At 41.7% G+C, this 72,089-nt stretch overlaps 2 protein-coding genes across 2 annotated transcripts in view; one reads left to right on the top strand and one right to left on the bottom strand.

Moving 5' to 3' along the window:
- Positions 1 to 34,155: 34,155 nt before the first annotated feature.
- Positions 34,156 to 36,076, top strand: LOC124018776 (homeobox protein XHOX-7.1-like). Its single transcript, XM_046334136.1, has 2 exons — positions 34,156 to 34,703; positions 35,051 to 36,076. Exons 1-2 carry the CDS (start codon positions 34,274 to 34,276, stop codon positions 35,467 to 35,469), a joined length of 849 nt encoding a protein of 282 aa, XP_046190092.1. The 5' UTR covers positions 34,156 to 34,273; the 3' UTR covers positions 35,470 to 36,076.
- A 33,783-nt stretch (positions 36,077 to 69,859) lies between these two features.
- Positions 69,860 to 72,089, bottom strand: part of LOC124018768 (cytokine-like protein 1) — a 2,382-nt gene continuing 152 nt past the window's right edge. The window contains exons 1-4 of the mRNA XM_046334129.1: positions 71,537 to 72,089; positions 71,403 to 71,447; positions 70,884 to 71,030; positions 69,860 to 70,569 (exon numbers count right to left, since the gene is read on the bottom strand). The exon at positions 71,537 to 72,089 is cut by the window's right edge and continues 152 nt beyond it. Of these exons, the coding sequence (XP_046190085.1) occupies positions 70,465 to 70,569; positions 70,884 to 71,030; positions 71,403 to 71,447; positions 71,537 to 71,677 (438 nt within the window). The 5' untranslated portion in view covers positions 71,678 to 72,089 and the 3' untranslated portion in view covers positions 69,860 to 70,464. The remainder of the gene's footprint in view (positions 70,570 to 70,883; positions 71,031 to 71,402; positions 71,448 to 71,536) is intronic.

Here is a 72,089-nt window from a genome sequence, read left to right as displayed (position 1 = left end):
GAGAACTCGTTGTACAGAGTAATAATACTGAGAACAAGTTGTACACAGTTATAATACTGAGAACTCATTGTACACAGTAATAATACTGAGAACTCGTTGTACACAGTTATAATACTGAGAACACGTTGTACACAGTTATAATACTGAGAACTCGTTGTACACAGTAATAATACTGAGAACTCGTTGTACACAGTAATAATACTGAGGACACGTTGTACACAGTAATAATACTGAGAACTCGTTGTACACAGTTATAATACTGAGAACACGTTATACACAGTTATAATACTGAGAACACATTATACACAGTTATAATACTGAGCACTCGTTATACACAGTTATAATACTGAGAACTTGTTGTACACAGTTATAATACTGAGAACTCGTTATACACAGTTATAATACTGAGAACTCGTTGTACACAGTTATAATACTAAGAATTTGTTCTACACAGTAATAATACTGAGAACTCGTTGTACACAGTAATAATACTGAGAACTCGTTGTACACAGTTATAATACTGAGAACACATTCTACACAGTTATAATACTGAGAACACGTTGTACACAGTTATAATACTGAGAACACGTTATACACAGTTATAATACTGAGAACACGTTATACACAGTTATAATACTGAGAACACGTTGTACACAGTTATAATACTGAGAACACGTTGTACACAGTTATAATACTGAGAACACATTCTACACAGTTATAATACTGAGAACTCGTTGTACACAGTAATAATACTGAGAACTCGTTGTACACAGTAATAATACTGAGAACACGTTGTACACAGTAATAATACTGAGAACTCGTTGTACACAGTTATAATACTGAGAACACGTTATACACAGTTATAATACTGAGAACACATTATACACAGTTATAATACTGAGCACTCGTTATACACAGTTATAATACTGAGAACTTGTTGTACACAGTTATAATACTGAGAACTTGTTCTACACAGTAATAATACTGAGAACTTGTTCTACACAGTAATAATACTGAGAACACGTTGTACACAGTTATAATACTGAGAACTCGTTGTACACAGTAATAATACTGAGAACTTGTTGTACACAGTAATAATACTGAGAACTTGTTGTACACAGTAATAATACTGAGAACTCGTTGTACACAGTTATAATACTGAGAACTCGTTGTACACAGTTATAATACTGAGAACACGTTGTACATAGTAATAATACTGAGAACTTGTTCTACACAGTAATAATACTGAGAACTCGTTGTACAAAGTTATAATACTGAGAACACGTTGTACACAGTTATAATACTGAGAACTCGCTGTACACAGTAATAATACTGAGAACTCGTTGTACACAGTTATAATACTGAGAACTCGTTGTACAGAGTAATAATACTGAGAACAAGTTGTACACAGTTATAATACTGAGAACTCATTGTACACAGTAATAATACTGAGAACTCGTTGTACACAGTTATAATACTGAGAACACGTTGTACACAGTTAATATACTGAGAACTCGTTGTACACAGTAATAATACTGAGAACTCGTTGTACAGAGTAATAATACTGAGAACATGTTGTACATAGTAATAATACTGAGAACTTGTTCTACACAGTAATAATACTGAGAACTCGTTGTACAATGTTATAATACTGAGAACACGTTGTACACAGTTAATATACTGAGAACTCGTTGTACACAGTAATAATACTGAGAACTCGTTGTACACAGTTATAATACTGAGAACTCGTTGTACAGAGTAATAATACTGAGAACAAGTTGTACACAGTTATAATACTGAGAACTCATTGTACACAGTAATAATACTGAGAACTCGTTGTACACAGTTATAATTCTGAGAACTCGTTGTACACAGTTATAATACTGAGCACTCGTTATACACAGTTATAATACTGAGAACTTGTTGTACACAGTTATAATACTGAGAACTTGTTGTACACAGTTATAATACTGAGAACTTGTTCTACACAGTAATAATACTGAGAACTTGTTCTACACAGTAATAATACTGAGAACACGTTGTACACAGTTATAATACTGAGAACTCGTTGTACACAGTAATAATACTGAGAACTTGTTGTACACAGTAATAATACTGAGAACTTGTTGTACACAGTAATAATACTGAGAACTTGTTGTACACAGTTATAATACTGAGAACTCGTTGTACACAGTTATAATACTGAGAACACGTTGTACATAGTAATAATACTGAGAACTTGTTCTACACAGTAATAATACTGAGAACTCGTTGTACAAAGTTATAATACTGAGAACACGTTGTACACAGTTATAATACTGAGAACTCGTTGTACACAGTAATAATACTGAGAACTCGTTGTACACAGTTATAATACTGAGAACTCGTTGTACAGAGTAATAATACTGAGAACAAGTTGTACACAGTTATAATACTGAGAACTCATTGTACACAGTAATAATACTGAGAACTCGTTGTACACAGTTATAATACTGAGAACACGTTGTACACAGTTATAATACTGAGAACTCGTTGTACACAGTAATAATACTGAGAACTCGTTGTACACAGTAATAATACTGAGGACACGTTGTACACAGTAATAATACTGAGAACTCGTTGTACACAGTTATAATACTGAGAACACGTTATACACAGTTATAATACTGAGAACACATTATACACAGTTATAATACTGAGCACTCGTTATACACAGTTATAATACTGAGAACTTGTTGTACACAGTTATAATACTGAGAACTCGTTATACACAGTTATAATACTGAGAACTCGTTGTACACAGTTATAATACTAAGAATTTGTTCTACACAGTAATAATACTGAGAACTCGTTGTACACAGTAATAATACTGAGAACTCGTTGTACACAGTTATAATACTGAGAACACATTCTACACAGTTATAATACTGAGAACACGTTGTACACAGTTATAATACTGAGAACACGTTATACACAGTTATAATACTGAGAACACGTTATACACAGTTATAATACTGAGAACACGTTGTACACAGTTATAATACTGAGAACACGTTGTACACAGTTATAATACTGAGAACACATTCTACACAGTTATAATACTGAGAACTCGTTGTACACAGTTATAATACTGAGAACTCGTTGTACACAGTTATAATAGTGAGAACTCGTTGTACACAGTTATAATACTGAGAACAAGTTGTACCCCATAATAATACTGAGAACACGTTGTACACAGTTATAATACTGAGAACACGTTATACACAGTTATAATACTGAGAACACATTATACACAGTTATAATACTGAGAACACGTTATACACAGTTATAATACTGAGCACTCGTTATACACAGTTATAATACTGAGAACTTGTTGTACACAGTTATAATACTGAGAACTCGTTATACACAGTTATGATACTGAGAACTCTTTGTACACAGTTATAATACTGAGAACACGTTATACACAGTTATAATACTGAGAACTCGTTGTACACAGTTATAATACTGAGAACTTGTTGTACACAGTTATACTACTGAGAACTCGTTATACACAGTTATAATACGGAGAACTCGTTGTACACAGTTATAATACTGAGAACTCGTTGTACACAGTTATAATACTGAGAACTCGTTATACACAGTTATAATACTGAGAACTCGTTGTACACAGTTATAATACTGAGAACACGTTGTACACAGTAATAATACTGAGAACTCGTTGTACACAGTTATAATACTGAGAACACGTTGTACACAGTTATAATACTGAGAACTCGTTGTACACAGTAATAATACTGAGAACTCGTTGTACACGGTAATAATTCTGAGAACACGTTGTACACGGTAATAATACTGAGAACACGTTGTACACAGTAGTAATACCGAGAACTTGTTCTACACAGTAATAATACTGAGAACTTGTTCTACACAGTAATAATACTGAGAACACGTTGTACACAGTTATAATACTGAGAACTCGTTGTACACAGTAATAATACTGAGAACTTGTTGTACACAGTAATAATACCGAGAACTTGTTGTACACAGTAATAATACTGAGAACTCGTTGTACACAGTTATAATACTGAGAACTCGTTGTACACAGTTATAATACTGAGAACACGTTGTACATAGTAATAATACTGAGAACTTGTTCTACACAGTAATAATACTGAGAACTCGTTGTACAAAGTTATAATACTGAGAACACGTTGTACACAGTTATAATACTGAGAACTCGTTGTACACAGTAATAATACTGAGAACTCGTTGTACACAGTTATAATACTGAGAGCTCGTTGTACAGAGTAATAATACTGAGAACAAGTTGTACACAGTTATAATACTGAGAACTCATTGTACACAGTAATAATACTGAGAACTCGTTGTACACAGTTATAATACTGAGAACACGTTGTACACAGTTATAATACTGAGAACTCGTTGTACACAGTAATAGTACTGAGAACTCGTTGTACACAGTAATAATACTGAGAACACGTTGTACACAGTAATAATACTGAGAACTCGTTGTACACAGTTATAATTCTGAGAACTCGTTGTACACAGTAATAATACTGAGAACACGTTGTACACAGTAATAATACTGAGAACACGTTGTACACAGTTATAATACTGAGAACTCGTTGTACACAGTTATAATACTGAGAACTCGTTGTACACAGTTATAATACTGAGAACTCGTTGTACACAGTAATAATACTGAGAACTCGTTGCACACAGTAATAATACTGAGAACACGTTGTACACAGTTATAATACTGAGAACTCGTTGTACACAGTAATAATACTGAGAAGACGTTCTACACAGTAATAATACTGAGAACATGGTCTACACAGTAATAATACTGAGAACTTGTTCTACACAGTTATAATACTGAGAACTAGTTGTACACAGTTATAATACTGAGAACTCGTTGTACACAGTTATAATACTGAGAACTCGTTGTACACAGTTATAATAGTGAGAACACGTTGTACACAGTTATAATAGTGAGAACACGTTATACACAGTAATAATACTGAGTACTCGTTCTACACAGTTATAATACTGAGAACTCATTATACACAGTTATAATACTGAGAACTCATTGTACACAGTTATAATACTGAGAACTTGTTGTACACGGTTATAATACTGAGAACTCGTTGTACACAGTTATAATACTGAGAACTCATTGTACACAGTTATAATACTGAGAACTCGTTATACACAGTTATAATACTGAGAACTTTTTGTACACAGTTATAATACTGAGAACTTGTTATACACAGTTATAATACTGAGAACTCGTTGTACACAGTTATAATCCTGAGAACTCGTTGTACACAGTTATAATACTGAGAACTCGTTATACACAGTTATAATACTGAGAACTCGTTGTACACAGTTATAATCCTGAGAACTCGTTGTACACAGTTATAATACTGAGAACTCGTGCCACTTGAATGAAGTGGGACCACATCCAAAGATGATTTGACAGAGAATGATTGATTGTTTCATCGTAGACAATACCGTAAGCTTCACATTTCTTTTAACACATTCACACCCATAGATTAATATAGATCGCTATTCTCCAAGCTTCTCCTTGCTGCGATGAATAGAAAGCTATCCTTCGATTCTCTATTCTTCTCCTGTCCTCTGCTCCACATTCATTCTGTTACACAGGTGATATGTACACGTAACACCATTACAGTAGTTGACTAATGAGAGACCATCACTCTCTGTCTGTAGAACAACGTACCTTTGCCAGTTTGTTGTACAAGACCATCAGCAGAGCTCTCCATCACATTCTCACTCAGGCAGAAGTGGAGGCAGTAGGATCTGTACAGAGCAAATCAGAGGAGAGGCATGTGATCCCTGTACTAGCAGTAGGGAGACTGAGGACCTTGTTTCTTCCTTTGTTGTGTCTCAATGGTCCACTAGGCTATAAATAGGAGTTAAGGGCAATGGTCACGTCACTCCGAGGAAGATGTCAGTTTGATGGCAAAACGTCAGTCACCTGTTCTCATCTTGTACATTGGATTAAAGTGAGCTAACATAAATCAATTTCTGACTGTATTTGTTGAGTGTGCCAACTCTTTTCTGCCTCGAATTAGTCCTTTTGGAAGTTGTTCTTGCCCTTCTCATGACCTCATTAAAGACTTTGATGGAACATTTCAGACAAACTAATGTCAGCTAAGGTGACATAGCTATAATGGTTAAATGTAGCTATTTTTCACTTATTCTAATGCTTCCATTTTAAAAAGAAGTGAGGCTAGAAAGATGCATTTTCAAAGAAAGAAGGGTGAAGTATTCAAACAGGACAATGGTAACTAACGCAGATCATGGTTTCCCAATGCATTCCAGGCAGTTCTGCATTCTAAGATGTCTGGAAGCACAGGGCTGTCTAACTTCCAGCTCTCAGGACACTCAAGTGGACCAAGCTTTACGCAAAGGGATGCCTATAAGAATTAAGTAGCAAAACAGAGTATGTTCTTTAAATACATTCAAACCCAGGCTTGGTCCCATCTACAAATTGTCCAGCCATTAAAAGTCGCTAGCGAGCTACTCCCACAATAACAAGTCCGAATGAGCAGCGGCATTGAAGCCGATGTCGGGCCTCTCTCACGCGATTCAATCACAGCAAACATAAACAGCTGACATCTGTGAGCCCTCATTAAGCAGCTCCACCACCCACCACCCTCCCACCACCACCACTTCAATCTGAAACACCTACTCGATGACTAAGCAAATAAATCCATACACTTTTCCTGTTTGGCTTGGGGGGGATTAGTAAGCATATCTTCCCCATGTTATTCTTTGTCTGGGGTTGAAGGGCTCAGGGTTGCGGGAGGGAAGGGGGGGGGGGTAGATTGTTGCTGAGAACATAATTGGCATGGCCTCCCTGACACTGTCCATCAGACTGGGTTTTAGCCTCTGTGTGCGTCCCATCCTGCAGGGCCCCTGTGAGGCTCCTGCTGATGTTTCATTAAACAAGAGCGGGGTCTCTGAGGAGATGTTTGTGCAGCCTCTGTGGCTCCACCACACAGCGAGAAGCTCGCCTTCCATTGCAAACTGGCGCGGCTATAATTAGCCACGCACCCCATTTCATGATGGGGCCCCTGTGTAAGCCTGTGTGTGTGTGTGTGTGTGTGTGTGTGTGTGTGTGTGTGTGTGTGTGTGTGTGTGTGTGTGTGTGTGTGTGTGTGTGTGTGTGTGTGTGTGTGTGTGTGTGTGTGTGTGTGTGTGTGTGTGTGTGTGTGTGTAGAGGTGGTGTAAGAAAGATTGAGACTGGCATTTGAGGGATAATACTTGTGTTGTATGACTCAAGCAGAGGGAGGGAGGCCCATGGAGATGTTCTGGGGCATTACTACTGTTGCTGCAGATACTTTTAACTCAAGTTACAACTATTTCAACCTGAGTCATGTGTAGTAATATCTAAATAGGTCAAAGGTTATATATTTCTAATAACAATGTCATGGCAACACTGAAATTTAAATGATCTTGATATTATTACTGCACAAATAAACAAATAAACCCTCTGATATAATAGCTCACATTGACACACAACTACCAGTACCAGTGTATTCAAATAGTATGTCTTTGAACAGCCCCTTGGAACTAGGGCTGATAGGCCTGGGCCCATTCACCAAGTGTCTCAGTGTTGATCTAGGATCCGGTACCCCCTTTAATTCTTTATGATTTAAAAGGAAACACTGATCCTAAATCAGCACTTCTACTCTGAGATGTTTTGTAAAACGGGCCTAGGCCTTTGGACCATCAGTCTTTTGTAATGCATTATTGAACTGAATGACAGAGATGTGGAAAGTGTTGGAATAACTTCTCTAATCTCCTTGAATGAACTCGGCCAAAATCATAAACCCTACTACAAAACAGTTGCCCTTTCCTTGTAGAAGCCTAAACATTTGATCTAGCGTGCATAAGTTTTTTGAGCAGCGGATCCTCACCTTCAACAAATGATAATAATCAGATATATTGAATGAGGGGATGATGCAGAGATACACAAAATATGCAAGTAAGCCCTTCTATTACAGAGCTCCAGAGGAATCATGCAGCCTTATAAGGTTGCTGTGATGGTGCAAGGAGGACAAGTGGGATAGCGTGGGCTCAGGGTGGTTGAACAGTACTACTAGGCTCTTTAAAGAGCCTGTGATGGACTACAGAGCCTGGCTCTCAATCAGAGCTGGTCACAGGGCTATACTGGGATAAGTCAAATATAATTTTATCCTTCAGATCAAACTGATTGCATTGCATATAAATTCAATTGTGTCTTGATGAAGGCGGAATGTTATTTCTCCCTTATCACTAAACTCTATAACCAGATTTGATTCCGTGCGGTCTGTTGTTGGTCATCTTAGTAGGATTACTTTTGTGGAAGAATTGTTTGATGTCCCTATAAAGAACAGCCTACACTCACATTTAATATGTTATAATGTAGCTGGTGGTTCATTTAGTATGTTCTATTATAGCTGGTAGTTCATTTAGTATGTTCTACTGTAGCAGGTGGTTCATTTAGTATGTTCTATTATAGCTGGTGGTTAATTTAGTATGTTCTATTATAGCTGGTGGTTCATTTAGTATGTTCTACTGTAGCTGGTGGTTCATTTAGTATGTTCTACTGTAGCAGGTGGTTCATTTAGTATGTTCTACTGTAGCTGGTGGTTCATTTAGTATATTATATTATAGCTGGTGGTTCATTTAGTATGTTCTACTGTAGCAGGTGTTTCATTTAGTATGTTCTACTGTAGCTGGTGGTTCATTTAGTATATTATATTATAGCTGGTGGTTCATTTAGTATGTTCTACTGTAGCAGGTGTTTCATTTAGTATGTTCTACTGTAGCAGGTGTTTCATTTAGTATGTTCTACTGTAGCTGGTGGTTCGTTTAGTATATTATATTATAGCTGGTGGTTCATTTAGTATGTTCTACTGTAGCAGGTGGTTCATTTAGTATGTTCTACTGTAGCAGGTGGTTCATTTAGTATGTTCTACTGTAGCTGGTGGTTCATTTAGTATATTATATTATAGGGTGGTTCATTTAGTATGTTCTACTGAATAGAACTCAGTAGCACTTCATTTCCAGTACAACGGTTTGATTTGTTTGATCGTAAGCTACATAGCTAGCTAATGTGGTTAATTTAGTATGTTCTATTATAGCTGGTGGTTCATTTAGTATATTCTATTATAGCTGGTGGTTCATTTAGTATGTTCTACTGTAGCAGGTGGTTCATTTAGTATGTTCTACTGTAGCAGGTGGTTCATTTAGTATGTTCTACTGTAGCTGGTGGTTCATTTAGTATATTATATTATAGCTGGTGGTTCATTTAGTATGTTCTACTGTAGCAGGTGTTTCATTTAGTATGTTCTACTGTAGCTGGTGGTTCGTTTAGTATATTATATTATAGCTGGTGGTTCATTTAGTATGTTCTACTGTAGCAGGTGGTTCATTTAGTATGTTCTACTGTAGCAGGTGGTTCATTTAGTATGTTCTACTGTAGCTGGTGGTTCATTTAGTATATTATATTATAGCTGGTGGTTCATTTAGTATGTTCTACTGTAGCAGGTGGTTCATTTAGTATGTTCTACTGTATCAGGTGGTTCATTTAGTATGTTCTACTGTAGCAGGTGGTTCATTTAGTATGTTCTACTGTAGCAGGTGGTTCATTTAGTATGTTCTATTATAGCTGGTGTGGTTAATTTAGTATGTTCTATTATAGCTGGTGGTTCATTTAGTATATTCTATTATAGCTGGTGGTTCATTTAGTATGTTCTACTGTAGCAGGTGGTTCATTTAGTATGTTCTACTGTAGCAGGTGGTTCATTTAGTATGTTCTATTATAGATGGTGTGGTTAATTTAGTATGTTCTATTATAGCTGGTGGTTCATTTAGTATATTCTATTATAGCTGGTGGTTCATTTAGTATGTTCTACTGTAGCAGGTGTTTCATTTAGTATGTTCTACTGTAGCAGGTGTTTCATTTAGTATGTTCTACTGTAGCAGGTGGTTCATTTAGTATGTTCTACTATATCTAATGGTTCATTTAGAATATTCTACTGTAGCAGGTGGTTCATTTAGTATATTCTACTGTAGAAGGTCGTTCATTTAGTATGTTCTACTGTAGCAGGTGATTCATTTAGTATGTTCTATTATAGTTGGTGGTTCATTTAGTATGTTCTACTATAGCAGCTGGTGGTTCATTTAGAATATTCTACTATAGCTAATGGTTACATTTAGTATGTTCTACTGTAGCAGGTGGTTCATTTAGTATGTTCTACTGTAGCAGGTGGTTCATTTAGTATGTTCTATTATAGCTGGTGGTTCATTTAGTATGTTCTACTGTATCAGGTGGTTCATTTAGTATGTTCTATTATAGCTGGTGGTTCATTTAGTATGTTCTACTGTATCAGGTGGTTCATTTAGTATGTTCTATTATAGCTGGTGGTTCATTTAGTATGTTCTACTGTAGCAGGTGGTTCATTTAGTATGTTCTATTATAGCTGGTGGTTCATTTAGTATGTTCTATTATAGCTACTTTATATGTTCTATTGCTAATGGTTTCATTTAGTATGTTCTACTATAGCTGGTGGTTAATTTAGTATGTTCTAGTTGCTGGTGGTTCATTTAGTATTCTTCTAATGGTTCATTTAGTATATTCTAATGGTTCATTTAGTATGTTTTACTATAGCAGGTGGTTCATTTAGTATGTTCTATTATAGCTGGTGGTTCATTTAGTATGTTCTACTGTAGCAGGTGGTTCATTTAATATGTTCTATTATAGCTGGGGGTTCATTTAGTATATTCTACTATAGCTAATGGTTCATTTAGTATGTTTTACTATAGCAGGTGGTTCATTTAGTATGTTCTACTATAGCTAATGGTTCATTTAGTATGTTTTACTATAGCAGGTGGTTCATTTAGTATGTTCTACTATAGCTAATGGTTCACTTAGTATGTTTTACTATAGCTGGTGGTTCATTTAGTATGTTCTACTATAGCTAATGGTTCATTTAGTATGTTTTACTATAGCTGGTGGTTCATTTAGTATATTCTACTATAGCTAATGGTTCATTTAGTATGTTTTACTATAGCTGGTGGTTCATTTAGCATATTCTAATATAGGTAATGGTTCATTTAGTATATTCTACTATAGCTAATGGTTCATTTAGTATGTTTTACTATAGCTGGTGGTTCATTTAGCATATTCTACTATAGCTAATGGTTCATTTAGTATATTCTACTATAGCTAATGGTTCATTTAGTATGTTTTACTATAGCTGGTGGTTCATTTAGTATATTCTACTATAGCTAATGGTTCATTTAGTATATTCTACTATAGCTAATGGTTCATTTAGTATATTCTACTATAGCTAATGGTTCATTTAGTATATTCTACTATAGCTAATGGTTCATTTAGTATGTTTTACTATAGCTAATGGTTCATTTAGTATATTCTACTATAGCTAATGGTTCATTTAGTATATTCTACTATAGCTAATGGTTCATTTAGTATATTCTACTATAGCTAATGGTTCATTTAGTATGTTCTACTATAGCTAATGGTTCATTTAGTATATTCTACTATAGCTAATGGTTCATTTAGTATATTCTACTATAGCTAATGGTTCATTTAGTATATTCTACTATAGCTAATGGTTCATTTAGTATATTCTACTATAGCTAATGGTTCATTTAGTATGTTCTACTATAGCTAATAGTTTGGTTTTTCCATCTCCTTTCTAGAGTTGCATGATTCACAGTGTTTGGTGGTGTAGCTGTACGTCTGACTATGTCCATCTGAAACTCATGAGAAATTAATGACTCATATTTGCGTAACTCAACCTCCCAGTTACACTGCACTTTATCACAACAAAGTCTATGGCCCCTCCTCGGCTCCAGATCTACTTGTGTCTGTAAGCAATTAGCTCATAGGTTTATGCTTGACTCCATTGTTTGGGTTACTGGCTGCTGACAAAGATAATGAACCATAATCGTTGAATGATGTGGTAATTGCTAAGGTGTATCGGGGCACGGCACCAGGGGTAATTATCTTACTTTTGACATCAATGCTCTCATTAAATGATGATGTCATCGAAACATGATAAAACATGATCAACATGAGAGTTGATTTTGTTTTTATACACTTTCCATTTAGTTACATTTGTCAACAACAATACTGTAGAAAATTGTTGACCAATCAATTATTTCCATGAACTCTTTGCTCATTGGCTGTTAATATATTCATTGTTTCCATAAATGACAATGGGTGACTATAATTTCATTCTGAATGACTAACATTTATATTTTACACAAGCACCAAGGCATGACTAAACAATTATTGTTTCAAGCTCCTACACTTTTGAAACCAAGTATTCTGTTCTTTGTAAATCAGCTCAGCGAAACTTGACCCCTCTAAGCGGTGGTTGGAAGTATTCCTATCTGTTTTCACTTAAGCTTTGCTTAGAAAGAGTAGTTAACAAGGTGCCTGGGCAAAGTGAAGAAAAGTGTCCAGTTATTAAGTGTTAAAAGCCACTAGTGTTTCACTCACCAATGAAATAAGTGCTGAAAACACGATCAACATTTCTGAATTGAACTGGAAGGCTATAGCAGTTTACCTGAGGTCCTACCAGAGTCAATTATACTTCAATTCCAGTCAATGAATCAGAATTCTAATACATTAAATTAAGTCTGCCATGATTTGGCATTAGGGTCATTAAATTAATTGAATTGAATGCACTTGATTGTGAACTTGACCACACCTGTGGAAAACCAGATCAGTACGTCTTGTCATTGTCAACTCCTTTTCAATCCAAACACAAAGCACACTTTGGAAACATTTCAAACTTCATGCAATGTCTTGTGTAATGTACACTACAGTATCTATCTCACTTGTATTTCTGTTCATTTCTGCTCTATCCCAAGCAATGCGGTATGTGCGCTTACTTGGGGATCGTGTAGGGGAAAATATATAATCTGCCAAAGGAAAGTGATGAAACATTGTCAATGTCATCGGCTCATCTTGGCTACCCTCTCGACTGGGTGGCTTTTTGTGCATACTATATAATAAAGAGGAAAAACTCCTTCAACTGAGTTTTCCCATATATTTACATCACACCGATTTCCCCAACATGTAATTTTGTTAGAATAAGATACACATGCAAACACTTACAAAATATAGTCTAAGGCTGCGTTTACACAGGCGAACCTAATTCAGATGATTTTTTTTCAATCAGATCAGCTCCAAAAAAAAAGAGCTGATATGAAAAGATCTGATGTGATTGGTCAAAAGACCAATTAGTGGAAAAATCAGAATCAGAATTGGTCTGTCTATGTAAATGGAACCTAATAATCTAATACACAAACACACACAAACCTCCGAATAATAATCTCAATGAATAACCTGAGTTCATATTATTGCCATTTTAAAGCCTGCCTCCTGATTATAGCTACAGTGAGCTAGTCTCATTGCCGACCACCCGGCACAGTGGGCACACACATGACACAACACAACAACACACACACACAACACAACACAACACAACACAACACAACACAACACAACACAACACAACACACACACACACACACACACACACACACACACACACACACACACACACACACAACACAACACAACACAACACAACACAACACAACACAACACAACACAACACAACACAACACAACACAACACAACACAACACAACACAACACAACACAACACAACACAACACAACACAACACAACACAACACAACACAACACAACACAACACAACACAACACAACACAACACAAGCAAAAGGCCACAGCCATAAATAAACACATTCATTTGTAAGGCTGACTTTTGCAATTAGGACTGCAAGAGGAAATATATCACTGAGAAACCCTTTAATGAGAACACCTTTAACAAGCTTCTTTGATGGCACCTTGATCTTCACAAAGAATTTACCCCTCCAGTTCATTCTTCAGAAAGTCAGGGGAAAATACTTAGTGAGTTATATGTCTGGGATGGGCAAATGAAGGCTATAGGGTGTCATAAAACCCCATGGCAATTAAAAGTGGGTATTTTTCACTCCCCTCTAAATTCTGTAGCAATTAATCTGCCCAATTTGATAACGAACGGCACAAATTAAACAATAAAGAGCTGTCTAATGAGAAATTAATTATGGGGAGCAGGAGGGGGGCTGGGGCAATACGTCAGTATCGGGGGCAGACAGTGTCTGCCCATAAGGGAGACAAAAGCCCTCCCATCCATGTGGTCCCACACTGATAGGGCCTGCATCACAGATCAGTAGATCCAAGGCCCATAAACGCCGGAGCCATAATTGAAAGTGTCAAAATCAATAGTATTAAATATACCGTATCTCCTGCCGGGATGGGATCCGACTGTGTGGTGCCACTGTCTCAGGCGACGTCCTCGCTGAGAGCTCTGTGCGTGTGCGTGTGTGTGTGCGCGTGTGTGTGTGTGCGCGTGTGTGTGTGTGTGTGTGTGTGTGTGTGTGTGTGTGTGTGTGTGTGTGTGTGTGTGTGTGTGTGTGTGTGTGTGTGTGTGTGTGTGTGTGTGTGTGTGTGTGTGTGTGTGTGTGTGTGTGTGTGTGTGTGTGTGTAAGCATGTGGACAGCCTTGTGTCCTCTATGTGAATGTGTTGAACAGGAAATGTAATCATAATTCTTGGCAAAACAGGCAAATACACACACGTCAGTTAAACCATGATGTTTATATATTTTTTTTTATTATTACACGATAGTAAGATTTTTAACCTCTGAAGAATCAGAGGAATTAACCGCTAGTGTTATTTCCCAAGTCAGCATTTAACTGTCAATTTGCATAACATGAGTCAACTCCCTCCACAGTACACCTCTGAATGCCACTTCTTCAATAGAATTACCGGCCTCAGAGAATAAGACAGTGAGTTGTCAGATGGACAAAGTAGGGGTGCACAACTCTAGTGGCAGCCCTTGGAGGTTTTGAGTGTCTATTGCTATTATTGTCTCACTGCTATGAATATGCCTGATTGGTCAGGGAGTCCATTCACCTCGAGGACCCCTCATTCACTGCTTAAGGGACTTCAACTTTTCTAAAACCTACACTTCCAACACTCACCATTTAGGCTTTTGATGCAAGAAAAAGAAGAAGAAGAAGAAGACCCTTTTACGGCTTGCTTGGTTTGTGGGAATTCCTGCTCCATCCACAGGCCCCTTTGTGTGGGCTTTGATTCTTGCACCATTTAGCCTCCATTAGACATGGAGAGGATCTCCTGCGACTTTACCCAAGCTCTCCCTTGCCACGGGGAAACACAGAGAGGCAGAGGACATCACCTGTGACAAAGCCCGGCTCCTCATCATTTCGGGCTTAGCCCCAAATTTAAAGGATTAGGAAGCTGGAGTCAGCACAGGGTCACTGTGAGGGAGAGTTCTGTTTTCAGGAAAAAGGGGGGGTTGAGACAGGGGTTGACGATGAGGCTGGAGTTGGGTAGCTCAACCCCCTGTGGATAAACGTGGGCTGCAGACTGTTGAGTCTTGTGAGATTATGTTGGAGCCAAGTCTGTTACTTTGTGATCTGGGGGACAGGAGAGTGTTTCCTTCCATAGCCGACAACCCCTCATTTACAGACGCTTTGGAGTTTTGATTTTCTCCAGTCTATCTCCTTTTCCTCAGATCTAAGGAAGGATGGAACAAACCAAAATGGGGGTTTGGGTTTGTCAAAGGGGAGTCTGATGAAGATCTACAGTGTGGCACTAGAATGTCAAGACAGGATTAGAACGCTGATATCACAATGTGGCACAAAAAGACCCCAGAGTTTTTCTTTATATCTAATTCATTGGAAACAATGTGACTCCATAATTACTGCTTAGATCAAAGTTGTTGTTGTTTTTTGACTTGAACACTGATGATTCAGCAATTCATACAAACTTGTCTAGATTATCATCCTCGTTTGGATATGTATTTGCACCTTTCATTTGGGGAATTGCTTTAGTTTCTGGGTTGAAAGGGAGATAGCAGGGAGCTAGTGGCATGGCAGCTAGCCTAAAGGTTAAGAGCTTTGGGCCAGCAACCAAAAGTTTGCTGGTTCAAATCCTTGAGCTAACTAGGTGAAAAATATGTCAGTGTGCCCATTAGCAAGGCACTTAACCTGAATTGCTCCTGTAAATCACTCTGAATACCAGCATTTGCTAAATGGCTAAAATGTAATAGCAGAGGCAACATTTTCAGAAAGACATTAGGCCTATTAATAGCATAATGTTATACTTTTGTTTGTGAAACACCTGTAATTCTAGACTTCATAGAGATTGAAACACAATGTGGCATTTTTCAATTATTATGTGGTATTACCATACATGATAGGTCTAGTATGTACAGTAGGATGGCAACATTTACATACAGATGATTTGTAGATCATACATTGTATTGTGTAGATATTGTTTTTAGTAAATAGTGAAGTTGAATAGTTTAAACTGTTTTCAGTGCATTTCAGTGCATTGTGTCAGTTGAGGATCTATTAAACAGGTCTGAGTGTCAAAAACAGCACTTCTAGATTAATTTCCTCAGTTAAATTGTTCCTTTCTATCCCGTTACAAACAATGCCAGGAAATATATGAATATAGGATTCATATAAAAGGTCTCATTGATTTTGTAACATGAAACCTTGAAAAACGGGATTTAGTCAGTCTTGTCTCCTGACAAGAAAGTGCATGTCATGAAATTCTCCATATGAATGTCAATCGCAAAGTTTTGTCAAAATGGAAAAAGTAGGTGAAATTTTAGTTCATGACAACAAATTAATAACACTGCAAATTCCATTAACGTTTTGGAAAATATCTGTCTAATTGTTGTAATCGATTACAGAACACGAATGATAGTAGTAGAGAACATAGTCATGACATAGCACAAGCCTTTATACATGTATATAATGCATACTGCCATTTCTCTCTCTCTCTCTCTCTCTCTCTCTCTCTCTCTCTCTCTCTCTCTCTCTCTCTCTCTCTCTCTCTCTCTCTCTCTCTCTCTCTCTCTCTCTCTCTCTCTCTCTCTCTCTCTCTCTCTCTCTCTCTCTCTCTCTCTCTCTCTCTCTCTCTCTCTCTCTCTCTCTCTCTCTCAATTCAATTCAATTCAATTCAAGGGGCTTTATTGGCATGGGAAACTTGTTAACATTGCCAAAGCAAGTGAGGTAGATAATATACAAAAGTGAAATAAACAATAAAAATTAAGAGTAAACATTACACATACAGAAGTTTCAAAACAATAAAGACATTACATTGCTCTCTCTATCATAATGCTATACTGCAGTATTATTATTATTACTACTACTATACCTGGACTACCTTGATCCCGTCATTGAAATATTAGGAGGTGAAGTGTTTATCAATTAAGCAATTTGTTTTTGGATTATAAGGAATTATAGGTGACAGCATTCTGATGACCTCATTTACATAATCATTAGCATCTTCGACTCGTTTTTTATCCAGTGTCTCTAAAGGATTTTTGCTGCAAATATTGCTTGGTATGCGCTTCTTAACATTGAATTAAGAATATATTTAGCTAGTTCACAATCAACAAGCGCACTGCAGCAAGCGTGTTAAGAAGGATGGGGAACGATCAAAACCACATTTCATGATTCTCGTTGGTTAAATCATTAAGTTGCATGTCCTATATCATATTAACCGGGCCAATGATTTGCAAATGATTTTATTAGTAGGCTTTTTGTTTAATGGCGTGAGAGAAATAACGGGCAATAATTCAATTTCACACCAATACATCGGGTAATTGAGATGTCGTTGATTGAAGGATGGAATGTTGTAAATCCAACGAGCTAAGCGGTTTTATCTAACACTTACAGGGGACAGGGAGCAAGACATTAAGGGCGGGGGCGACAGATTCGGCAATTCTCATCCTAAAATTATTTGTCTTTTCATGTCATCTAGAGGTCATGTGCTGCTGGTAGGATCGATCATGTACGACCAACTGTAAGGTGTGTGTGTGTGTGTGTGTGTGTGTGTGTGTGTGTGTGTGTGTGTGTGTGTGTGTGTGTGTGTGTGTGTGTGTGTGTGTGTGTGTGTGTGTGTGTGTGTGTGTGTGTGTGTGTGTGTGTGTGTGTGTGTGTGTGTGTGTGTGTGAGAGAGCGAGGGAGTGTATGTGAAGATATATTATAATAGCATAATATGGTAGGTTGAATTAATGTAGACTCAGACAAGCTGAATATGACGACTCGACAGAATGCGATATCATGTGATTATCCTTGTTGATTACCCCTATCATTAATATTATTAACAAGTACTTTGGGATAACTATCTTCCTGATGTCCTAATAGTTTCTATTATTACCAACCTAATGTAAAGATTATAAAGAAAGATAATAATAATACGAATAATAATAATAATAATTTATAGTAGGCCAATTCATTAGGATAGTTATTTTATGTAAATAACATAATGCTTCGATTCCCAATAAACGAAAAGTATGCTCTTCGCCTTCAAAATAAACTGGAAATAAAATGTGTTGTAAATCTCCTTTAAAAAGTAGTAGATCATTTTACTATGCTACATATTCTGACATTTCACTATTCTTAGATGGACAAATGTTGCATAAATGACTATTACCATTTGTCTCCGCATGGCATGTCCATTGCACTGAAACAGTCCTGCGATACCTCTCCTGGATTTGCTTGAGGGTGACTGTAGCAAATTATGAGCGTTTCTGAGCATTCGAGGAGACGATGTCACGCAAATACTACTTGGATGACGCTGGCCTGTGAACAATATTGTCCCCCGCTGCGTCGGCGACAAGCGAACTGAAAACCCCTTTCTTTACCGCGAGAATATTTTTCTGTCACCGTGGGGACACTCTCATCCCTGAAAGGTGAGGAGATGAATGGTGAATCCAATCACACTCTCGCTTAGTACTTGGCGAATTTAAACAACTTCGAGACTTCAATATGCGGAGTATAGCCTAAGTGTCTATGCATGGGTTGATCAAACTCCTTTCACCTGTCATTTTCTTAACCCGTATTCATCATTACGCGCGTGGTTCCTTTAGGGAATCTTATCATTACATTTTGAAGAATTGTTAGCAGATGTTTTTAAAGCAAGTAACAGCGTAAGATATTATATTTAGGATGCCTGGGTGAAATCAGATGGAACATTTTAAATGTTAATAGCGAAGATTAAATCGGTTCATTCCATTGTCACAAAAATATGAAGATCTTATATATTTTTTTAAATGTTTTGTTTATTTTATTTATTCTAATGAATAGTCTACACGCAATAGCCATACACAGGCTACATATACACTATACTAAATAGCCTACATCCATGCAGCATATTCACATACACATTACTTTTTGGATGAAATATTATTTAGGCTTATTTTAAAGTGCATGGGTTTGAGAAAGGTAATAGGAATAAAACTTACTGTTTATCATATCATTATATATAATCTATAGTGATGCAAACACACACGTGCATAAAGCCTTAGCCTGTCCTAAGAAAATATCCTGACTTAGGACACGATGCTGCGCTATTGGTTTGATAGGCTCTAGATAGAAACAATATTTTCGAGTTGCCACTGTGGGGGAACATTTTTTAAATGTTGAGTTCTTCAAGGAACCTTTTTTGGAGGTATAGGTTCATTTTTGTACCTTTTAATAATAATTCTAGCAATTATAATAATAAAAAGAATGATGATGATAATAATAATAATCCATATAATGACCCAAAACTCCATGGTTATCTTTAAGATGATTTATTTGGAAAACATATACCTATGTTATATACATTTTAGGCCGATATATTTGTAAGATTAACAATATTAACCATTAAAACAATACATCCAAAACACAACAACAAGACCATACTTTGGAGCAAACACTTAAAACGTGTGTTGTTGTTACGAATGGATATTATCCATATATTCTATAGATTTGTATTATGAAAGCCTATGACCTTGAAGTGGTCATGGCCTTACTTTGATGATTTCACGTTGAAAAATGTGATTGATGTACATCCATTATTCAATCTACTCCACACCAGAATAAAAATGTATTTTCAAGCAAGGTGTGACATCAAAGTATGCAATAGTCAAAGTTCATATTGTAAGTTGAAACCATTTACATAACCATTGGTTGCTGGGGGTTCCATAGTCTGGTTGCTGCCCTGGAAAATGCCCTGTTGCCAAAACGGTGAACTTTGGATTTGGGTATGATGAGATGTCTAGCGGTCTAGTGGAAGAAGACCTGAGTCACCCAGTGGGTTGGTCGGGGAATTAGGTAGGAGGTACTCAACGAAAAATAAAATAATTTTGAATCAGACATTTTCTAGTCAAATGATCCTGTCATGGCAGGATACTTAAGACAAAATCTAACTTAAGCTCCCCCCACTCATTATTATGAGATTTTAAGTCATGATTATCAGATAGTAAGTCTGGACCATGGAGAATGCAGTAATCTTATATTTTGGGTTCTGGTTGGGTAAGACCATTGCTCATGAGGCATTTTTAAGTTAAATTCTTCAAGAATCAATGGCTGTATATTAATAATTAAAAAGTCCAGAAATGGATGTACCAATCCCAGATTGCCCCTTCAATGGATTTAATTTAAATAATGAATTAATTAAATCTGATGTCAACCAGATGTCATCAAACAGGCACCAACTCACATCAATAAAACTTTCCAATGTATTAATATAGAACAATAATGCCACCAACTCTCTCTCACACACACGCACACATACACACATGCAACTGTTTTCTCTGCATTGTTGGGAAGGTCCGTAAGCATTTCACTGTCAGTCTACACCTGGTGTTTAGGAAGCATGTGACAAATCTAATTTGATTTGAGCTACTGTCATTAACTAAACAGATACAGTTGAAGTCTGAAGTTTGCATACACTTAGGTTGGAAACATTAAAACTTGTTTTTCAACCACTCCACAAATTTCTTGTTAAAACCTCTTAGGGATCAAATCCCGTTAACGGGATAGATTTGACAACATCCGGTGAAATGGCAGAGCGCCAAATTCATATTAAATTATTAGAAATATTTAACTTTCATACAATCACAAGTGCAGTACACCAAATTAAAACTTTACTTCTTGTTAATCCATCCACCGTGTCAGATTTCAAAAAGGCTTCACGGCGAAAGCAAACCATTCTATTATCTGAGGACAGCACCTCATCAAACAAACACAGACAATCATATTTCATCTCGCCCGGTGCGACACAAAACTCAGAAATAACTATATAATTCATGCCTTACCTTTGAAGAGCTTATTCTATTGGCACTCCAATATGTCCCATAAACATCACAAATGGTCCTTTTGTTCGATTAATTCCGTCGTTATATCTCCAAAATGTAAATTTATTTTGCGCATTTGATCCAGTAAAACACTGGTTCCAACTCCAAACATGACTACAAAATATCTAATAACATTTCAAACAACTTTCCTAATACAGCTTTAGGTATTTTTTAACCTCCCTAGGGTAGGGGGCAGCATTCGGAATTTTGGATGCAAAGCATGCCCAAATTAATCGGCCTGCTATTCGGGCCCAGAAGATATGCTATGCACTGGTAGATTTGGATAGAAAACACTTCCAAAACTGTTAAAATAGTGTCTGTGAGTATAACAGAACTGATTTAGCAGGCGAAAAAAAAACAGAAGTATTTTTTTTTGGTTTTGTAGTTTTCTATTCAATGCCATTACAGTATCCATTGATTTAGGACTCCATTTGCAGTTCCTATGCCTTCCACTAGATGTCAACAGTCTTTAGAAATCGTTTCAGGCTTGTATTCTTATAAATGAGGGAGTAAGACCAGTCTGAACAAGTGGACCCTAACGTGACGCAGAGTTTTTTAAGGCGCATGTGCATTTCTTGTTTACCTTTAATATTGATGACGTTATTGTCCGGTTTAAATATTATAGATCATTTAGGCTAAAGAAAACACCTGAGGGTTGAGTATAAACATCATTTGACATGTTTCTATGAAATTTACGGATACAATTTGGATTTTTTGTCCGATTGTTTTCACGGTGTTTGAGCCTGTGGATTACTGAAGAAAACACGCTAACAACACGGTGGTTTTTGGATATAAAGAGACTTCATCGAACAAAAGGAAAATTTATTGAGTAAATGAATGTCTTCTGATTGCCACCATATGAAGATCATGAAAGGTAAGGGATTAATTGTATCTCTATTTCTGAGTTTTGTAACGCTTCTGCTTGGCTGGTTACTGTTTGTAATAATTTGTCAACTGGGCTCTGTTCTGGGCTAGGTATGTTCTGGGCTAGGTATGCTTTTGCCGAAAAGCATTATATAAATATGACACTGTGGTTGGTTTAACAAGAAGTTCATCTTTAAACCTATGTACAATATGTTTTGTTTTCTGAATTTTTATAATGAGTATTTCTGTAATTGAATTTGGCGCTCTGCAACCTAACTGGATGTTGGCCAGATGGGACGCTATCGTCCCACATACCCTAAAGAGGTTAATGTAAATAATCAATAGAATTTAAGATGGTATAAACTGCATTCAATAGTGGATAAAAACAAAGTGGAATGAGCTTTCAGGTCAGGCCACAACAGTACACTAGACTTGTCCCTCGTTCTAAACAGCCCTACTTCTTCATTAAACAAAGGAAAAGCATCAACCAATTTGTAAGGACTGTTGACATCCAGTGGAAGTGATAGGAACTGCAAGCAAATGCCGTAGAAATCTAGATCCACATAGAAATCCCATTGAAAGCACTGTCACCTCAAAAAAACATTTTCCTGGATGGTTTGTCCTCGGGGTGTCATCTGCCAAAAAAGTTATGTTATACTAACAGACATCATTCAAACAGTTTTAGAAACTCCTGAGTGTTGTCTATCCAAATCTACTAATAATATGCATATCCTAGCTTCTGGGCCTGAGTAGCAGGCAGTTTACTTTGGGCACGCTTTTCATCCGGACATGAAAATACCGCCCACTAGCCTAGAGAGAGCTTGGAAAATTCCAGAAAATGATGTCATGGCTTTAAAATCTTCTGATGGGCTAATGGACATCATTTTAGTCAATTGGAGGTGTCCCTGTGGATGTATTTCAAGGCCTACCTTCAAACTCAGTGCCTCTTTTAATTGACATCATGGGAAAATCAAAAGAAATCAGCCAAGACCTCAGATGAAAAATTATAGACCTCCACAAGTCTGGTTCATCTTTGGGGGCAATTTCCAAATGCCTGAAGGTACCACGTTCATCTGTACAAATAATAGTACGCAAGTATAAACACCATGGGACCACGCAGCCGTCATACCGGTCAGGAATGAGACGCGATCGGTCTCCTAGAGATGAACGTACTTTGGTGTGAAAAGTACAAATCAGTCCCAGAACAACAGCAAAGGACCTTGTGAAGATGCTGGAGAAAACAGGTACAAAAGTATCTATATCCACAGTAAAACGAGTCCTATATTGACATAACCTGAAAGCCGCTCAGCAAGGAAGAAGCCACTTGTCATGCAGGTGAAAGAGGACCCAAAAGCGACTTAACAGAAACAGAGTTTATTTAAGTCCAAACAGGGAATAACAGAAATCCTCTAGTCTGTAGAGGGGAATAACTGGAGAAGCGGCCACAGACTGCAGGTCGCTTCGGGTAGGCGCAGGCCGTAGTTGACAGAGACACCTGCTCACACGCAGCATCTGATGAAGGCAAAAAACACGACAGGACAGGGCGATACACAATCACAGCAAAAACACGACAGGACAGGGCGAAACGCAATCACAGCATGGTGAATACTAAACAAGGAACCGACGGGACAGGAACGGAACACAAAGGAATAAATAGGGACTCTAATCAGGGGAAAGGATCGGGAACAGGTGTGGGAAGACTAAATGATGATTAGGGGAATAGGAACAGCTGGGAGCAGGAACGGAACGATAGAGAGAAGAGAGAGCGAGAGAGTGAGAGAGGGAGGGGGAGAGAGAGGGATAGAAAGAGGGAAAGAACCAAATAAGACCAGCAGAGGGAAACGAACAGAATGGGGAGCACAGGGACAAGACATGATAATAAATGACAAACATGACAGTACCCCCCCACTCACCGAGCGCCTCCTGGCGCACTCGAGGAGGAATCCTGGCGGCAACGGAGGAAATCATCGATGAGTGAACGGTCCAGCACGTCCCGAGACGGAACCCAACTCCTCTCCTCAGGACCGTAACCCTCCCAATCCACTAAGTATTGGTGACCCCGTCCCCGAGAACGCATGTCCATGATCTTATGTACCTTGTAAATAGGTGCGCTCTCGACAAGGACGGGAGGGGGAGGGAAGACGAACGGGGTGCGAAGAAAGGGCTTAACACAGGAGACATGGAAGACAGGATGGACGCGACGAAGATGTCGCGGAAGAAGCAGTCGCACAGCGACAGGATTGACGACCTGGGAGACACGGAACGGACCAATGAACCGCGGAGTCAACTTACGAGAAGCTGTCGTAAGAGGAAGGTTGCGAGTGGAAAGCCACACTCTCTGGCCGCAACAATACCTTGGACTCTTAATCCTGCGTTTATTGGCGGCTCTCACCGTCTGTGCCCTGTAACGGCAAAGTGCAGACCTCACCCTCCTCCAGGTGCGCTCACAACGTTGGACAAACGCTTGAGCGGAGGGAACGCTGGACTCGGCAAGCTGGGATGAGAACAGAGGAGGCTGGTAACCCAGACTACTCTGAAACGGAGATAACCCGGTAGCAGACGAAGGAAGCGAATTGTGAGCGTATTCTGCCCAGGGGAGCTGTTCTGCCCAAGACGCAGGGTTTCTGAAAGAAAGGCTGCGTAGTATGCGACCAATCGTCTGATTGGCCCTCTCTGCTTGACCGTTAGACTGGGGATGAAACCCGGAAGAGAGACTGACGGACGCACCAATCAAACGACAGAACTCCCTCCAAAACTGTGACGTGAATTGCGGGCCTCTGTCTGAAACGGCGTCTAACGGGAGGCCATGAATTCTGAATACATTCTCAATAATGATTTGTGCCGTCTCCTTAGCGGAAGGAAGTTTAGCGAGGGGAATGAAATGTGCCGCCTTAGAGAACCTATCGACAACCGTCAGAATCACAGTCTTCCCCGCAGACAAAGGCAGACCGGTAATGAAGTCTAAGGCAATGTGAGACCATGGTCGAGAAGGAATGGGGAGCGGTCTGAGACGACCGGCAGGAGGAGAGTTACCCGACTTAGTCTGCGCGCAGTCCGAACAAGCAGCCACGAAACGGCGCGTGTCACGCTCCTGAGTCGGCCACCAAAAGCGCTGGCGAATAGACGCAAGAGTGCCTCGAACACCGGGATGACCAGCTAACTTGGCAGAGTGAGCCCACTGAAGAACAGCCAGACGAGTGGAAACAGGAACGAAAAGGAGGTTACTAGGACAAGCGCGCGGCGACGCAGTGTGCGTGAGTGCTTGCTTAACCTGTCTTTCAATTCCCCAGACTGTTAACCCGACAACACGCCCATAAGGAAGAATCCCCTCGGGATCAGTAGAAGCCACAGAAGAACTAAACAGACGGGATAAGGCATCAGGCTTGGTGTTCTTGCTACCCGGACGGTAAGAAATCACAAACTCGAAACGAGCGAAAAACAACGCCCAACGAGCTTGACGGGCATTAAGTCGTTTGGCAGAACAGATGTACTCAAGGTTCTTATGGTCTGTCCAAACGACAAAAGGAACGGTCGCCCCCTCCAACCACTGTCGCCATTCGCCTAGGGCTAAGCGGATGGCGAGCAGTTCACGGTTACCCACATCATAGTTGCGCTCAGATGGCGACAGGCGATGAGAAAAATAAGCGCAAGGATGAACCTTATCGTCAGACTGGAAGCGCTGGGATAGAATGGCTCCCACGCCTACCTCTGAAGCGTCAACCTCGACAATGAATTGTCTAGTGACGTCAGGAGTAACGAGGATAGGAGCGGACGTAAAACGTTCTTTTAGAAGATCAAAAGCTCCCTGGGCGGAACCGGACCACTTAAAACACGTCTTGACAGAAGTAAGAGCTGTGAGAGGGGCAGCAACTTGACCGAAATTACGAATGAAACGCCGATAGAAATTAGCGAAACCTAAAAAGCGCTGCAACTCGACACGTGACCTTGGAACGGGCCAATCACTGACAGCTTGGACCTTAGCGGAATCCATCTGAATGCCTTCAGCGGAAATAACGGAACCGAGAAAAGTAACGGAGGAGACATGAAAAGAGCACTTCTCAGCCTTTACGTAGAGACAATTCTCTAAAAGGCGCTGTAGAACACGTCGAACGTGCTGAACATGAATCTCGAGTGACGGAGAAAAAATCAGGATATCGTCAAGATAGACAAAAACAAAAATGTTCAGCATGTCTCTCAGAACATCATTAACTAATGCCTGAAAAACAGCTGGCGCATTGGCGAGACCGAACGGCAGAACCCGGTACTCAAAATGCCCTAACGGAGTGTTAAACGCCGTTTTCCACTCGTCCCCCTCTCTGATGCGCACGAGATGGTAAGCGTTACGAAGGTCCAACTTAGTAAAGCACCTGGCTCCCTGCAGAATCTCGAAGGCTGATGACATAAGGGGAAGCGGATAACGATTCTTAACCGTTATGTCATTCAGCCCTCGATAATCCACGCAGGGGCGCAGAGTACCGTCCTTCTTCTTAACAAAAAAGAACCCCGCCCCGGCCGGAGAAGAAGAAGGCACTATGGTACCGGCGTCAAGAGACACAGACAAATAATCCTCGAGAGCCTTACGTTCGGGGGCCGACAGAGAGTATAGTCTACCTCGAGGAGGAGTGGTCCCCGGAAGGAGATCAATACTACAATCATACGACCGGTGAGGAGGAAGGGAGTTGGCTCGGGACCGACTGAAGACCGTGCGCAGATCATGATATTCCTCCGGCACTCCTGTCAAATCGCCAGGTTCCTCCTGAGAAGTAGGGACAGAAGAAACGGGAGGGATGGCAGACATTAAACACTTCACATGACAAGAAACGTTCCAGGATAGGATAGAATTACTAGACCAATTAATAGAAGGATTATGACATACTAGCCAGGGGTGACCCAAAACAACAGGTGTAAACGGTGAACGGAAAATCAAAAAAGAAATAGTCTCACTGTGGTTACCAGATACTGTGAGGGTTAAAGGTAGTGTCTCAAATCTGATACTGGGAAGATGACTACCATCTAAGGCGAACATGGGCGTAGGCTTCTCTAACTCTCTGAAAGGAATGTCATGTTTCCGAACCCATGCTTCGTCCATGAAACAACCCTCAGCCCCAGAGTCTATCAAGGCACTACATGTAGCACCCGAACCGGTCCAGCGTAGGTGGACCGACAAAGTAGTACAGGACTTTGATGGAGAGACTTGAGTAGTTGCGCTCACCTGTAGCCCTCCGCTTACAGATGAGCTCTGGCTTTACTGGACATGAATTAACAAAATGTCCAGCAACTCCGCAATAGAGGCACAGGCGGTTGGTGATCCTCCGTTCCCTCTCCTTATTCGAGATGCGAATCCCTCCCAGCTGCATGGGCTCAGTCTCAAAGCCAGAGGAGGGAGATGGTTGCGATGCGGAGCAGGGAAACACCGTTGATGCGAGCTCTCTTCCACGAGCCCGGTGACGAAGATCTACCCGTCGTTCTATGCGGATGGCGAGAGCAATCAAAGAGTCCACATCTGAAGGAACCTCCCGGGAGAGAATCTCATCCTTAACCACTGCGTGGAGTCCCTCCAGAAAACGAGCGAGCAGCGCCGGCTCGTTCCACTCACTAGAGGCAGCAAGAGTGCGAAACTCAATAGAATAATCCGTTATGGACCGTTCACCTTGGCATAAGGAAGCCAGGGCCCTAGAAGCCTCCCCACCAAAAACTGAACGGTCAAAAACCCGAATCATCTCCTCTTTAAAGTTCTGGAACTTGTTAGAGCAATCAGCCCTTGCCTCCCAGATAGCTGTGCCCCATTCTCGAGCCCGGCCAGTAAGGAGTGAAATGACGTAAGCAACCCGAGCTCTCTCTCTAGAGTATGTGTTGGGTTGGAGAGAGAACACAATCTCACACTGCGTGAGAAAGGAGCGGCACTCAGTGGGCTGCCCGGAGTAGCAAGGTGGGTTATTAACCCTAGGTTCTGGAGGCTCGGCAGGCCAGGAAGTAACAGGTGGCACGAGACGTAGACTCTGGAACTGTCCAGAGAGGTCGGAAACCTGAGCGGCCAGGTTCTCCACGGCATGGCGAGCAGCAGACAATTCCTGCTCGTGTCTGCCGAGCATGGCTCCTTGGATCTCGACGGCAGTGTAACGAGCGTCTGAAGTCGCTGGGTCCATTCCTTGGTCGGTTCCTTCTGTCATGCAGGTGAAAGAGGACCCAAAAGCGACTTAACAGAAACAGAGTTTATTTAAGTCCAAACAGGGAATAACAGAAATCCTCTAGTCTGTAGAGGGGAATAACTGGAGAAGCGGCCACAGACTGCAGGTCGCTTCGGGTAGGCGCAGGCCGTAGTTGACAGAGACACCTGCTCACACGCAGCATCTGATGAAGGCAAAAAACACGACAGGACAGGGCGATACACAATCACAGCAAAAACACGACAGGACAGGGCGAAACGCAATCACAGCATGGTGAATACTAAACAAGGAACCGACGGGACAGGAACGGAACACAAAGGAATAAATAGGGACTCTAATCAGGGGAAAGGATCGGGAACAGGTGTGGGAAGACTAAATGATGATTAGGGGAATAGGAACAGCTGGGAGCAGGAACGGAACGATAGAGAGAAGAGAGAGCGAGAGAGTGACAGAGGGAGGGGGAGAGAGAGGGATAGAAAGAGGGAAAGAACCAAATAAGACCAGCAGAGGGAAACGAACAGAATGGGGAGCACAGGGACAAGACATGATAATAAATGACAAACATGACACCACTGTTCCAAAATTGCCATTAAAAAGGCAGACTACGGTTTGCAACTGCACATGGTCCGTAATAGTCCGTAATAGCTTTCAAACCCTGCCACATCCGACGAGCATCAGAGCCTGTGTAGTAGGATTAAATCTTTGTCCTGTATTGACGCTTTGCCTGTTTAATGGTTCATCTGAGGGCGTAGCGGGATTTCTTATAAGCGTCTGGATGAGTGTCCCGCTCCTTGAAAGCGGAAGCTCTATCATAGCATCCGCGTTATCTGACCACTTCCGTATTGAGTGAGTGACTGGTACTTCCTACATAAATTTTTGCTGGAAAGGTGGAATCAGGAGGACAGAATTATGTTCATATTTGCCAAATGGAGGGCAAGGGAGAGCTTTGTATGCTTCTTTGTGTGTGGAATAAAGGTGGTCTGGAGTTTTTATTCCCTCTGGTTGCGCATGTGACATGCTGGTAGATTTAAGATTTAAGTTAGCCTACATTAAAGTCCCTGGGCACAAGGAGCGCCGCTTTTGGATGAGCATTTTCTTGTTTGCTTCTGGCCTTATACAGCTCGTTGAGTGTGGTCTTAGTGCCAGTATCGGTTTGTGGACGGCTACGAATAATATAGATGAGAACTCTGTTGGTAGATAGTGTGGTCTACAGCTTATCATGAGATATTCTACCTCAGGCGAGCAATACCTTGAGACTTCTTTAATATTAGACATCGCGCACCAGCAGTTGTTGGCAAATAGGCACACACCCCCGCCCCTCGTCTTACCAGACGTAGCTGTTCTGTCCTGCCGAAACACAGAGAAGCCAGCCAGCTCTATATTACCTGTGTCGTCGTTCAGCCAAGTCTCTGTGAAACATAAGATATTACAGTTTTTAATGTCCTGTTGGTAGGATAGTCTTAATCGTAGATCGTCTAGTTTATTTTCCAATGATTGCACGTTGGCAAATAATACAGAGGATAGTGGTAATTTGCCTACTCATTTTAGGCCTTGTCTCGACAAAGCAGTATATCCTTCGGGTCGCTCATTAAAGAAAAAAGCTTTGTCCAGTTTGAGTTCAGTAACCGCTGTTCTGATGGCCAGAAGCTCTTTTCGGTCATAAGAGAAGGTAGCAGCAACATGATGTAGTTACTTTTAGGATATTTTTTATTGAACCTTTATTTAACTAGGCAAGTCAATTAAGAACAAATTCTTATTTACAATGACGGCCTACACCGGCCAAACCCTAACTCGGACGATGCTGGGCAACACGGGAGCCCCAAGTTACAGAGTTTAATGGCTGTGATAAAAGAAAATTGAGGATGGATCAACAACATTGTAGTTACTCCACAATACTAGCATAAATGACAGAGTGAAAAGAAGTAAGCCTGTACAGAAAAACATATTCCAAAACATGTATACTCTTTGCAATAAAGTAAAACTGTTAAAAATGTGAAAAATAAATTAGGTTTATGTCCTGAATACAAAGATTAATGTTTGGGGCAAATCCAACACAACACTTTATTTCCAAGCATGGTGGTGGCTGCATCATGGTACGGTATGCTTGACATCAGCAAGGACTTGGATGTTGTTTCAGATTTTTTAAAATGATGGAATAGAGGTAAGCACATGCAAAATCAGAGAGGAAAACCTGGTTCAGGCAGCTTTCCAACAGACCCTGGGGGGGAAATTCACCTTTCAGCAGGACAATAACTAAAACACAAGGCCAAATATACACTGGAGTTACTTACCAAGACAACACTGAATGCTCCAGAGTGGCCTAGTTACAGTTTAGACATTAATTTTAGCTTGAAAATCTATGGCAAGATTTGAAAATGCTGATCAACAACCAACTTGACAGAACTTGAATAATTTAAAAAATAATATTGTACAATCCACGTGTGCAAAACTCTTAAGAGACTTACCCAGAAAAACTTACAGCTGTAATCCCTGCCAAGGGCACTGTATATGTACCATGTCTAGGTTCTACCATTATGACTTCTTCATTGGTTTGTTTTGTCAGTGAGAAAGGCCAATTTGAACATAAACCTGCCAACCAGACTTCAGAAAAGTCTGCAAGCTTTGGAGACTGCATGGCATTTTGAAACTTAAATGACCGTGAGCCATTGTTACCAGAGACATCTATATATATATATATATATATATACATATGACTCTGATTGTTACTTACTGGCAGCAAAGTGCCTCGTTACGCCTGACTGAGCTAGCTGCTTTGAAATAGGATACATTATCTATAATTATGGAGATCTTGGAGGAGGCTCTGTTGGTTGTCCCTTTCATATTTCTGAAGTGCATCATAATGTGGTGATCAAATTAATTTAGGACACTCAAAATTAGGCATACCATTCTGTGCTAAGCTCCGTGATTTCTTAAAGAGACCCGATCATGGAATGTGACACACCAAAAGTTTGCCAGAGTTCGATAGTCAGTGAGACAACTCATGCGGGGTTGGTGACCATAAAAGCATAGCTATAATGCATCAAAAGTACTTGCACTCATTGATTATTTTATAAACATGCACAGAAAAATAACACCATAATATTAGGATATTCTGCCACTGCCAAATAGTTCCACAAGCATCAGCAATCATTTAAACAAGAAGCTATAATGTTCACAAGCAACCTAGTGTTTGGTTTTAAAACCTGAATATGTCCAGATGAAAGTTTTCTTTCAACAAGTGCAAATATTTAGCCTGAAATGCCTTTTGACATCAACAGTGACTTTTATGTATTAAATCAAAACTGTCAGACTGCATGAAAAGGGTTAAGACAACTTTCAGAGGGGACCACAATGTCTCTTTGTCTTGCCTCCTTGCCTCTTGATTCCAAATCAAAGGTAGCTTAGAAAGTTAAACAAAGCTGAGATGAGGCTTACAGTTGTTTTGTATCGCAGCTCAGCCCTCATTTGTTGCCTTGGAATTTAAATGAAACGGTATGGTAATCCTCTTTTCCCTGGCAAATTATTATTTTGAAAGGGCATAGTGTTTGGGATGCTAATTGCCCCCAACATTGTTTTCCTCCACCACTATCCCTCTGTTCACAACACAAATAAACTCAAGTAAACAAGGAAAAACGTCTTTACACAATACTCTGGCGCACATCAAGGGGAGATTTAACATACAAAGTCGCTCCTTTCTCTTTCTGTGTCCCCAGACCTGTTCAAATACATCGATTAAAGCGTCAAGAACGGATGCAGTCGGTTGACCAGAGGAGCTAATGTATATCATGTGTGCCTATTTGTGTTTACTCGCGCGGACCATTTTACGAGTGCGTGTTCGAAGATGGAGAAGTGCGCGCGAGCCGTGAGCAGGCGCTCGTCGGAGGACTCAACTTCAAACAGACGTGGAAAACATAAGATCCCAGCGACTTCAAAGAGAGCATACGGTGACCACGCAGTGCCACTCATTCTTGGTTATGGATTTAAGTGTTTCCAAAAACATACATAGTTGCAGATGTATTTCCCCCTGGGCACCGGATGTAGAATGAAGGAAATGCTAAATTACACATTTGCGTGTAATTGTATTAGTTATATAAGGAATGAATGACCTATTGATCCCAAAACAAAAGTGGAAACAATTTACAGTTGATGGTAGATATTACAGTTATAACACACCTAACAACAGTATAAATAATTGATAGGCTACCTCAACTGTCATTCCTAAATCATGTCACTTTGAATGGTGTAGTTACGCAAGATAGAACAAGAATTTACTCTCAGAACTTGAGACAGCTTCAGAGCTAAATCACCATGTTCCCGTTAGGCCTACTAACCACTGTAGGGAAACCTAGATACTTTGCTTCCTAGGAATCCTTTTCAGCAAGGGACTCTCTGAAAATAAGTAGTGGGATTGGGAAGCATTGACCTTTTCTTCTGAGTAGCCTATTATTACACTAGCTATAGCGACCCATTTAAATAGTTGGGAATGGCGTGCGATCGGCTGAGAAAGCTAATTTTTCGGGCTGAATAGTAATGTCCCAAGGCTAAGGCGGGCAAGGAGGAGGCGGGTTGCGCTCTTGATGCGGGTTAAAGACTTTCAATAGTCTCCCTAAAGTCAAACCCTCTGATCATGCCGAAGCTGGCGCCTAAAAACAACATAACTTGTCTGCCTATTAGAGGGACTGACAAATCGTGACAGATTGTTTATACTTAGCAATTAGCGACGCAGACGCTTTCCACATAGCTAAATAGACTGCACGAAATAGTAATAGTTAACTTCGTGATTTTCGTACACAATTAAGATTGCATGAGCTGTGCTTCATTTTAGTGAAGAAAAAAATGAAGAGAAAGAATACCCTACTCAATAGAGTTATAACTGCACGACAATGTGCGTGCGTCAAATAGGAAAATAGGTAATTAATCAATTTCAGATCAATAATAGAGAACAAACAACTGAGTAAGCGTTGGCCCTATATCTCGCTATATATAAAAAAACATGATACACACATATCTATTAGAATAGGACTATTCAAGTATACGCAGAGTAGACAGGTAAATCAATGACAGCCTTAGCTTAAATTGAACATAGGCTCCACAGTTGCCTCCACCACTCTCCTTGACTCCACATCATTGTTTTACCTTAATGGTTGTAGTCAAAGGGAAAGATCCCAGTAATATATGATTGTTTCAATATGATTAGAGCCCTGCAGCCATCAATAAAAATTGCTTTGCAAAGAGGCCGATCACATAAAGGAAGGCAATAAATGTTAGCCAACATTCGAGAGTTTCTATTTCACTTTAACTGTTAAACATAATAGCATAATAAAGTCGTACAAGACATGAGATAAGTAAATAGTATAAATACCTATATAGACTAAATCAGCCTGTATAACGATTTGATAATAAGTTCAATAAAACATTAAACTTATGGGCCTATTTTTCTGACAGCGCAAGAAGGAATAACCACAGTTACCGATATTATAAGAGTACCACCACCACTGCCATAATAATAACATCAATAATATTAAGAATATTCAAAATTGTAATATAAATGATCGTATTGAAAAATTATAGTATTGAAAATTATTTTTCCCCCAAATGTATGTTATACCATTCCAAATTAAGTATTTGCACAAGTTTTGTTTACTTTAAGTTGTAAAATGTAGCCTAAAATGTTTATTTTCCCCTGCCAATCAAATAACCAAGCATCACATCAGTTTTAGCTGAGATTCCTTCCTAATCGAATGGCTTCTCTACGTCCCACCCACCTCACATCTGATTGGACGGTGGCGTCCATACGCCTGCCTTATAGCAGTGCTCGCCAGAGTGTTCAGATAAACATGAGGATGCCACTAGCATAGGCGCAATCCAGCAATTTCTGTGACTCAACTTTTAAATTCTTCGATTGTTTACCCCCAAGTAAAGGCCGAATCTGTATGGCCCCAACTGTTGCCATGTCAGCTTTATCCGGTGGCTTGAAAACAGAAGACTTTCCCTCACGTTCGGGTCTCGTTGGCACAGGAGAGATGCAGACCAATTTGAGCAGGGTGGCAGAGGAGAAAGGGATAAAGCCCAAAGTAGCGATTCTTCCCTTCAGCGTCGAGGCTCTAATGGCCGACAGGAAACCGAGCAGAGACTTTTCATCTCCAGAAAGATCATCCATGTCGGGGTCATACCTGCCGCTAGGCTCAAGGATGGGCTCGCTTTCGAGACTGGATAACTCGGCCCCCTCCCTGGCCACGGAGTCGCTGTTCTCAGTAGGCGACCTGAACATGCAAGAGGAAGCATTGGTTAAACCCGAGAGTCCAGAAAGTCAAGACCGAAATACTTGGATACAGAGCCCTCGCTTTTCGCCTACTCCTCCACGTAAGCGGTCTCTTTCTATGTATCCTTCCATGATGTGTGCGTAAAATCAACTGCGATAGCCTATAGAGCTTTACAGGATGCAATTGGGTGAAACGTGTTGCATTATTTATATCAATGTTGTATTGAGTTAGATTTTAGTTTGTCCTGTATCATTGCAGTTTAAGCACACAATAATTGGGTATTTTCGAATGTATCTGCTTTCACGAATTCCTATGTTAAAATCACGCTGCAGTTCCATAAAGTGTTTATTATTAAATCAGTAAGTACATCAAAACAACACAATGTGTACATTTCCGTCACCTTGAAAGCATGGGTTTTAACGATGTTTTCTGTCTTGGTTATTGCAGGAAGGCTAAGTCCCCCCTCCTGTCCACTGAGAAAGCACAAGACCAACAGAAAGCCCCGGACCCCTTTCACCACGTCCCAGCTCCTGGCTTTGGAGAGGAAGTTTCGACAGAAGCAGTACCTCTCCATCGCCGAGCGCGCAGAGTTTTCCAGTTCGCTCAACCTGACGGAGACGCAGGTGAAAATATGGTTTCAGAACAGACGAGCCAAATCTAAGAGGCTCCAGGAGGCAGAACTGGAAAAACTGAAAATGGCAGCCAAGCCAATGCTGCCTCCAGCGTTCGGGATTTCCTTTCCGTTCGGTGCGCACGTCCCCTCGTCTTATGGAGGGTCGCACCACTTTCAGAGGCACTCCATGCCAGTGTCTCCCATGGGACTGTATGCAGCTCATGTCGGATACAGCATGTATCACCTCGCCTGAAGGAAGGACCTATTTTGGGCCATTTAGACATAGAACCACATCGCCAAAATACTATCTGGTGTTAAATATTTTGACTGGATAGTCATGAGTCAGGACTGCTTTGTAGTAGTGCTATATTTTCCTCGGTATGTCAAGTATATACATCTACTTTGCCATTAGTTTAATTCCACGGTTGATTATTGGGTCACTAAAACTCACTGGCTACCCGAGTCCACCCAAAAGTTAAAGTTAGACCATCCCAACGTTCTACGCACCAGCATGGGGTTTTGCACCAACACACATAAGACCCAAAGGTAGGTTGGGCTTTCATCACTAATGTGTGTGGACTGTTGTCACTACAGACTAAGATGCTATACTTTTCATGTGCATTTTTGTCAATGCATAAATTAGTGGCTTACTGAATCCAAAGTCAATGAACGCTCTTTGTTAAATTAGAAGAACCACAGCATTTTTTATATATTATAACAGCACTGTCTGTTGTTTGAATGATTCCCTTCAGAAGGGATTTGTGTACTGTAAAATACTGTATATTTGAAAAATATCCTCATTTATATTGAATATATTTGTGACATAAATTAACAATAAATTGTTTATTCTTTTTCATTGAGCAGTTCTTCGTGTTGACTGACTGTACAAATGACTAGAATAGCCTATATGATATGTAGGACTAATTGAAACTCGAACGTGCCAGCAGTTATTGAGTATTTAAAACATTGCACCAGAGTTTTGTTACAAGTCTTGATTTAAGGTAACATTTAGTAACAATAATGATGTGGTTTCGACGTCAGAAAATATCGAGTTCAATGAGTGTAGACAGTGGTTGGAAAACTACAGACTATTGAAAGACTATTTGTAATAGGGGAAATAATTCAAATGCAGGGGAAATGAGTTATATGTAGGGAAAATAACTGACATGCAGGGGAAATTAGTTATATGTAGGGGAAATAACTGACATGCAGGGAAAATAACTGATATGCAGGGGAAATTAGTTATATGTAGGGGAAATAACTGACATGCAGGGGAAATTAGTTATATGTAGGGGAAATAACTGACATGCAGGGAAAATTAGTTATATGTAGGGAAAAATAACTAACACGCAGGGAAAATAACATATATGTAATGGAAATAACTGACATGCAGGGGAAATTACTTATATGCAGGGAAAATAACTGACATGCAGGGAAAATAACTGATATGTAGGGAAAATAACTGACATGCAGGGAAAATAACTTATATGTAGGGAAAATAACTTATATGTAGGGAAAATAACTGACATGCAGGGAAAATTAGTTATATGTAGGGAAAATAACTTATATGTAGGGAAAATAACTGACATGCAGGGAAAATTAGTTATATGTAGGGCAAAATAACTAACACGCAGGGAAAATAACGTATATGTAATGGAAATAACTGACATGCAGGGGAAATTACTTATATGCAGGGAAAATAACTAACAGTCAGAGAAATTACTTATATAATTATATATATATATATATATATATATATATATATATATATATATATATATAAGGAAAATAACTAACGTGCAGGCAAATGTGAGGAAGAGTTAGTCTTCCACTGGGCAAGCACTGGTTGAATCAACATAGTTTCCACGTCATTTAAATGAATGTGGAACCAACGTGGAAGACGTTAAATTGACATCTGTGCCCAGTGGGCTATATTTCAGACCAATATACTCTTAAATGTTATTAAATGTTTCTGTCCATGAACTTCAACAAAACCTAGGTTTATTAAAAATGTGTGCTCTGAATGCTATGGTTTATTGTACGTACAATCGAAAGTAGGACTTAAGCCTGATATTTCCACTATCATTGTGGCAAAGTAGCCTAATTCAAAATTAAGCCTTTTTAAGTAAAAAATGCAGGAACTTTTAAAATAAATGCACACACAGGTGACTATGCAAAGACCGAATATAAGCACATGGCATGCATGCTTTTTCTGTGTAAGCACTGTGGGGTAGCCAGTTTATAATGTCCTTCACCCATATTTTTGTAATTGTGAAAGAGCAGCAGTTTCTTGAACATCGCAGTGTAAGTGTTACAGCCATGAATTAGACCTGTCAAATGTAATTTCGCTGAGCAAAACGCGGAATGTATTTCTACAGCTGTTGTCCATTGCTTTGAAATAACTCACCCAGATTTTGTTGGCGCCAGAAAAGCTCAGGGGGGTGCAACATGTACAACTATCAGTTGTGCGGATTTAAACACTCCGGTAAATTAGAGATTCAGTCTAGTGCTAAATTGCCTGTAAACGATTCGGTGGAATGCCATTATCGACTATAATTAACCAGGTGACACCTACGTTATGGATAAGCCATGGTGTTAGGCAGACGTGTGTCATTCGACACATAAATACAGGCTTCTTGTCATTCCTCAATTGGGCACAGAGAGGGAATATTTTTCAAAATCTAATAAATGCCCATGTGAATTGCTGCAATCACGAAGACTTTTAGAAAATAGGAAACTAATGTGGGCGAATTGCAGCCCGCTCCAAAGTCTAGAGGCGGCTTTGACCGGTCGTACCATTCAGGCAGGGCTTACATTTGAGTGAAATAATTGCCATAATGAACAAAGGCAATCTGCAGCAGAGGAAGACCGGCTCCAGCGAGGCTGTAGCTGCAGGCAAGGCGGAACTTTTATTCCTAAAATGTCAATGAGGGTGACGTGTAACAGTTCTTCCCTGCTTGTGTTTCCTTTCCTTCACCCCTTCAGCATTCACACGAGAACAAGGCCACCCGTTTCCGTGGGCGAAGAAAAAACGCTCATTTTACCGGATTAACAACAGTAGATGTATAGGCTATGGCTGTTATGTTATTGTGAAGTTGAATTGGCCCGAGATTCGCTCGAAGATACTATGTTATAGGACCACACTGTCCTGCCATTTTTTTTTGCTATAGGCTTGTAAAAGTGCCTCGGGGCGAGTCAATCGCTCTATTTCACCCAGGAGGCATCAATTAATAAATAAGTAATGACAATAAGTTGAGAATCATACGGATGAACGCTCCGACTGAAAGGGAAAAACTTGACACAAAAGAGCCAGAGGGGATGTGTCGGTTCTTTCAAGAAGACTGTCTTTCTTTCGTTTTCCCCTCTATCTTGCCTGGAAACAAAAATAAAACAAACTCGCTTGTCTATGTCTTCCAACAAAGGATCACAACGGGTAGCGAGGAGAGAAACACTAGAGATCCCACTGTCAAGGGAGAAGGATGGCAATTATTTTAGTGCCTTTTTGGGATTTTGGTCAAAAAAAATAATATATAAGTACAATGAATAAGAAGTTATTCAACGGTATCGAGGCAGACACGTTTAGGATGCTTCCTCTACTGATCTGAATGTATTTAAAATAATGATCATAAATTAGACGATTTACTTATTTTCTAAAATAGATAGGCCTATGGTATATTGTTGAGTATGCTTATTTCCTCTTCAAATATTAAGCTGATCACTACACCGTGGTGGGTAATATGAATATAATATTGGTAAAAAATATTCACGATGCCACATTTTTTGCATTCTAATGTTTCAGAATGTATGCTGTTTGGTATGGAAATTGTTGTCCAGGTAATGGCATGAACGCATAGGCAAATGCATAGGCTATAGGCAAATAAACATCCTAATTTTGTGAGAACGTAAAACCATTCGATTACAAGCATTAAATTCGTCCTCCAGCGATTTTTGAACTTCTACTGTTGAAAAGCGATTACCAAGTATAAATACAGTAAAGTAGGCCTGCACACACTAAAGGGGAAACAAACATGTTTTGAGCAAAATAGTGTTTTTTAGACAACTGCAAACTTAAACTATAATTTCAGATTTCCAATCCTTTATCAAAATATGGGCAATATGTTATACCCTTATTCAAGCGACTGACTACTAGTGTCAGCGCATCAAGGTCTGGCCTATTATCTACAGGCAATGTGAAACGTGTGTCTATGTCTGGGAAAAATACAGAAAATTATGTTCAATTTAATACAGTTTACCTATTGGCTCAAAGTTGAGCATTCCTTTTAGTGGCACATTAAAAAAGTAGTCTGCGTGACCATGCACTATAGCATGGGCCATCTTAATGGAACATTTTAAATTGGGACAATTAATATAGCGATATGCGGCATTGTATCAATATACCGTCACGAATAGCAACCAAAACTACAATATAACTAATTCAAACCTAACACAAGCAGAATTGCTTAAATAAATGATGCTCGCATTGCTTTATAAGGGCGATGTATCCATCACACTTAGTTATCTTACAATGCACCTTATTGTATACATCATATATACAAATTATATAAGAATAATACTGTTAATAACTAGGCCTATTCATATTATCATCATCGATGTAAGGCCTACTTTCATTGGTTTTCTACTTTATACCAGTATATGTTAAAGCTATAGCCATTATTTGAACAGACTCAATTTGTACATCCTATTATTATTATTGCAGGCGGCCTACTCTGACGCTCGTTTAAATCCGTTAATAACTGGCTTACACTCAATATTTTACAAGTTACACTAATGCCATGACTTTATTTTTCTTATTATGGTTGTACCTAGCCTACTATACAATATCAGTCACAGAACCATCAATTGAGAAATAGAAACAGAATTTGGACAGTTTGGTTAAATCAATATTTTATGTAGAATCGCGTACCTGGAGTGACGCACACGTAGGCATAATTATATTCTGATTACACATATTGTAGAACTCTATAACATATACATGGCTAAAGGGACACTTTATATAAAGTGTTGCTAATAATTCGTATTTTCCAAAGCAATGACACAAGCAGTCGCGAGCGTCAATATTTTCTCCTCATCTCGTTTCAAATACCACAACACCACCTTGTGTTGAAAACGCGAGAGAGCAGCCTCCATCCCGCCTGCCTGTTCGAGAGAGGACTGTTTGGGGAGTGGGACCACTGTTCTAGCCCAGCACTATGAACTATAGGCTATTCCTGATTTAACAAATCACCTAATCACCTATAGCCCTTGATTAGTCGAATCAGGTTAGTTATGGCCTGTTTAAGTGGAACAAAAGTGTGCAGGCCCATGAGTCCCCCACGAGAGTCCTATCGGCATGCATCATTTATGGCATGATTTTAGGAATAAAACTAGCATTTTACAAAGGTTGTTATTGTAAACGTCAATAGTCCTGTTCAGGCCACTTCACAGAATTCATGAAATGTGCATGTTCACCGACGTAGCCCTATGTGTAGTGCGTATGCCCATTGGGAAAGATACATAATATTGTTCTTTCGATATATAATTTAGTCATGATTTAATTCAATAGTAACATAACGTGGCATTTTCTATTTTTTTACGCAAATATAATCAAACAAGACAATACGTTAAATATAAGGACAATAAGCCTACATCCATTTCGTATCTATGCTCTTGTTACCTGTGTGAAGTTTGTGCGACCCAAAGCAATTTTTCCGGGCATAGGATTTTCAAGTAAACCTTTATCAATTGTGTTTACACCTCCCGTTGAATTGAGTTTATTTGAACATTTATAAAATGTTATTGGAGTCTAACCTTGTAGTAAAATGTATGGATTGTGTACACTGTACCGGCATAATTAGGCCTACTATGTAAATATAGTCTACACAGGTAATACCTACTACTACTACATTATAGTGAATTTAATTTTCATTGTTGAGAAAAATGAATCAACTGATACCAAATTAAGACTGATCCTTAGAAATAGATGACGACTTCGGACGTTTGAACGGGTGTCCAGAACGCCTTCCTCGGAAAGCAGGGAGAAGTAAACATTTGCAGCAGTATCTTCTTGTGTATTTTATTACCATTTTCTTATTATTTATATTTCTTATTTGTAACTCTGCATCGTTGGGAAAGGCTCGTAAAGTCTACACCTGTTGAATTCGGCGCATTTGACAAATACAATTTGATTTGAATTGAATAGTAATAAAGAGGCCACATGCATTATGTCTGTTGCGCAGAACTCACTTCAAGACACCTCCCGATGTGCAGTCAAAATACTTTAGCCATAAAGTCATGGAATTTGAACATTAAATTCCCTCCATTTATATATAAAACACATCTTAAAAAGAAGTGGGCATTATTTTAAAACTGTGTTACAGGTTACAGTTATTAGACTTGTATCCAGACTGTAACCTTAGATAGCGAAGTTTGCCCATGTCTTGTAATGAACCTTCAGTCAAGATCACGCCTAGATATGCACTATCAGACATTAAGCATCAGACTAAAGTATCTTCAGATTAAAGAGAAAAAAATAACACTCGCGTGACAAGAGGTTCAGATTGATGGTGTTTTCTGAGGCAGCATTAGCGTTACTAGATTTCTAGACGAGAGTAGCGCATACATTACATTCTGTTTTCTTGGTATATGACTTATGGTATCCACTAGGTGTCAGGAGTGTCCTCTGTGTCATGACTTCTGGTATCCACTAGGGGTCAGAGGTGTCCTCTGTGTTATGACTGGGATGAATGGAAGGAGAATACATGAGGACAGATGTTGCATAATCTACAAAACCAAATGATGAAACTCAAATAAACCAAATGATGATGCTCTCTAAAACACGGAAATGCCCTTCAAGTAATTCTAAAGCACTCAATACCATCTACTGTATCTTGCCTATGCAGCTCTGTACCATCACTCACTCATATAGCTTTATGTACATATTCTTATCCCCTTACACTTGTGTCTATAAGGTAGTAGTTTTGGAATTGTTAGCTAGATTACTTGTTGGTTATTACTGCATTGACGGAACTAGAAGCACAAGCATTTCGCTACACTCGCATTAACATCTGCTAACCATGTGTGTATGTGACAAATACAATTTGATTTGATTTGATTTTCCTAACTCTGACCAACTCTGGATTACTCTGACCAACTCTGAATTACTCTGACCAACTCTGATTAACTCTGACCAAATCTGACCAACTCTGACCAACGCTGATTAACTCTGACCAAATCTGATAAACTCTGACCTACTTTGATCAACACTGACTTACTCTGATCAACTCTGATCCCGTACACATAACCCAATAGACTATTTCTTAATCAACTGTCAACTCTCACCATCCTGTACATTCTTCTGTGCAGATCAAATGTACTTCTGAAAGTGCTGACAGGAAATCCACTATTGCAGGACTGATGGAATTCTGGGCCCATATCCACAAAGCTTCTCAGAGAAGAAAATTGGTCCTAAGATAAAAAATAAATGCTATGCATGAAGCCTCATTGGTCATAAGAGTCGCACCAAGTTGACAGGTATGTATTTAGGACAACTCATGAGCTGTCCTAACCAGTTAAGAGTTACCAGCAGGTGTCTTGATAATAGAAAAATGCAGCGAGTCAGGGGTTCTTGCCAGAGTGCGAATTACACCATGACATTTGTGGGCCTCTGTTGATTTTTTATGGGCCTAATAATAAAGACGTCATTTAAACGGTAAATATGAATTACCTTTAAATGTGGCATGAACTCAACCAGTCAAGATATTTTCATCTTATTGACAAACAAATCACTTCAAAAAGAAAGCTACCTGTGCATGTTAGTTTTTGTATGGATGCCAATGAGTGTTGAATTCGGTCAACCAAGAAATGAATGGCTTATTTGCTACGTGACATTTATTTGACTGATTTTAAGTTTCGCAATGCCTAAATTGTAAGTGTACTGATAAAAGTAGGACACAAGACATCCCGGCAACCTTGAGAAAAAACACTTTATATCGGAGTTGTTTGGATTGAATTACAGGCGGTTGGCGTCAACAACCTTCATCGAATATTAAAAAGGATTACAATAATTAAATGTATCCGGCAATCCAACGAAAGGATAGGTTGGAGCTAGACAGCCCACCATGCCGCTTTGTAGACAAAGACTCCCATTGATATGGTGCATTCATGACAACTGGGAACTCGAAAGAATACAAAGTAGAATATTAATGTCAGTGATATTCAAGTCGGGAAGTCGGAGCTCTAGAAAGAGGCCGAGTTCCCGAGTTGTATTTCCGAGTTCGATGTCCGTTCCAAAACGTTATCCCAGTTAAAGCAATTTTTTCCAAGTTCCCAGTGGTTTTGAACATGGCATTAGGGCGGAGGGACATGTATCTTGTCAGTATATCCATCATCTTTTTGTGCAGTCACATTTACTGTGGTTGTCTAGACTTTAGACAACATGTAATCATCAACAGTCCATAATATTGGGTTGTGACTTAATTGCATTGTCAAATTTGGGTCCCAAGGTAAAACTAGTTGAGAACCACTAGTCTATGCTATAGAGTTCACAGATGGCGATGCCTCACCTCATTGCCATTGCCATTGTTGCAAATTGGGGAATAACCAATGAGCTTCATCACTATCTTTCCGTTGCATTACCTCAAACTGTCATGATTACCAGCTGAGATAAACTTTTAGTTTGTCTGGCCAGTGTCTTGTCATCCTAAAACCTACACTGACCTGAGAGGTTTTTGTTGTCTTAAAACAGGATTCCTAACACCTTTTCTGAGGTGCTTTGTGGATATGGGACCAGGCCACCAATCGGTGTGCCCAACGTTCTAACATTCACCCTGATATACACATGGAAAAACAAGGCTGTAACAATAAGGTTAAATCATGATAATCACACTGAATAAAGTGTGAAACTAGGCTGCAAGGTCAGATAGTATATATGCTTTAGTTGTTACCAAGTGGTTAGAACTGTCAGTTCTTTAGTTTTTTCATAAAGAGCACAACCTTGCCCATGTAAAGTTTGGTGATGTAAAGTATGCAGTTAGAGCATTTGTCCACAAGCCAATACAATGCAATAACTGAAAAGGATTTGGCCATGTTGCAAATGTTTGCAGATGGAACGAGTGTATTGAAAATCGAAGTGAAGAACGTCAGTGTTGCAACTGTGATGGGGAATAGGATCCAGAGTTATTTAATTTTTTATTGAACTAGACAAGTCAGTTATGAACAAATTCCTATTTTACAATGATGGCCTACCCCTGCCAAACCCTCCCAGAACCAGGACAACGCTGGTCCCATTGTGCGCAGCCCTATGGGACTCCTGATCCCAGCCGGTTGTGATACAGCCCGGGATCGAACCAGGTTCTGTAGTGACAGTACTGAGATGCAGTGCCTTAGACCGTTGCGCCACTCAGGTGCAATGTAAGGGTGAAGGAGGTCAATCAAATCAAATAAAAGTTTATTTGTCACGTGTGCCGAATACAACAGGTGTGCCAAGCCCGGTTACAGTGAAATAATTACTGACAGGCTATAAACAATAGTGCAAAAAAGGTATTAGGTGAACAATAGGTAAGTAAATAAATAAAACAACAGTAAAAGATAGTGTCACAGATGACTAGGAGTGGAAGGTAGGAATCAGGTGCAGAGAGCAGAGGGTTCACGGAAAAATAAACTATATTCTGGCACAAAATGGTCATGCCCAAAACACAGGGCTGAAAACACAGACCAACCCAAAACACAGGGTAACACGGTCCGGAGCACAATAACACCTCTGATTCAAAACGTGAACACAAAATAATCCCGCACAAACAAGGGCGGGCTTCACAAGCTTAAATAGGTAAGCAAATCAAGAAAACACAAATAGGAACAGGTGCAACTCATAAGACTAAACTAACAGAAAAGGGATCGGTGGCGGTTAGTAGGCCGGTGACGACGACCGCCGAGCACCGCCCGAACAGGCAGGGGAGCCAACTTCGGCAGGAGTCGTGACAGATAGGCTATACATAGTAGCGAGGCTATAAAAGTAGTGAGGCTACATACAGACACCGGTTAGTCAGGCTGATTGAGGCAGTACGTACATGTAGATATGGTTACTTCCGGCGCCGACAGAGATGGCCGCCTCGTTTCGCGTTCCTAGGAAACTATGCCGTTTTTTTTTTTTTTACGTGTTATTTCTTACATTAGTACCCCAGGTCATCTTAGGTTTCATTACATACAGTCGAGAAGAACTACTGAGTATAAGATCAGCGTCAACTCACCATCAGTACGACCAAGAATATGTTTTTCGCGACGCGGATCCCTGTGTTCTGCCTTTCAAACAGGACAACGGAATGGATCCCATGCAGCGACCCAAAAAAAACGACTCCGAAAAAGAGGGAAACGAAGCGGTCTTCTGGTCAGACTCCGGAGACGGGCACACCGTGCACCACTCCCTAGCATTATTCTTGCCAATGTCCAGTCTCTTGACATCAAGGTTGATGGAATCCGAGCAAGGGTAGCATTCCAGAGGGACATCAGAGACTGTAACGTTCTTTGCTTCACGGAAACATGGCTTACTGGAGAGACGCTATCCGAGGCGGTGCAGCCAACGGGTTTCTCCACGCATCGCGCCGACAGAAACAAGCATCTTTCTGGTAAAAAGAGGGGCGGGGGCGTATGCCTTATGGCTAACGAGAAATGGTGTGATGAAAGAAACATACAGGAACTCAAATCCTACTGTTCACCTGATTTAGAATTCCTCACAATCAAATGTTGACCACATTATCTACCAAGGGAATTCTCTTCGATTATAATCACAGCCGTATATATCCATTATCATTAGAATGTGCGTTGAAGATGTCGTTCCCATAGCAACGATTAAAACATTCCCTAACCAGAAACCGTGGATTGATGGCAGCATTCGCGTGAAACTGAAAGCGCGAACCACTGCTTTTAATCAGGGCAAGGTGTCTGGTAACATGACCGAATACCAACAGTGCAGCTATTCCCTCCGCAAGGCTATCAAACAAGCTAAGCGTCAGTACATAGACAAAGTATAATCTCAATTCAATGGCTCAGACACAAGAGGCATGTGGCAGGGTCTACAGTCAATCACGGACTACAAGAAGAAATCCAGCCCAGTCACGGACCAGGATGTCTTGCTCCCAGGCAGACTAAATCACTTTTTTGCCCGCTTTGAGGACAATACAGTGCCACTGACACGGCCCGCAACGAAAACATGCGGTCTCTCCTTCACTGCAGTCGAGGTGAGTAAGACAATTAAACGTGTTAACCCTCGCAAGGCTGCAGGCCCAGACGGCATCCCCAGCCGCGCCCTCAGAGCATGCACAGACCAGCTGGCCGGTGTGTTTACGGACATATTCAATCAATCTCTATACCAGTCTGCTGTTCCCACATGCTTCAAGAGGGCCACCATTGTTCCTGTTCCCAAGAAAGCTAAGGTAACTGAGCTAAACGACTACCGCCCCGTAGCACTCACTTCCATCATCATGAAGTGCTTTGAGAGACTAGTCAAGGACCATATCACCTCCACCCTACCTGACACACTAGACCCACTCCAATTTGCTTACCGCCCAAATAGGTCCACAGACGATGCAATCTCAACCACTCTGCACACTGCCCTAACCCATCTGGACAAGAGGAATACCTATGTGAGAATGCTGTTCATCGACTACAGCTCGGCATTCAACACCATAGTACCCTCCAAGCTCGTCATCAAGCTCGAGACCCTGGGTCTCGACCCTGGGTCTCGACCCCGCCCTGTGCAACTGGGTACTGGACTTCCTGACGGGCCGCCCCCAGGCGGTGAGGGTAGGCAACAACATCTCCTCCCCGCTGATCCTCAACACTGGGGCCCCACAAGGGTGCGTTCTGAGCCCTCTCCTGTACTCCCTGTTCACCCACGACTGCGTGACCACGCACGCCTCCAACTCAATCATCAAGTTTGAGGACGACACAACAGTGGTAGGCTTGATTACCAACAACGACGAGACGGCCTACAGGGAGGAGGTGAGGGCCCTCGGAGTGTGGTGTCAGGAAAATAACCTCACACTCAACGTCAACAAAACTAAGGAGATGATTGTGGACTTCAGGAAACAGCAAAGGGAACACCCCCCTATCCACATCGATGGAACAGTAGTGGAGAGGGTAGCAAGTTTTAAGTTCCTCGGCATACACATCACAGACAAACTGAATTGGTCCACCCGCACAGACAGCATCGTGAAGAAGGTGCAGCAGCGCCTCTTCAACCTCAGGAGGCTGGAGAAATTTGGCTTGTCACCAAAAGCACTCACAAACTTCTACAGATGCACAATCGAGAGCATCCTGGCGGGCTGTATCACCGCTTGGTACGGCAACTGCTCCGCCCTCAACCGTAAGGCTCTCCAGAGGGTAGTGAAGTCTGCACAACGCATCACCGGGGGCAAACTACCTGCGCTCCAGGACACCTACACCACCCAATGTTACAGGAAGGCCATAAAGATCATCAAGGACAACAACCACCCGAGCCACTTCCTGTTCACCCCGCTATCATCCAGAAGGCGAGGTCAGTACAGGTGCATCAAAGCTGGGACCGAGAGACTGAAAAACAGCTTCTACCTCAAGGCCATCAGACTGTTAACCCAGTGGGGAGCGGGGTGAAACAGAGGAGTCATTGTCAGTCCTTTTGAGTTTTGAGTCACTCTCCACCAGACAGAGTCATGTTAGTGTAATGGATGTGAAACTGTTAGCTTAGTTAGCGGTGCGCGCTAAATAGCGTTTCAATCGGTGACGTCACTTTCTCTGAGACCTTGAAGTAGTAGTTCCCCTTGCTCTGCAAGGGCCGTGGCTTTTGTGGAGCAATGGGTAACCATGCTTCGTGGGTGACTGTTGTTGATGTGTGCAGAGGGTCCCTGGTTCGCGCCCGGGTATGGGCGAGGGGACGGTCTAAAGTTATACTGTTACATTGGTGCCGTGACCCGGATGACTGGTTGCTGCGGAAAAGGAGGAGGTCAAAAGGGGGGTGAGTGTAATGGATGTGAAACGGCTAGCTTAGTTAGCGGTGCGCGCTAAATAGCGTTTCAGTCGGTGACGTCACTTTCTCTGAGACCTTGAAGTAGTAGTTCCCCTTGCTCTGCAAGGGCCGTGGCTTTTGTGGAGCGATGGGTAACGATGCTTCGTGGGTGACTGTTGTTAATGTGTGCAGAGGGTCCCTGGTTCGCGCCTGGGTATGGCTGAGAAGACGGTCTAAAGATATACTGTTACATTAGGATATATCAGTTATCCTGTTAGGGGTTTTGTGCAGAATCCACTACGCTATTTCAGGTGCAACATTTATGGTCATGTTACAGCAATGTGTAGGAGAGAGATTCCAAGATGTGGGAAGTGTGCAGGTGGGCATGGGACAGAGAATTGTGTAGTTCCAGTGGATAAAGTTGTGTGTCAATTGTAAGGATGCTCATGCTGCTGGGGATCTGAAGTGTCCGGTCCGAGAGAGGCAGATTGAAGTGGCCAGAGTCAGAGTAGTTTAGAGGGTGTTGTATGCTGAGGCAGTGAAGAAAGTGGCGGAGGAGGGGTCAAGAGTGAGGGAACCTGTGAGGAACCCAGTGAGTAGTAGATTTGTGCCAATACAGAGGGATAGGGTAACGAGTGAATTATGCTTCAGTAAGGTTGGCTTCTTAGCGTTCATAGCAATGGTTATCAACTGTACCACAGAAATGGAAAGTAAATAGATTTTGTGGTGGCAGCTGCAGAGAATTATTTGGGTATATGAGATTTGACTTCAGAAGAGTTCCATGGTGTGTTGAGGGGTGGTGTCCCATCCTCCCAGGCCGTTGGCATGGTGCAGGAGCAGATAAGGTCAAAGTAGTGGAATGGGGTAGTGGGTTTTTAATGAGTGTAGGTGGCAACTCCAGAAATACCTGGATGTAAGAGATTTTACTGCAGAAGAGTTAATTGGGTAGTGATTTATATGTTTTATGAAATAGTGGAATATAGGAGAAGGGCTAGTTGATGGTAAAACTGTTTCTTTTAGAAACAGGAATATTGAAGAGAATTTACTGTAGGTAGGCCGTGCCTGGCTACACAGTTTAGTACAGTAAGTTGTGTATGCACCTTTAAGTTGGATGCAATCCACCAAACCAATCCCAAAGAAGAAGAACAGTTTCGTGGTTAGAACAGTGTAGTTCTGACCGATTCCACATCATATATGTTCCATCCCCCATTTGGAATACTGAAAAGAATGGGCAACCACACCTCCTCTAATGTCCTTTTGTTAAATAATTATTTTAACTTGTGTTAAAAGCTGCATAAAAAGTTTGCAACGTGCACAAACTACGTAATGCCAATGACAAGAGGGGCAAAGCCTTTATCAGACATTGAATGTAATTAGGAGTCCTGCTCAACTCGAAGAGGGTGGAATACATTGAAATACAAATCTATTTGTGGCCAAATGTGTTTGTTGAGGTATAATAATTAGGTATAATTACGATTGCTTGACATTCAGTTAGAACATTTAAAGGGAAATATTTTCTTATGTGAACTAATGAGGCAGTATTTGTTTTAAGACACTAACGTTGTAAATGTGATGGAAAATTGCCTGAAACCCTCATAAATAAAAGCATTAAAACGCACATAAATACTGCTTCAGCAAGCCCTTAATATAAACAACAAGTGTCTGATCTTTCTTTTACAGGCCAATTTAATTCAGCAAACCAGAGAATGGTTTCTGCCACCCTTTGGCAAAATTACTGAGCGTTACAACGTGGCACATGCATTGTTTTAGTGCAATGTCACAGAACATAATCTGACCCCCTGACCCCCCGATGCGTGAGTGTTTGTTAGCTTTTTGGCATAATGACACACAATAAAAGTTGGATAAGGCAAATATGTTACCCTGTAATGATTATCAATCAGCATTGCAATTATGCTATATTAATAGGAGGGGATTGGACCTCCAAACAAGCCACATGCTGATGGTTAAAGAGGAATTATTTTTTTAACAAGGTTGCATGTTTCTTAATTTCATTCTATTACAATGAGTATTACAAACCTAACATTTTCAGCCTGTTTTTGTTTGTTTGTTGTTGTTACATTACTGTAACACACTACTTCAACTGCATTGTCTCTGGTTTAAGGGTTCTTCCTTTAAAGGGGCAATCAGAAGTTCAAACAATAACAAAGCGGTAAACCCCACCCCTGATTTGTTAAAAAGCTAAGGGATGGGACTGAATAAATGTTATACCACTCTCAAATTCATAGAAAGGGCGATGTTGCAAGGACTAAGCATTAATGAGATCAAAATTGTAGTTTTAACCATGTTTTGAGGCTATACAGTGTTGGTTTACAATTACTTTGTTTACAAACAAAGGAGTAAAAAAACATATATTTGGGGTTCTCATGGGGTAAGACAGTTGAACGAGGCTCATTAGTCATTTATAAGATATATTCTTCAAGAATATAAAACATGAATTTAAAGTGCAATAAAAATGGATGTAGCAATAGCAGAGTGCCCCTTTAAAGCAGACTGGAACGTAGTCACCGCATTTAAACATAAACAGTGAATTATGTGATGGTCAACTTGGATGGCCAAAGCCTCTCCAAACACAAACCACCTGAAATAACTGGAAACAAAAGGGCATTACTGTAGTGGAATACAAAAATATTTGCAAACATTGTTGTCAAACATATACACTGATAACCAAACTCAACACATTTCTTCTCAAACAGCATGGTCAGAAAAGGGTTGCCCTCCTACGCTTGTACAGCAACACAGCATACACTACACAGGACAATTAGACTCCGCTGAATAGGTCAGGGGGTGTTTCTATACATTTCTACCTGTCCCACCCTGATTAGGGTTCCTTGAGAAACATTGGTCAACAATTTGGTTCCCACCCTGTCACATAGGTGAAACAGAAAGTCATAGTGAACGAGAGGCAGATGATGTACAAATGATAAGAGGAAAAGGCAGCAAACGTGTAATTTTGTATTTTTCATCTGTTTTTGTATATATTTACATTTATTTTCAATCTCTTTTCCATTTTAAAATTAAATATAGCTTCCGGTAACCCGCCTCACTTAATGTGACACGGATCCGCTATTTTTTTAGACCTTATAGCCAGATCCTCCATCAGAAGCTAGCCAGCTAATTAGCTACTGGCTATTTAGCCATTGTTAGCCACGGCTAGCGGCCTTTCCTTCTGCACAGACACCAGACGTTCTTTTAGCCTGGATAACACTTGCCAGCATCAGACTGTTGTCCCCACTACAATGCCCGATTCCTGCCGTAAACCCTGGACCATTACTCCTGATCATCACAGCCAGCTAGCTGCCACCATGTGACCCACCCCCGAAGCTAGCCCTGAGCCAGGCCCACCTCCCGGCCTACTCTGTGATCACCCGGCTACTCAGTCGATGCCTCCCGGACTCTACCCCAACACAGCTAGAATCCACCACTCCGCCGGATCCTTGTCGTAAGCTCTGGACCTATGTATTGGATCATCGCTGCTACCAAGTGGCTATAGTGGCTAATGCCCCTGCCCCGAAGCTAGCTCCAGTTAGACGCGAGTCAGGCGCATCTCCCGGCTAGTAAACGAAATTACTACAACTACAATTACCTCTTTCGCCATTTGGACTGGACCCTTTGTCAACACGGCACCCCGCCATACCACCACGACTGGTCCGCCGACTTAACTCCATCCGCTGTGCCCTCAACCGGCCTTCGCCGGACGTCGGAACAGACTCTTCTACTTACCCCGGCCTGCTAACTTTAAACGCTGTGTCTCCAGCATGCTAGCGTAGTAACGACTATCCCACGCCTTCCCTGTTCCATCTATTGCTGTTCACTGGACCCTATGATCACTTGGCTACATATCTGATGCCTGCTGGACTGTTCATTAATCACGGTACTCCCATTTTGTTTATTTTTTGTTTATCTGTCTGCCCCAACTCAGATCCTGTGTGTAGTTAACCGACCCTCTCTGCCCATTCATCGCCATTTTACCTGTTGTTGTTGTTTTAGCTGATTAGCTGTTATTGTCTTACCCGTTGTTGCCTTAGTTAGCTATCCCAATCAACACCCACGATTACTTTATGCTCCACTTTATGTCTCTCTCAAATGTCAATATGCCTTGCACACTGTTGTTTAGGATAGTTATTATTGTCTTAGTTTACTGTGGAGCACCTAGTCCCACTCAACATGCCTCAGATAACTCCTTTGTCCCACCTCCCACACATGTGATGACCTCTACCAGCATAACTAGCCCATCCAGAGATGCAACCTCTCTTATCATCATTCGGTGCCTGGGTGTACGCGCACCCTACCATACCCCTATCTGTACATTATGCCCTGAATCTATTCTACCACACCCAGAAATCTGATCCTTTTATTCTCTGTCCCCAACGCATTAGACAACCAGTTATGATAGAATTTAGCCGTACCCTCATCCTACTCCTCCTCGGTTCCTTGGGTGATGTGGAGCTGAACCCAGGCCCTGCGTGTCCCCAAGCACTCTCATTTGTTGACTTCTGTAACCGAAAAAGCTTTGGTTTCATGCATGTTAACAACAGAAGCCTCCTCCCTAAGTTTGTTTTACTCACTGCTTTAGCACACTCCGCCAACCCTGATGTCCTTGCCATGTCTGAATCCTGACTTAGGAAGGCTATCAACAAATCTGAGATTTCCATCCCCAACTACAACATTTTCCATCAAGATAGAACTGCCAAAAGGGGAGGAGTTGCAATCTACTGCAGAGATAGCCTGCAAAATTCTGTCATACTTTCCAGGTCTATACCCAAACAGTTCGACTTCTAATTTAAAAAAATAATCTCTCCAGAAATACTGTAAGTCTCTCACTGTTGCTGCCTGTTATAGACCCCCTCAGCTCCCAGCTGTGCCCTGGACACCATATGTGATTTGATTGCACCCCATCTATCTTCAGAGTTCGTTCTGATAGGTGACCTAAACTGGGATATGCTTAACACCCCGGCAGTCCTACAATCTATGATGCCCTCAATCTCACACAAATGATCATCCAAGATGGCGTAGCAGTAACTCGTCCTGTCGTATCGTCTCTCTGTCAATATCGTCTCTTTTTCGTTTTAGATATTTTAGATATTTTTTTCTTCGCATATCTTTAAAAACATTTTGCTAAACCTAAGCTTCCAAATACTCTTCTGCAACCCGCCTATGTAGCTACTTTTCCTAAAGTAGTTATATTTACTTCGAAACCGAAACCGGAACCCTTCAACTGAAGCTAGCCAGCTATGCTAGCGGTCTTCAGCTAACCTTTAGCTCGGAAAGCTCTCGCCAGTTCGAAAAACGCGATGCTAACCAGAGCATAACGGACCTATTTATTTTTTACCCCCGGATTCCCACCACAAACGGAACATTCTTCAGCTGGATCTTCACAACTAGCTATCGAGCTAAACAGCAACCCTGGTTGATTACTCCTGGCTAGCGTTTCCACCCACGTAGCTTGAAGCTAGCCCGGCCAGAGCTCCTAGCATACTCCTGGGCTTCTATACCCGGATCCACGACCGGTCTATCGATGTCACCGTATGAAGAGGAATAAACAGACTCACCCCATCGCAACGTGCTCCAAAGGCTAACTCACTAGCTCTTGCTATCTCCTTGCTTGCTAACTCGGCATGCTAACTGCTAGCTTGTTTAGCTTGTTTAGCCCAGAACACACCCAAGAACCTCCAGAAGCTAACCAGCTAGCTACAAGCTATTTAGCTACCAGCTAGCTAGCTACAAGCTATTTAGCTACCAGCTAGCTAGCTACAAGCTACTTAGTCATTGTTAGTTTTCTTAACCTGGATAACACTCGCCAGCCCAGCCCCCCTGCCCCATCCACCGCTGCCCCTGGACTCTGATCACTTGGCTACATAGCTGATGCACGCTGGACTGTCCATTAATCACGGTACTCCATTCTGCTTGTTTGTTTTATCTGTCGGCCCCGTTGCCTAGTCAATGCCATTTTACCTGCTGTTGTTATGCTAGCTGATTAGCTGTTGTCTCACCCACTGTTTTAGCTAGCTTTCCCAATTCAACACCTGTGATTACTGTATGCCTCGCTGTATGTCTCTCTCAAATGTCAATATGCCTTGTATACTGTTGCTCAGGTTAGTTATCATTGTTTTAGTTCACTATAGAGCCCCTAGTCCCACTCCTCATACCCCTGATACCTCCTTTGTCCCTCCTCCAACATATGCGGTGACCTCACCCATTACAACCAGCATGTCCAGAGATAAAACCTCTCTCATCATCACCCAGTGCCTGGGCTTACCTCCGCCATACCCGCACCCCACCATACCCCTGTCTGCGCATTATGCCCTGAATATATTCTACCATGCCCAGAAACCTGCTCCTCTAATTCTCTGTCCCCAACGCTCTAGGCGACCAGTTTTGATAGCCCTTAGCCGCACCCTCATACTACTCCTTCTCTGTTCCGCGGGTGATGTGGAGGTAAACCCTGGCCCTGCATGTCCCCAGGCACCCTCATTTGTTGACTTCTGTGATCGAAAAAGCATTGGTTTCATGCATGTCAACATCAGAAGCCTCCTCCCTAAGTTTGTTTTACTCACTGCTTTAGCACACTCTGCTAACCCTGATGTCCTTGCCGTGTCTGAATCCTGGCTCAGGAAGGCCACCAAAAATTCAGAGATTTCCATACCCAACTATAACATCTTCCGTCAAGATAGAACTGCTAAAGGGGAGGAGTTGCAGTCTACTGCAGAGATAGCCTGCAAAGTAATGTCATACTTTCCAGGTCCATACCCAAACAGTTCGAACTACTAATTCTGAAAATTACTCTCTCCAGAAATAAGTCTCTCACTGTTGCCGCCTGCTACCGACCCCCCTCAGCTCCCAGCTGTGCCCTGTACACCATTTGTGAATTGATTGCCCCCCATCTAGCTTCAGAGTTTGTTCTGCTAGGTGACCTAAACTGGGATATGCTTAACACCCCGGCAGTCCTACAATCTAAGCTAGATGCCCTCAATCTCACACAAATCATCAAAGAACCCACCAGGTACAACCCTAACTCTGTAAGCAAGGGCACCCTCATAGACGTCATCCTGACCAACTGGCCCTCCAAATACACCTCCGCTGTCTTCAACCAGGATCTCAGCGACCACTGCCTCAATGCCTGTATCCGCTACGGTGCCGCAGTCAAACGACCACCCCTCATCACTGTCAAACGCTCCCTAAAACACTTCTGTGAGCAGGCCTTTCTAATCGACCTGGCCCGGGTATCCTGGAAGGACATTGAACTCATCCCGTCAGTTGAGGATGCCTGGTCATTCTTTAAGAGTAACTTCCTCACCATTTTAGATAAGCATGCTCCGTTCAAAAAATGCAGAACTAAGAACAGATACAGCCCTTGGTTCACTCCAGACCTGACTGCCCTCGACCAGCACAAAAACATCCTGTGGCAGACTGTAATAGCATCGAACAGTCCCCGCGATATGCAACTGTTCAGGGAAGTCAGGAACCAATACACGCAGTCAGTCAGGAAAGCTAAGGCCAGCTTCTTCAGGCAGAAGTTTGCATCCTGTAGCTCCAACTCCAAAAAGTTCTGGGACACTGTGAAGTCCATGGAGAACAAGAGCACCTCCTCCCAGCTTCCCACTGCACTGAGGCTAGGGAACACGGTCACCACCGACAAATCCATGATTATCGAAAACTTCAACAAGCATTTCTCAACGGCTGGCCATGCCTTCCGCCTGGCTACTCCTACCTCGGCCAACAGCCCCGGCCCCCCCGCAGCTCCTCGCCCAAGCCTCTCCAGGTTCTCCTTTACCCAAATCCAGATAGCAGATGTTCTGAAAGAGCTGCAAAACCTGGACCCGTATAAATCAGCTGGGCTTGACAATCTGGACCCTCTATTTCTGAAACTATCCGCCGCCATTGTCGCAACCCCTATTACCAGCCTGTTCAACCTCTCTTTCATATCGTCTGAGATCCCCAAGGACTGGAAAGCTGCCGCAGTCATCCCCCTCTTCAAAGGGGGTGACACCCTGGACCCAAACTGTTACAGACCTATATCCATCCTGCCCTGCCTATCTAAGGTCTTCCAAAGCCAAGTCAACAAACAGGTGACTGACTGTCTCGAATCCCACCGTACCTTCTCCGCTATGCAATCCGGTTTCCGAGCCGGTCACGGGTGCACCTCAGCCACACTCAAGGTACTAAACGACATCATAACCGCCATCTATAAAAGACAGTACTGTGCAGCCGTCTTCATCGACCTTGCCAAGGCTTTCGACTCTGTCAATCACCATATTCTTATCGGCAGACTCAGTAGCCTCGGTTTTTCGGATGACTGCCTTGCCTGGTTCACCAATTACTTTGCAGACAGAGTTCAGTGTGTCAAATCGGAGGGCATGTTGTCCGGTCCTCTGGCAGTCTCTATGGGGGTGCCAAAGGGTTCAATTCTCGGGCCGACTCTTTTCTCTGTATATATCAATGATGTTGCTCTTGTTGCGGGCGATTCCCTGATCCACCTCTACGCAGACGACACCATTGTATACACTTTCGGCCCGTCATTGGACACTGTGCTATCTAACCTCCAATCGAGCTTCAATGCCATACAACACTCCTTCCGTGGCCTCCAACTGCTCTTAAACGCTAGTAAAACCAAATGCATGCTTTTCAACCGATCGCTGCCTGCACCCGCATGCCCGACTAGCATCACCACACTGGATGGCTCCGACCTTGAATATGTGGACACCTATAAGTACCTCGGTGTCTGGCTAGACTGCAAACTCTCCTTCCAGACCCATATCAAACATCTCCAATCGAAAATCAAATCAAGAATCGGCTTTCTATTCCGCAACAAAGCCTCCTTCACTCACGCTGCCAAGCTTACCCTAGTAAAACTGACTATCCTACCGATCCTCGACTTCGGCGACTTCATCTACAAAATTGCTTCCAACACTCTACTCAGCAATCTGGATGCAGTTTATCACAGTGCCATCAGTTTTGTCACTAAAGCACCTTATGCTACCCACCACTGCGACTTGTATGCTCTAGTCGGCTGGCCCTCGCTACATATTCGTCGCCAGACCCACTGGCTTCAGGTCATCTACAAGGCCATGCTAGGCAAAGCTCCGCCTTATCTCAGCTCACTGGTCACGATGGCAACACCCATCCGTAGCACGCGCTCCAGCAGGTGTATCTCATTGATCATCCCTAAAGCCAACACCTCATTCGGCCGCCTTTCGTTCCAGTACTCTGCTGCCTGTGACTGGAACGAATTGCAAAAATCGCTGAAGTTGGAGACTTTTATCTCCCTCACCAACTTCAAACATCAGCTAGCTGAGCAGCTAACCGATCGCTGCAGCTGTACATAGTCTATTGGTAAATAGCACACCCATTTTAACCTACCTCATTCCCACAGTTTTTATTTATTTACTTTTCTGCTCTTTTGCACACCAATATCTCTACCTGTACATGATCATCTGATCATTTATCACTCCAGTGTTAATCTGCAATATTGTAATTATTCGCCTACCTCCTCATGCCTTTTGCACACATTGTCTATAGACTCCCCTTTTTTTCTCTGTGTTATTGACTTGTTAATTGTTTACTCCATGTGTAACTCTGTGTTGTCTGTTCACACTGCTATGCTTTATCTTGGCCGCCAGGTCGCAGTTGCAAATGAGAACCTGTTCTCAACTAGCCTACCTGGTTAAATAAAGGTGAAATAAATAAAATAAAAAAATCAAGGAATCCACCATGTACAACTCTAAATCCGTAAACATGGGTACCCTCATAGATGTTATCCTGATCAATTCGCCCTCCAAATACACCTCTGCTGTTTTCAATCAAGATCTCAGCGATCACTGCCTCATTGCCTGCATCCGCTATGGGTCCGTGGTCAAACGACCACCCCTCATCACTGTCAAACGCTCCCTAAAACACTTCTGCAAGCAGGCCTTTCTAATAAACCTGGTTCGGGTATCCTGGGAGGATATTGACCACATCCCGTCAGTCGAGGATGCCTAGTCGTTCTTTAAAAGTAATTTCCTCACCATCTTAAAAAAAATTAACCTTTATTTAACCAGGTAGGCAAGTTGAGAACAAGTTCTCATTTACAATTGCGACCTGGCCAAGATAAAGCAAAGCAGTTCGACAGATATAACGACACAGAGTTACACATGGAGTAAAACAAACATACAGTCAATAATACAGTCTAAACAAGTCTATATACAATGTGAGCAAATGAGGTGAGAAGGGAGGTAAAGGCAAAAAAGGCCATGGTGGCAAAGTAAATACAATATAGCAAGTAAAACACTGGAATGGTAGTTTTGCAATGGAAGAATGTGCAACGTAGAGATAAAAATAATGGGGTGCAAAGGAGCAAAATAAATAAATAAATTAAATACAGTTGGGAAAGAGGTAGTTGTTTGGGCTAAATTATAGGTGGGCTATGTACAGGTGCAGTAATCTGTGAGCTGCTCTGACAGTTGGTGCTTAAAGCTAGTGAGGGAGATAAGTGTTTCCAGTTTCAGAGATTTTTGTAGTTCGTTCCAGTCATTGGCAGCAGAAAACTGGAAGGAGAGGCGGCCATAGAAAGAATTGGTTTTGGGGGTGACTAGAGAGATATACCTGCTGGAGCGTGTGCTACAGGTGGGAGATGCTATGGTGACCAGCGAGCTGAGATAAGGGGGGACTTTCCCTAGCAGGGTCTTGTAGATGACATGGAGCCAGTGGGTTTGGCGACGAGTATGAAGTGAGGGCCAGCCAACGAGAGCGTACAGGTCGCAATGGTGGGTAGTATATGGGGCCTTGGTGACAAAACGGATTGCACTGTGATAGACTGCATCCAATTTGTTGAGTAGGGTATTGGAGGCTATTTTGTAAATGACATCGCCAAAGTCGAGGATTGGTAGGATGGTCAGTTTTACAAGGGTATGTTTGGCAGCATGAGTGAAGGATGCTTTGTTGCGAAATAGGAAGCCAATTCTAGATTTAACTTTGGATTAGAGATGTTTGATATGGGTCTGGAAGGAGAGTTTACAGTCTAACCAGACACCTAAGTATTTGTAGTTGTCCACGTATTCTAAGTCAGAGCCGTCCAGAGTAGTGATGTTGGACAGGCGGCTAGGTGCAGGTAGCGATCGGTTGAAGAACATGCATTTAGTTTTACTTGTATTTAAGAGCAATTGGAGGCCACGGAAGGAGAGTTGTATGGCATTGAAGCTTGCCTGGAGGGTTGTTAACACAGTGTCCAAAGAAGGGCCAGAGGTATACAGAATGGTGTCGTCTGCGTAGAGGTGGATCAGAGACTCACCAGCAGCAAGAGCGACCTCATTGATGTATACAGAGAAGAGAGTCGGTCCAAGAATTGAACCCTGTGGCACCCCCATAGAGACTGCCAGAGGTCCGGAAGGCAGACCCTCCGATTTGACACACTGAACTCTATCAGAGAAGTAGTTAATGAACCAGGCGAGGCAATCATTTGAGAAAAAAAGGCTGTCGAGTCTGCCGATGAGGATGTGGTGATTGACGGAGTCGAAAGCCTTGGCCAGATCAATGAATACAGCTGCACAGTAATGTTTCTTATCGATGGCGGTTAAGATATCGTTTAGGACCTTGAGCGTGGCTGAGGTGGACCCATGACCAGCTCTGAAACCAGATTGCATAGCAGAGAAGGTATGGTGAGATTCGAAATTTGTTGGTAATCTGTTTGTTGACTTGGCTTTCGAAGACCTTAGAAAGGCATGGTAGGATAGATATAGGTCTGTAGCAGTTTGGGTCAAGAGTGTCCCCCCCTTTGAAGAGGGGGATGACCGCAGCTGCTTTCCAATCTTTGGGAATCTCAGACGACATGAAAGAGAGGTTGAACAGGCTAGTAATAGGGGTGGCAACAATTTCGGCAGATCATTTTAGAAAGAAAGGGTCCAGATTGTCTAGCCCGGCTGATTTGTAGGGGTCCAGATTTTGCAGCTCTATCAGAACATCAGCTGAACGGATTTGGGAGAAGGAGAAATGGGGAAGGCTTGGGCGAGTTGCTGTTGAGGGTGCAGTGCTGTTGACCGGGGTAGGAGTAGCCAGGTGGAAAGTGTTTGGTGACAGTGTTTCCAATCTTCAGTGCAGTGGGCAGCTGGGAGGAGGTGTTCTTATTCTCCACGGACTTTATAGTGTCCCATAACTTTGAGTTAGTGTTGCAGGAAGCAAATTTCTGCTTGAAAAAGCTAGCCTTGGCTTTTCTAACTGCCTGTGTATAATGGTTTCTAGCTTCCCTGAACAGCTGCATATCACGGGGGCTGTTCGATGCTAATGCAGAACGCCATAGGATGTTTTTGTGTTGGTTAAGGGCAGTCAGGTCTGGGGAGAACCAAGGGCTATATCTGTTCCTGGTTCTAAATTTCTTGAATGGGGCATGTTTATTTAAGATGGTTAGGAAGGCATTTTAAAAAAATATCCAGGAATCCTCTACTGAGGGGATGAGATCAATATCCTTCCAGGATACCCCGGCCAGGTCGTTTAGAAAGGCCTGCTCGCTGAAGTGTTTCAGGGAGCGTTTTACAGAGTGGAGGTCGTTTGACCGCTGACCCATTACGGATGCAGACAATGAGGCAGTGATCGCTGAGATCTTGGTTGAAGACAGCAGAGGTGTATTTAGAGGGGAAGTTGGTTAGGATGATATCTATGAGGGTGCCTGTGTTTAAGGCTTTGGGGAGGTACCTGGTAGGTTCATTGATAATTTGTGTGAGATTGAGGGCATCAAGTTTAGATTGTAGGATGGCTGGGGTGTTAAGCATGTTCCAGTTTAGGTCGCCTAGCAGCACGAGCTCTGAAGATAGATGGTGTGCAATCAGTTCACATATGGTGTCCAGAGCACAGCTGGGGGCAGAGGGTGGTCTATAGCAGGCAGCAACGGTGAGAGACTGTTTTTAGAGAGGTGGATTTTTAAAAGTAGAAGTTCAAATTGTTTGGGTACAGACCTGGATAGTAGGACAGAACTCTGCAGGCTATCTTTGCAGTAGATTGCAACACCGCCCCCTTTGGCAGTTCTATCTTGTCTGAAAATGTTGTAGTTTGGAATTAAAATTTCAGAATGTTTGGTGGCCTTCCTAAGCCAGGATTCAGACACAGCTAGAACATCCGGGTTGGCAGAGTGTGCTAAAGCAGTGAATAGAACAAACTTAGGGAGGAGGCTTCTAATGTTAACATGCATGAAACCAAGGCTATTACGGTTACAGAAGTCGTCAAAAGAGAGCGCCTGGGGAATAGGAGTGGAGCTAGGCACTGCAGGGCCTGGATTCATCTCTACATCGCCAGAGGAACATAAGAGGAGTAGAATAAGGGTGCGGCTAAAAGCAATAAGAATTGGTCGTCTAGAACGTCTGGAACGGAGAGTAAAAGGAGGTTTCTGGGGGCGATAAAATAGCATCAAGGTATAATGTACAGACAAAGGTATGGTAGGATGTGAATATAGTGGAGGTAAACCTAGGTATTGAGTGATGAAGAGAGAGATATTGTCTCTAGAAACATCATTGAAACCAGGAGATGTCATTGCATGTGTGGGTGGTGGAACTAATAGGTTGGATAAGGTATAGTGAGCAGGACTAAAAACATAAAATCAAATCAAATCAAATTTGATTTGTCACATACACATGGTTAGCAGATGTTAATGCGAGTGCAGCGAAATGCTTTTGCTTCTAGTTCCGACAATGCAGTGATAACCAACAAGTAATCTAACTAACAATTCCAAAACTACTGTCTTATACACAGTGTAAGGGGATAAAGAATATGTACATAAGGATATATGAATGAGTGATGGTACAGAGCAGCATACAGTAGATGGTATCGAGTACAGTATATACATATGAGATGAGTATGTAGACAAAGTAAACAAAGTGGCATAGTTAAAGTGGCTAGTGATACATGTATTACATAAGGATGCAGTCGATGATGTAGAGTACAGTATATATGTATGCATATGAGATGAATAATGTAGGGTAAGTAACATTATATAAGGTAGCATTGTTTAAAGTGGCTAGTGATATATTTACATAATTTCCCATCAATTCCCATTATTAGAGTGGCTGGAGTTGGGTCAGTGTCAATGACATTGTGTTGGCAGCAGCCACTCAATGTTAGTGGTGGCTGTTTAACAGTCTGATGGCCTTGAGATAGAAGCTGTTTTTCAGTCTCTCGGTCCCAGCTTTGATGCACCTGTACTGACCTCGCCTTCTGGATGATAGCGGGGTGAACAGGCAGTGGCTCGGGTGGTTGATGTCCTTGATGATCTTTATGGCCTTCCTGTAACATCGGGTGGTGTAGGTGTCCTGGAGGGCAGGTAGTTTGCCCCCGGTGATGCGTTGTGCAGACCTCACTACCCTCTGGAGAGCCTTACGGTTGAGGGCGGAGCAGTTGCCGTACCAGGCGGTGATACAGCCCGCCAGGATGCTCTCGATTGTGCATCTGTAGAAGTTTGTGAGTGGTTTTGGTGACAAGCCAAATTTCTTCAGCCTCCTGAGGTTGAAGAGGCGCTGCTGCGCCTTCTTCACGACGCTGTCAGTGTGAGTGGACCAATTCAGTTTGTCTGTGATGTGTATGCCGAGGAACTTAAAACTTGCTACCCTCTCCACTACTGTTCCATCGATGTGGATAGGGGGGTGTTCCCTCTGCTGTTTCCTGAAGTCCACAATCATCTCCTTAGCTTTGTTGACGTTGAGTGTGAGGTTATTTTCCTGACACCACACTCCGAGGGCCCTCACCTCCTCCCTGTAGGCCGTCTCGTCGTTGTTGGTAATCAAGCCTACCACTGTTGTGTCATCCGCAAACTTGATGATTGAGTTGGTGGCGTGCGTGGCCACGCAGTCGTGGGTGAACAGGGAGTACAGGAGAGGGCTCAGAACGCACCCTTGTGGGGCCCCCGTGTTGAGGATCAGCGGGGAGGAGATGTTGTTGCCTACCCTCACCACCTGGGGGCGGCCCGTCAGGAAGTTCAGTACCCAGTTGCACAGGGCGGGGTCAAGACCCAGGGTCTCGAGCTTGATGACGAGCGGGGGTTAACACGTTTAAATGTCTTACTCACCTCGGCTGCAGTGAAGGAGAGACCGCATGTTTTCGTTGCAGGCCGTGTCAGTGGCACTGTATTGTCCTCAAAGCGGGCAAAAAAATTATTTAGTCTGCCTGGGAGCAAGACATCCTGGTCCGTGACTGGGCTGGGTTTCTTCTTGTAGTCCGTGATTGACTGTAGACCCTGCCACATGCCTCTTGTGTCTGAGCCGTTGAAATGAGATTCTACTTTGTCTCTGTACTGACGCTTAGCTTGTTTAATAGCCTTGCGGAGGGAATAGCTGCACTGTTTGTATTCGGTCATGTTGCCAGACACCTTGCCCTGATTAAAATCAGTGGTTCGCGCTTTCAGTTTCACGCGAATGCTGCCATCAATCCACGGTTTCTGGTTAGGGAATGTTTTTATCGTTGCTATGGGAACGACATCTTCAACGCACGTTCTAATGAACTCGCACACCGAATCAGCGTATTCGTCAATATTTTTATCTGACGCAATAGGAAACATGTCCCAGTCCACGTGATGGAAGCAGTCTTGGAGTGTGGAGTCCGCTTGGTCGGACCAGCGTTGGACAGACCTCAGCGTGGGAGCCTCTTGTTTTAGTTTCTGCCTGTAGGCAGGGATGGAGTCGTGGTCAGCTTTTCCGAAAGGGGAGCGGGGCAGGGCCTTATATGCGTCGCGGAAGTTAGAGTAACAATGATCCAAGGTTTTACCACCCCTGGTTGCGCAATCGATATGCTGATCAAATTTAGGGAGTCTTGTTTTCAGATTAGCTTTGTTAAAATCCCCAGCTACAATGAATGCAGCCTCTGGAATAAATGGTTTCCAGTTTGCAAAGAGTTAAATAAAGTTCGTTCAGAGCCATCGATGTGTCTGCTTGGGGGGGGATATATACGGCTGTGATTATAATGGAAGAGAATTCTCTTGGAAGATAATGCGGTCTACATTTGATTGTGAGGAATTCTAAATCAGGTGAACAGAAGGATTTGAGTTCCTGTATGTTTCTTTCATCACACCATGTCTCGTTAGTCATGAGGCATACGCCCCCGCCACTCTTCTTACCAGAAAGATGTTTGTTTCTGTCGGCGCGATGCGTGGAGAAACCCGTTGGCTGCACCGCATCGGATAGCGTCTTCCCAGTAAGCCATGTTTCCGTGAAGCAGAGAACGTTGCAGTCTCTGATGTCCCTCTGGAATGCTACCCTTGCTCGGATTTCATCAACCTTGTTGTCAAGAGACTGGACATTGGCAAGAAGAATGCTGGGGAGTGGTGCGCGATGTGCCCTTGTCCGGAGTCTGACCAGAAGACCGCTACGTTTCCCTCTTTTTCGGAGTCGTTTTTATGGGTCGCTGCATGCGATCCATTCCGTTGTCCTGTTTGTAAGGCAGAACATAGGATCCGCGTCGCGAAAAACATATTCTTGGTCGTACTGATGGTGAGTTGACGCTCATCTTATATTCAGTAGTTCTTCTCGACTGTATGTAATGAAACATAAGATGACCTGGGGTACTAATGTAAGAAATAACACGTAAAAAAAAAAAACTGCATAGTTTCCTAGGAACGCGAAGCGAGGCGGCCATCTCTGTCGGCGCCGGAAGTATAAGATAATAAAGAGGCTCTACAGTGAAATAAGCCAATAAACACTAACCAGAACAGCAATGGACAAGACATATTGACATTAAGGAGAGGCATGCTTCGTCGAGTGATCAAAAGGGTCCAGTGAGTGGAGAGGTTGGTTGGGGGTCACGGCGATTTAGACAGCTAGCCAGGCCATCGGTAGCAAGCTAGCATAGGATGGAGGTCTGTTATTAGCCACCTCTTGCGTTCCGTCAGTAGATTAGTGGGGTTCCGTGTGGTAGAGGGGATAAATCCAAATCACACAACAACAACAAAAATAAAAGCAATAGATATAGTTATAGAGGCCCAAGAAGAAAACATGATAATAATAAAAATAAATAAATTGTCCGATTGTCTATTCAGATAGCAGCCGGTAAGACAGCTAACGGTTAGCAGGCCGCAGATGGGCGTTCAGGTAACGTCGCGACGGAGGAGCCAGCCGGATAACTCCTTTGGGTAGATAACGTCGGCAGTCCAGTTGTGAAGGCCCGGTTGGGCTCCACGTAGGCAGTGAAACGGGTCCGGATAGGTGACTGCAGCCCAGGAGTGATTGATGGAACTCAGGAGTGATTGACGGAGCTGGCTAGCTCCGGAATAATTGATGTTTGCTCCGGAATCGACGAAAGCCGATAGTCACACGGATAGCAGCTAGCTAGCTGTGAGATCCAGGTATGAATGTCCAGAGAGCAGTTGAAATCCAGGGACATGGAGAGAAAAATTGGTCCAGTATGTTCCTTTCCGAGCCGCGCTGCGCTGCGCCGTACAAAACTGGCGATAGATTTTCGAGCTAAAGGATAGCTGATGACCACAAACCGTGGTTAGCTGAATACTAACAATTTGCCAGTAAAGAAGCTAACTAGCTTCTGAACTAGCTTCTGATTAGCTTCTGGCTAGCTCCTGGCTAGCTTCTGGCTAGTTTCTGGCTAGCTTCTTGGAGTTTCTGGCTAGCTTCTTGGAGGATTACAGATTTGAGGTAAATAATACTTTTTTATAAATATAAATTGGTGAGGCGGGTTGCAGGAGAGTGTTTTGAAGATGAGTTGATGGAAAATAAAAATAAAATGTATGTGAAAAATGTATAACTAAGAACAGATATAGCTATAGGTTCACTCCAGAGCTGACTGTCCTCGACCAGCACTAAAACATCTTGTGGCAGACTGCACTAGCATTGAATACTCCACGCGATATGTAACTTTTCAGAGATATCAGGAACCAATACACGCAGTCAGTCACGAAAGCAAATGCTAGCTCTTTCAAACATAAATTTGCATCCTGTAGCTCTAACTCCAAAAAGTTTTGTGACACTGTAAAGTCCATGGAGAATAAGAGCACCTCCTCCCAGCTGCCCACTTTACTGAGGCTAGAATTTCAATAAGCATTTCTCTGCGGCTGGCCATGATTTCCTCCTGGCTACCCCAACCCCGGCCAACAGCTCTGCACCCCCCGCAGCTACTTGCCCAAGCACCCCCAGGTTCTCCTTCACCCAAATCCAGATGGCAGGTGTTCTGAAAGAGCTGCAAAACCTGGACCTGTACAAATCAGCTGGCCTAGACAATCTGGACCCTTTCTAAAATGATTCGCCATTGTTGCAATCCCTATTACCAGTCTGTTCAACCTCTCTTTTGTATCATCCGAGATCCCTAAAGATTGGAAAGCTGCCGCAGTCATCCCCATCTTCAAAGGGGGTGACACTGTAGACCCAAACTGTTATAGACCTATATCCATCCTGCCCTGCCTTTCTAAAGTCTTCGAAAGCCAAGTTAATAAACAGATCACTGACCATTTCGAATCCCACCGTACCTTCTCCACTGTGCAATCTGGTTTCCGAGCTGGTCACGGGTGCACCAGCTCCCGCTCAGCCCAGTCAAAACTGTTCGCTGCTCTGGCCCCCCAATGGTGGAACAAACTCCCTCACGACGCCAGGACAGCGGAGTCAATCACCACCTTCAGGAGACACCTGAAACCCCACCTCTTTAAGGAATACCTAGGATAGGATAAGTAATCCCCCCCCCCTTTAATATTTAGATGCACTATTGTAAGTGACTGTTCCACTGGATGTCATAAGGTGAATGCACCAATTTGTAAGTCGCTCTGGATAAGAGCGTCTGCTAAATGACTTAAATGATGTAAATGTAAATGTAAATGCACCTCAGCCATGCTCAAGGTACTAAACTATATCATAACCGCCATCGATAAAAGACAATACTGTGCAGCCGTCTTCATCGACCTGGCCAAGGCTTTCAACTCTGTCAATCACCATATCCTTATCGGCAGACTCAACAGCCTTGGTTTCTCTGACTGCCTCGCCTGGTTCACCAACTACTTCTCAGACAGAGTTCAGTGTGTCAAATCGGAGGGCCTGTTGTCCGGACAACACCCACCCGTAGCGCGCGCTCCAGCAGGTATATCTCACTGGTCGTCCCCAAAGCCAACACCTCCTTTGGCCGCCTTTCCTTACAGTCCTCTGCTGCCTATGACTGGAAGGAATTGCAAAAATCGCTGAAGCTGGAGACTTATATTTCCCTCACTAACTTTAAACATCCACTGTCAGAGCAGCTAACCGATCGCTACAGCTGTGCATAGCCCATCTGTAAATAGCCCACCCAATCGACCTACCTCATCCCCATATTGTTTTTATTGACTTTTCTGCTCTTTTGCACACCAGTATTTCTACTTGCATATCATCATCTGCACATCTATCACTCCGGTATTAATTTGCTAAACTGTAATTACTTCGCTACTATGGCCTATGTATTGCCTTACCTCCTCACTCCATTTGCACACACAGTATATAGACATTATTTTTTTCTATTGTGTTATTGACTGTATGCTTGTTTATTCTATGTGTAACTCTGTGTTGTTGTTTGTGTCGCACTGCTTTGCTTTATCTTGGCCAGGTCGCAGTTGTAAATGAGAACTAAAAATAAAAACCTTTCAAATATTCTAAGCCAGACCAGATAAACAAAACAGCCATCTATCTTCCCACAACCTTATCCAACAATCTTATCCCAAGACCCAACTTTGGGTCCCCATCACTAGGCAAAAAGTAATTTAAGCAAATACCTAATCTGCAAAGGGATTTGTGGTTAGATTTTACTTAGGTTGTTCTTATTTCTGTAAAGTACAAGTAGCACTGTAAATACATTGTCAAATACTGTAATACTTCAGCTTCCCAACAGAGAGCGGCGCATAATCAAAATATTTTGTATGTCTGGGAAAGTCATTGCAGTTGTAAAACAGTGGATGTCTTGTATTTGAAGTGTGTATTTCTCTATGTGTGGATTATAATAATATCTACAGTTCCCCATCTTCTCTTTTAACGGTGCAGCTGGAATCTTCCTAAATACTTATTTTACTTCCTCTCACCCAGCAAACACCAAATAGATCATTGAAGGTAGAGTCAGCGATATGAGATAGATGCAGAAAGTAAATTGGGGCAATTTCTGCAAAATGCCAGTTGAGCCTGGCATTGAACAGCCAGGCTCAATTTCTCCGCTATTTTGGTGCCGTCTACCTTGCCTGCGCAGATACTGTGTGAGAGCGAAATCCTGCATCTCACTCATGTCAATATCTGCTCATGATTACGTCATTTCGCCGAGTCTACCTTTAATGGTTTCTGATTTCTACAGCTCCACTAGATGGAGGATCCATGACACATACTGTATCTTAAGGGAGGCCTCCTGCCAAATCTCAAGAAAATATATCTGGTGGATTCAAAACCTAGTGATGAGTAAGATTGATATCTTGTAAAGTATCAAGTAAGTCAAAAAGTATCATACATTTTCCCAGTTTGCCTTTGGAACACATGTAATATAAAATTGGTCCAGAAGATACAGCAGAAATTGGAAACAGCTGACAAGCAATATCAGTTCTCTCATAAGTCATAGTGGTTATAATAAGTACCATCTAACAGTGTGTTCCTACACTAAACCTATTCATGTGTGTTACCAATTTATCTAAAAATGTATAGGTATTTGATTTTTAGTAAGGACACTGTGAGAAAGTCATATGTTTAAAATGTTACTTAATTGACCTTTCTCTACTGTCAGAGTCATATGTAAGGCACAATCCATTCTGAGGGACTCCCAGCATCCCTTGTTTGACAGTATATTGCTTCCATCAGAGCGCAGATACAGGCTCACCAACTATATTAATACGGTTAGCTGTGTACATATCACTGCATGTGTTGTTTTGATGTATATTTATTGCCATGTACTCGATGCTAAATGAATAGCCCGCTGGGGATAATAAAGAGTACTCTACAACAGATCTCAAAGGGGTGTGGAAACACAATCACCTAGATTAACAGGCTCGCAAGACAGAGGATGAGCAAGAGAATATTGTTTGTATATTACAAAGAAAGTGGAAAAATACTGCACCAATATTTCAGTAAAGCAGTATAATAGCTAATAAGATAGAGTTCATAATTTGGTGGTTTCTGTTCATCAAATGTTGTGTGTTTAAACAGATAGTATCACAACACCACCAATGTTTGTTAGTCTGGTTTCACTTGACAAACTTTGTCAAGTGAAACCGAGGTGAAGTCTTCATCTCATGGTCTTGGCACACAATGTCAAGTCTGGGACATCATTTCTATACACAGGGTAAGGGTCTTGGAAAACAATGTCTCGGTCTGAGCCTTGGTCATGGACAAGAGGATGTTTTTTTTAGTCTCTCAACCCATGTGGTCGAGATACACCACTGAGTACCCGCTCTTATCAGAGTATTTTAACTAACTCGGAGTAACTCAGAAGTGCAGGAAACGACATTTTTCCATACGGAAGCCAGACGGTGTGTTTCCCCCCCCATTTTAACTGTCTTGGTCTGATCTATAGTATGGGTCTCTAGAGTCTTGACTTCATCTCTGCGAGAAACGTTACGTTTTTTTGAATCCTAACAGTCTGAGAAACATTGTCCGAGTGGCAAAACAACCACTATTTACAGGTAAAGTTGAGACATGGTAGCGAATGGTTGCAATCAATTGCAATTGTGCTTGCTACTCACACAACATATTTGAAAGCTCACGAGCATTAAAAAAGTTGTTTTATTACATACATATAACTAATACACATATGTATAGCCTACTGCACCAATTACAAGAAAATGCAATCATGATTAAGTATAGCTGAACAAGATACATTACTAGAGTTTAGGTTAAAGACTAGGCCTAGTCATACAATCAGCATGAGGTAATCAATCTTTTCTCAGGGATGTACGAGCTGGGACCTCGGTATGTATGAAGAGTTATGGAAACATACACGATTTATTGGATAAATAAGGCATGCCTTTCGAACAGTGTGGTAGGTAAGCAGCGGTAAGTGAGGCACACAAACATTTTGGTTTATTCTGATAAAAGGTTTATCAGAATAGCTGGTATTCAGCTAATTTCCTGTGGAAAGTTCTCCATTTGAAATGTAACCAGTAACATGCCATCTAACATGAGACCTTACTTGGACCAAAAAACTCTAATCTTTAAAGGTTAGAAATTAAACTATGTTGGCATGTTTTTTTTAGCTACAGTTGTGTGTGGTGCTATGTATGTGTGTGTGTGTGTGTGTGTGTGAGTGAAACAGAGTTTACATGCCTTCACAATTATATTCCTGTGTATGCGTGTTTGTCTCTGGATGGGCTCATCTCTTCTCTTCCACCAGCATCTGGAGCCTGTCCTCTCTGTAGTGAGGGGTACTCTGGCCAGTCTCAATGGCCTCACAGTCATCTGTAAAATACACCAGGTCCTGTGGGGAGGTCAAACAGTCACACTAAGGCATACACAACATCTCCAACGGCAGAATGCGGATGCACAGCTGACTGAAATGTCGACAGATAATAAATTACAGAAGCAATTATCAGAATTGCTCCAACTCATGTGGTCATTGTCGTTATATAACGGTTGGCAAGACAGCACAAACAGACCTGGAACCAGGCTAGTTATTCCCTGCACCACATCCAGAGTAGGCTATGACAGACCTTTTTTTCTTCTTAAAAAAATAATGATTCTGGCTATGAGAGACAGCATGGTTCATTCCTCTGCAGAGCTGAGCAGACATACCCGATAACAGATTCTGTTGATGATTCTGTACAGGTTGCTGACTTTCTGCTTCAACAACACGATCCTGGGTCGCTCTCTGCAGTACTGTGTAGGAAGGTTCTCCATGACATAGAGGAAGTCACGGAGCTTGGTATTGATGCACGAATTCTATAGGGAAATAATAATGGCATTGTAAATCCTATAGCTCAATGGATATTCTACTATTTTGAATGAAAAAGTTTCACATAAACAGGTTCAGTTACTGAGGTAAAACAATGTTTTTTATATGAATTTAAATCAATTGGCCAGATATGTTTTTAAGCTTTTGTTGGCATCCAACAACATTATGGAATGTATGCATCTTCTAGTCTATGGCAAACGTAGGTATTGCATCACCAACTCATTACAGTTGCTGCAACATAACCTAATGAGACATCAAATATGATGCAGGTTCACTGTCAAACATTTGTTAAATACTGACGTTTGAGAATCAACCTTTTGTTCACATCAACAGGATGATGTTGAACTATAACAACTCACTTGCACATCCAGAAACATCTTGGGCAGAATCTCAACGCATGTTTTCTGCAACAGAAAAAGTTACAATTAGAAATCATTTGGATACATTAGGAAACTGTTTTATCAAATCAATAATGTAATTTGGAATAGCTCACCGTGCGATGATAATTGTGTAGTTTTCCCAAAAGGCCTATTATTTCCTTGCTCAAGCTGAGCACTCGGGAATAGCATGTCGGCGGTGCACAGTCAGCCAACCAAATAAAACTGAAGAAACACAACAAAAGTGCGAGTCTCATCTTTCAACCGTTGTTGCGTCGGTGAAAACAAGCTTATTGTGTTTAGGCAACTAGGTAAGAGCTTTACAACACGAGTGTGCTTCGCCCAGCACCTTTGCAGATTATAGTTGGACCGAAAAAAAAGTGATGATGACGTCGAAGAAAAATATTTCACTCTTCAATACATTTTGGAATCAAGTGTATGGAATATGATACGCCGTTTGGGTCTTTGCGTGTCAAAACAGATACACGACAAATAACACTTTGATGCGCAACAAAGTGCATCATCCCATTTTGTAACAATCAAAATGTATTAATGCATATATTGTTAACCAAAAATGCAAATTGATTTTGTTCACCCACACCAGAAGCGATTAGGACATGCAGGTTGAAATATCAAAACAAACTGAACCAATTATATTAATTTGGGGAC

The sequence above is a fragment of the Oncorhynchus gorbuscha genome, linkage group LG03 (assembly GCF_021184085.1).
Source record: "Oncorhynchus gorbuscha isolate QuinsamMale2020 ecotype Even-year linkage group LG03, OgorEven_v1.0, whole genome shotgun sequence".
Lineage (NCBI taxonomy): Eukaryota > Metazoa > Chordata > Actinopteri > Salmoniformes > Salmonidae > Oncorhynchus > Oncorhynchus gorbuscha.
The sequence above is the reverse complement of the archived record's forward strand: the minus strand, read 5'-3'. Positions and strand labels throughout refer to the sequence as shown.

Excerpts from the sequence above, each read along its gene's own strand:
- LOC124018776 (XM_046334136.1), top strand. The coding sequence starts at position 34,274 with ATGGCCCCAACTGTTGCCATGTCAGCTTTATCCGGTGGCTTGAAAACA. Across the intron at positions 34,704-35,050 it reads CTTTTCGCCTACTCCTCCAC|GAAGGCTAAGTCCCCCCTCC; the intron begins GTAAGCGGTCTC and ends TGGTTATTGCAG.